General features: G+C 41.9%; 1 protein-coding gene across 5 annotated transcripts; it reads right to left on the bottom strand.

The window, feature by feature from the left end:
• Positions 1–22,744: 22,744 nt before the first annotated feature.
• LOC307171202 (ethanolamine kinase 1-like) lies at positions 22,745–69,142 on the bottom strand. 5 transcript variants are annotated; one of them, XM_079892688.1, is made up of 8 exons: positions 68,829–69,142; positions 55,966–56,228; positions 55,014–55,157; positions 51,780–51,928; positions 39,468–39,551; positions 39,169–39,329; positions 38,556–38,629; positions 22,745–26,794 (listed from the first exon to the last, which is right to left on the bottom strand). In XM_079892688.1, exons 1-8 carry the CDS (start codon positions 68,976–68,978, stop codon positions 26,686–26,688), a joined length of 1,134 nt encoding a protein of 377 aa, XP_079748814.1. In that variant the 5' UTR covers positions 68,979–69,142; the 3' UTR covers positions 22,745–26,685. The 5 variants fall into 5 exon arrangements, with proteins under 5 accessions (XP_079748814.1, XP_079748812.1, XP_079748816.1 ...); XM_079892686.1 differs by having other exon boundaries at positions 68,835–69,127; XM_079892687.1 differs by lacking the exon at positions 22,745–26,794 and adding an exon at positions 37,578–38,433 and having other exon boundaries at positions 68,829–69,127.
• Between the last annotated feature and the right edge of the window lie 2,947 nt (positions 69,143–72,089).

Raw genomic sequence — 72,089 nt, 5'->3', positions numbered from 1 at the left:
CTCTAGGTGCACCTGCCAGGTCTAGCACAGTTATCTTTTATGATTTTTTTTCTAAATAGGAATGCTTACTAAAATGTTTCTTTATTCCAGAAGGGCATTTAATACAGTTAGATACAGTGAGAACTTTGATAAAAGAAATTAGTGCAGACATGACATTAGACATTAATGCAGACAAAAGAAATGCATATTTAGAGCCATAACCAGGCTGGAGAGGTGTAAATGTGTGCAGGAGAGACTGAGACTGAATGGGGCTCGTTTGCACCACAAAACAATAGAGACAAAAGACTGAATAGATGACTTAGAAGATTATCAGTAGCATTTTAGAGTCTAATCAAAATAAAGTCATGACATGATCTTGAAAAACATTTAACTAAATACAGAGTTTTAGACTTATCATCTTCAGATTTTACATATAACATGGTCAGACATGTGGCTTTAGCTGCAGTGCATTTCTAGATTGCTACAGTGCCAACTTCAATTTTATTTTCATGACAATACACAATTTTGAAGCTATTTATAACTATATTTTTTATTATGACAATAATTAATTCTACATTTACAATAAACTGCCAGGTGTCAGCTTTCAAATGAGATCATACTTGTGTTTTTAGTGCAAAGGGTTCATGAACTGTATCTGTTTCAGTTTGGATATGTCATTTCTGGGGATTTTTCAAAAGTGGGGTTGCAGGTTAACAGGTTAAAAAAATGTCTTCACTATCACTTTTTATATATTTAACACATCCTTGCTGAATATTCCTGTTTTTTCTGTATTTTTGATCAAATAAATGCAGGCATGTAGAGCATGATGTAGTCAGCCAGATCCGGGCCGTATCCAGATCAGATGGAGGACCTGCGCCTAGACACGACCACAACGCATGATGTAGTCAGCCGGATCCGAGCCGTATCCAGATCAGATGGAGGACCTGCGCCTAGACACGAGCACAACACATGATGTAGTCAGCCGGATCCGGGCCGGATCCAGATCAGATGGAGGACCTGCGCCTAGACACGAACACAACTCATGATGTAGTCAGCCGGATCCAGGCCGGATCCAGATCAGATGGAGGACCTGCGTCTAGACACGACCACAACATATGATGTAGTCAGCCGGATCCGAGCCGTATCCAGATCAGATGGAGGACCTGCGCCTAGACACGAGCACAACACATGATGTAGTCAGCCGGATCCGGGCCGGATCCAGATCAGATGGAGGACCTGCGCCTAGACACGAACACAACTCATGATGTAGTCAGCCGGATCCAGATCAGATGGAGGACCTGCGTCTAGACACGAACACAACTCATGATGTAGTCAGCCGGATCCAGGCCGTATCCAGATCAGATGGTGGACCTGCGCCTAGACACTACCACAACACATGATGTAGTCAGCCGGATCCAGGCCGTATCCAGATCAGATGGAGGACCTGCTCCTAGACACTACCACAACACATGATGTAGTCAGCCGGATCTGGGCCGGATCCAGATCAGATGGAGGACCTGCGCCTAGACACGAGCACAACTCATGATGTAGTCAGCCGGATCCAGGCCGGATCCAGATCAGATGGAGGACCTGCTCCTAGACACTACCACAACACATGATGTAGTCAGCCGGATCCGAGCCGTATCCAGATCAGATGGAGGACCTGCGCCTAGACACGAGCACAACACATGATGTAGTCAGCCGGATCCGAGCCGTATCCAGATCAGATGGAGGACCTGCGCCTAGACACGAGCACAACACATGATGTAGTCAGCCGGATCCGGGCCGGATCCAGATCAGATGGAGGACCTGCGCCTAGACACGACCACAACGCATGATGTAGTCAGCCGGATCCGAGCCGTATCCAGATCAGATGGAGGACCTGCGCCTAGACACGAGCACAACACATGATGTAGTCAGCCGGATCCGGGCCGGATCCAGATCAGATGGAGGACCTGCGCCTAGACACGAACACAACTCATGATGTAGTCAGCCGGATCCAGGCCGGATCCAGATCAGATGGAGGACCTGCGTCTAGACACGAACACAACTCATGATGTAGTCAGCCGGATCCAGGCCGTATCCAGATCAGATGGTGGACCTGCGCCTAGACACTACCACAACACATGATGTAGTCAGCCGGATCCAGGCCGTATCCAGATCAGATGGTGGACCTGCTCCTAGACACTACCACAACACATGATGTAGTCAGCCGGATCTGGGCCGGATCCAGATCAGATGGAGGACCTGCGCCTAGACACGAGCACAACTCATGATGTAGTCAGCCGGATCCAGGCCGTATCCAGATCAGATGGTGGACCTGCTCCTAGACACTACCACAACACATGATGTAGTCAGCCGGATCCGGGCCGTATCCAGATCAGATGGTGGACCTGCGCCTAGACACTACCACAATGCATGATGTAGTCAGCCGGATCCGGGCCGGATCCAGATCAGATGGAGGACCTGCGCCTAGACACGACCACAACGCATGATGTAATCAGCCGGATCCGGGCCGTATCCAGATCAGATGGTGGACCTGCGCCTAGACACGACCACAACGCATGATGTAGTCAGCCGGATCCGGGCCGTATCCAGATCAGATGGAGGACCTGAGCCTAGACACGAACACAACTCATGATGTAGTCAGCCGGATCCGGGCCGTATCCAGATCAGATGGAGGACCTGCGCTTTGACACGAACACAACTCATGATGTAGTCAGCCGAATCCGGGCCGTATCCAGATCAGATGGAGGACCTGCGCCTAGACACGAACACAACTCATGATGTAGTCAGCCTGATCCGGGCCGGATCCAGATCAGATGGAGGACCTGCGCCTAGACACGAACACAACTCATGATGTAGTCAGCCGGATCCGGGCCGGATCCAGATCAGATGGAGGACCTGCGCCTAGACACGAGCACAACACATGATGTAGTCAGCCGGATCCGGGCCGGATCCAGATCAGATGGTGGACCTGCGCCTAGACACGAACACAACTCATGATGTAGTCAGCCGGATCCGGGCCGTATCCAGATCAGATGGTGGACCTGCACTTAGACACGACCACAACACATGATGTAGTCAGCCGGATCCGAGCCGGATCCAGATCAGATGGTGGACTTGCGCTTAGACACGACCACAACTCATGATGTAGTCAGCCGGATCCGGGCCGGATCCAGATCAGATGGTGGACCTGAGCTTAGACACGACCACAACACATGATGTAGTCAGCCGGATCCGGGCCGTATCCAGATCAGATGGAGGACCTGAGCCTAGACACGACCACAACTCATGATGTAGTCAGCCGGATCCGGGCCGTATCCAGATCAGATGGTGGACCTGTGCCTAGACACGAGCACAACACATGATGTAGTCAGCCGGATCCGGGCCGTATCCAGATCAGATGGTGGACCTGCGCTTAGACACGACCACAACGCATGATGTAGTCAGCCGGATCCAGGCCGTATCCAGATCAGATGGAGGACCTGCGCCTAGACACGAGCACAACGCATGATGTAGTCAGCCGGATCCAGGCATAATTCAGCTTTGCATCATTTACATTTTTTCATTTAGCAGAGTCATTTTGCGTCACAGAAATCAATTATATTTTAAAGTATGTTAAACTAGAAAACCATTATTTTAAATTGTAATTTGATTTTGATCAAATAAATGCAGGCTTGATGAGCATAAAATACTTATTTTAAAAACATTAAAAATAGAAATTATTCCAAGCTTTTGACCAGTACTGTATATTAAACGTAAACCAAACTGTTGGTTAAGGGAGAATCCAAATGCTTGCAGACAAGGTAGCATGGCTTCATATCTTCTCTTGATAGTTGCTTACAAGTTCTTTATCTCATTTTGCATGCATATTTTATCAGATAAGCTGTGTGTGATAATCTACTGTAAAATAAATAAGTGTATCCAGCTTGTACTTAAATGTACTTCATGTGTCAATACATACTGTATTGACACATGAAGTACACTTAAGTACAAGCTGTGTACTGGTTAGTTTATTCAAACTAAGATACAGGTTGATAAGGTACATACTTACCTTATCAACCTGTATCTTAGTTTGAATAAACTAACCAGTACACAGCTGTGGTAAAGCAGGAGGAGAGACACAGAGATGAACCGAACAGGATTTTATTCACAGATAGGTTTAGATCTTTAGGATTGTCAAACCGGTAAGTGAAGCACATAAGCAGTTCAATAGACAGTCACACTTAACTGAAGAGTGTTTTCTTTCTTGCAGGAAGGTTTGATGAACACACAGTCTGATCTGAATGAGTGGACTGAAGGACCTGGTGCGGATGCCATGCTGGTTGAATCTGTGACAACAGCTCAAATACATGTAGTAGCTGCCTAATTACACAGAGCGGATCACAGAAAATACCCAGCTTACCCTTTCTGTCCACCTGCATCAACACATTTCCAGAAATGAATGAGATATGAGCAGATTTTTACAATTCAAAAAAATAATTGAAAAGTTTACGAATAACGGACTCCTGTTCTCTTCTTAAAATCTGAGGGGGTGTGTAAACTTTGCATAGATGTAGTAGGGCCATGATTGGGCTGAATGTTTTCAGAAGTTGGGGAAGTTGGAAGATACAAAAAAACAGTAAAGCAGATTCACTCTCCCTGTTGTGCCCATTTAGTTCACATAACGCAGGGTTGCACTAACCCCTCAATAAGCATCAATAATATAAAAAAAGTGGCCTGTCCTTAACAAAATGGCCATTAAATAACCATTAAAATAATATAAACTGCCTCATAAAATTGTGACAGTCATATGGTTATTTGATTTAACATCGAAAACAAATATGTACTGAAGCCGTTTTGGAAATCTTAATTTAAAACATCTTTGGCATTCACTAAGTGAGGACTAAACTGTCCTAAATGCTTATCATGAGCAAAAAGTCTTTGAATAGCATATGTATTAATATTATTTTATTATTATTCATTATTATTTTATTTATAATTATAATAGGTCTTATTTTATATTGTACTTGTTGATACCGTTTCATGTAAGTCATTTGGCATGAATTGAAAAATAAATGTGTTTAAAGTGAGAGTAGTTACCAATAAAAAACAACATAACATTGAGATCATTGAGCTCTGTAAATGTAATATTGAGGATGATGATGGGAAGAACTATTAGCTGTCATTAACTGAACCCACCCAGCATAGTTAATCAGAGGAAATGAAACTGAGTGAAACTGATGTGGTCATCTTCGTCTCCTAAATGAACACTTTTAATGGCCATTAGGAGAAATTATGCTCTTTCTTTTAGTCCAGTATTACATAATCTTGTTCAAATCTCTTAAATGGTGGGGTTGTGAAAGAAAATCAATCAGTTCTGGCAGGTCATGTTAGTTATGCTCACATCAGCTGATCCACGTCTGCCTACAGGAATACGACGCCTATCACAGCATCCCAATATATGGTCCATCAGTATTAACAGCGGCTTTATTACATTTACATTTACAATGAAATAAATGAATACCTAATATGCCTCTCTGTGATGGAGCCACAAGACGTCGCTCGTTGACCGATCGTAGGCTTCTGGTAGGGATGTAGACTCGTAGGAGTGAGTGAAAGTAGGAGGAGCTGAGCCTGTGATAGATCTGTAAGCAAGTGTCAGTGCCTTGAACTTGATGCGAGCAGAGAGAGGTAGCCAGTGCAGAGAGATGAACAGAGGAGTGACGTGGGCTCTTTTGGGCTCGTTGAAGACAAGACGAGCTGCAGCGTTCTGGATCAACTGTAGAGGTTTAGTTGCACATGATGGAAGTCCAGCCAGAAGAGCATTGCAGTAGTCAAGCCTAGAGATGACCAGGGCCTGGACGAGAAGTTGTGTTGCAGGCTCAGTAAGGAAAGGCCTGATCTTCCTGATGGTGTGCAGTGCAAACCTGCATGATCGAGCTGTCTCTGAAATGTGGTCTGTGAAGGTCAGCTGGTCATCCAATATTACTCCAAGATTTCTAACCGGTCTCGATGTGGCGATTGAGGATGAATCTAGCTGGATAGTGAAGTCGTGTTGTAGAGCTGGATTGGCAGGGAAGACGAGAAGCTCAGTCTTACAGTCCCAGTGATGTGGTGTAGATGGAGAAGAGGAGGGGTCCCAGCACTGAGCCCTGAGGAACCCCTGTGGTCAGCTGATGTGCTCTGGATACCTCGCCTCTCCCTGTGTGAGATCGGACTCAAACCAGTGGAGAGGAGTTCCTGTGATGCCCAGAGATGAGAGGGTGGACAGAAGGATCTGATGATTCAGTGTCGAAGGCAGCAGATCCAGGAGAATGAGAACTGAAGATTTGGAAGCAGCTTTTTATTTAAATTGCTCAGAGGCTAATTAGCGACAGCAAAGACTTTTCCTTTTATCCTTGTTGCTTGTTTATCCGGGTGTCAACAACAGGCTTTTCTGGTTATTATTAGCAACAACACTTTATAATAACTTTCATTAATAAATCATTAACAAACATTATGTAAAGCTTAATAGATCATGAAAAAAAAAAAAAAAAAAAAAATATATATATATATATATATATATATATATATATATATATATATATATATATATATATTAGCATAGCTAGAAATATGATAATGTGCTTGTTAATGTTTACTAATGAACTTATTACAAACATGACATAATTAACAGTTCAATATTTTATGTAAATTAAAATGCTAACAAATAACATTAAACTTTAAATTTATATGATCATGCTCTTCTTGAAAATCTACAAGAGATTTTGACAAATGGTTCACAATGATTAATAGCTTCCTTAATAAACCATTAACATATATAATGCTTAACGGATCAATAGGTAATATATATTTAAATAGCTGGGAGATAACTTAAACATTACATAATGATTGACAGTGTGACATCTGTCAGCTGCGGTACCATTAAGTCTTAGTTCATTACCATGTCTATTTAAATGCCTTTTGCCTGGCATTCATTATGAAGTCTTGTTTGTTTTGGATTACATTCCCCATTGGCATTTCGATCAGTTCTTGTGTTCCTTGTGTCTTATCTCTGCCTGATTCCTGGTTCCTGTCTGCCCTTGATGGGGTGTGTGTTTGTTCAGACTGACCTTCGTGGAGTGTGTGTTTGTTCAGACGGATGATATGTGTTTGACCCTCTGACTGGTATATGGACTATGACCTTGGATTATACTTGTCATTAAACTGCCTTTGGATTCTCACTCCTTCTGCTGTATGCTGTCTTTCCACCAACACTAAATCATTACAGAAGACTTCATCATTATGGATCCAGCAGTTGAACTAGTCTGTATGAGCCACTTTTGTCATCAGTTGTCAGCACAGTCATGTCTTAGTCTTCGGTGATCAGGATTGTCAATTCAAATCATCCAGTTGTTAAGGATGAAACCTTTCAGTCTTCAGTCATCACAGACATCGCTCCTGGGTGTCGTTGAAGCAGCGATTGAGGACGCCAAGGCCTCCAGTCCATGTTGGGTCTTGATTGCTAAATTGGCAGATCCACCTCTGAGAACGGTCAGAAAAGCCGGGTTTCCTAAGCCACTATAATCTAGTGTTCCTGCTGACGTTTCTCTGGTCCCTGAGTTTATCTGGTCTTCCTCTGTGCTTTCACTGATGGCAGTGGCGCTGTGGTGTGTTTGGTCGACGTTCTTTGAAACGGCTTTGAATAAGACAGCTGCACATTAGTCAGAGCATGTCCCAGTATATAAGTCTGTTCCAGAGCCAGTCCTAGTCTGCAGATCTGGGCCTGTATGTATAAAACTTCTCAGAAATGCTCTTAAGAATAGTTTTAAGGCTTGACTTAAGTGACAAAAAATTCTTAGTAAAAAATAGGACTCGTCTAAGAGTAGGAGACTGATAAAGAAGCTAAAAACAACTTTCAGCAAAGTCTAAGACTGATTCTTAAGTGCTGTCTGAAGTCTCACTTAAGTGTTGTGAACTAAAGACTACAGTGATATCAACCCAAAATGGCCGCTCTCAACCACTGAATCAGCCAATAGCGAGCCTGCAAGGGGGACTTAACAGCAGCATGACACCAAACATGTAATTATAATAACATTTATTTTCATTTTTAAATCGACGAGAGTTCACGGGAGCGCCAGGACGCATGCGCGAGAACTGAGATTACGGCCTTCTTCTTCTTCTTCGTTCTACAGCGTGCGTCTTCTTCTGCAATAAACAGACAGTTTTGCGCTTCCGGCAATGTCGGGACGTCATCTTGTACATAGATATCATTATTATTATATGATATCTATGATATTGTACAGAAAATGGCGGTAATACTCCCAAGGACTGAGCAGCCAGTAGCAATAGAAGAAGAACGGCGTAATCTCAGTTCTGGCGCATGCGTCCTGGCGCTCCCGTGAACTCTCGTCAGAGGCCCACATTGAAGAACACTAATAGTTGGATAAAGTCGTTATTTTTGTTGTTTTTCCGCACAAAAAGTATTGTCGTCGCATGATAAACGTAATGTAGAGCCACTGTAGTCACTTGGACTATTTTAACGATGTTTTTAATAACTATTCTGGGCCGACGAGTTTCGGTCCCTCTGAAAGCCTATGGAGGAGTGAGACTGCCTTCAGATTTCATCAAAAATATCTTAATTTGTGTTCCGAAGATGAACGAAAGACTTACATGGTTGGAACAACATGAGGGTGAGTAATTACTGACAGAATTTTCATTTTTGGGTGAACTAACCCTTTAAGCAAACTTGTAAGGTCATTAAAAACAAAAACAAAAACCCTTCCACATCACTTTAAGACCCTGCTTACTGTGGACAACACCGGTGCACTACTCCATTTTCCCCTGTAATCATATAATAATCTAGATAACATGAAAGACATTTACAAATACATATACATAACTCCAAAACATGTTATCTTTGATGGAAAGTGTGTGTCTCCTCCTCTCTGCTGCCATCTTGTGTTAGGATACCTCTCCAGCACTCTTAAATAATGTAGGAGCTGAGACCTAGTCTTAACACTTAGAATCAGCATGAATTCTATACATTTATTTACGTGAAAATTCTTGGCATTAATAATATATATATTAGTAGATCTCATTAAATGACAGATTAAACCCAATGTACTCTTGAAATTGATTTCTGCACATCGTAATGTAATTTTTTCCAAAATCATTTAGTGTACACATATATTGTACATATATTTAGTATTATATAGCAACCTCCTAACCCCCACACCCCACACACCTGTCCCACCACACTTTCTAAAACAAAAGTACTCCACTGGTTGGAGTGTGTTCGGTTGCTCAAGTGTACGTTGGTTAAGAATGAAATGGCCAGAATTTATTCACACCTCTACTATTGAATCCAACGTATCATCAGCGCTCGGATTCGCTTCCGTGGTGCTGTCAAGTACGCTATTGGCTATTTGAAAAGGGGGAGGAGCCATTCGATATGTCCCGCTTTAGCTTCCTGTTTCAGTGGATATTACGTCAACGCATCAAACAAAGCTGCGCGTTCCGAGGCACTTCAGTGGGCCTTTAATATAAGTAAATAATATTATTATACTAATTAAAGCCAAGGGGTGGTATAATACCCCTTTTTACAATATGTAAAATAAGTCTCTGTGTGTCACTTTTTGAGAGTCAGTAAAAACACGTCATTTTGTGTGTGTCCCTTTAAATGCAAATGAGCTGCTGCTCCCGGCACAGAGGGAAAAGCTTCAGGAGCTAGTGTGTGTGCGTGCGTGTGTGTGTGTGTGTGTGTGTGTGTGTGTGTGTGTGTTAGCAGCTCCGATTACCCCGTGCAGACAAGCACTAGAATGTCAGAAACTGTTCTGCCTTTTATGTTCAAACTGGAGTCAGACAATGACTGAGAGTCTCAAGAAGAAGTGACAGCATGTAGAAGCAACAGGACATTTCTGAATGTTGTTATGATTTTATGTAGCTGATGTGGAGTTAACTATCTTCAAGTCACTGATTAGCATATTCTGTCATGATAATCTATAAATCGCTCGTGTGGGAACTGTTGTGAGATGCACACACAGTGACATGATATTGCATTTGTGTTTCGTAATGTATTGCATGTGAAAAGACGGATGCAACAGCTTGAGCTTGAACTCACAAATGTGCTCGACTACAACAACTCTTCCTCTTCTCAACATGCACTGCGTGTTCCAAATTTTAGGGTTAATAATGTCACTAATCTGGGAGGAATGTTGTGTAATTCCTACCAGCTGTTTGTTGTAGTCCTTAAAAAGCAATTACTTTAAAAGCAAATATCTCCCTTTGCTTTGAACTTTGAGCATTGCAACTTTGCAGATGTTGTCTATGCTCAAACAGCAACATTACACACTAACTAAAGTTAGAGAAGTGAAATCATAATCAACCACCCCTTTAAGCATAGCCTACTATGCACAGAAAAGCAGATGAGCCCAGAATATGAACGCAACACGTTTAATTACATGTTAAGCATTTTCCTCCCATAGAAAATGTTTATCATGGCTTAATGTATTAAGACAGTGGTATTAAAAGACCAAACTCAGTAAACCTCATACTATGTATATAGAAAAGCAGATGAGCCCAAAATAAAGCAAATTTGTGGTCAGTGCAAATCACCAAATCTGCTGCCTGTGTTTTATTAATAATGTATTTTGTGCTTATTATATATATATATATATATATATATATATATATATATATATATATATATATATATATATATATATATATATAACTGTTGGTCCATTAAGCCTCATTAAGCGTTTTCTTGGTTTTCTATGGGAGGAAAACGTGTAACGTATAAACACATTGCGTTTATTCTGTATGCTTTATTAGTATAGTGTTTACTGAGTTTGGTCTTTTAATACCACTGCTTTAAAGGATTAGTTCACCCCAAAATGAAAATTTCTTAATAATTTACTCACCCCAATGCCATCCAAGATATCCATGTCTTTCTTTCCTCAGTGGAAGAGAAATTATGTTTTTTGAGGAAAACATTTCTGGATTTTTCGTCTAACAATGGACTTCATTGGTCACCATCGATTTTAAGTCCAAATCAATGCAGTTTCAAAAGTCTTTTAAGTGTTTAAACGGGCTGTACGCCATCACAGCTGAAGAAGAGGTTGTTATCTAGCAAAACGATAGGTCATTTTCAATTTTTTTTAATAATTTATAGACTTTTTACCTTCAATAGTTCGGATTGAGCTGATCAACAAACGGACAGGGAACTACGTCATCACGTGAAAGGTCACGCCAGCGCCGCTCCACTGTTTACAGTGCGACCATACTAGGAGGATAGTTCAAATAGTATTGTTAAATATCGTCTGCCATCATTGTTTTACCTTTTTTTTTTGTTAATGTTAAAGAGCGTTTGTCTCGTTTGTCTTAGTCTTCGTACGGTCACACTGTAAACAGTGGGGGGGCGGTACCTCTGCCGGCGCCGACGTGACCTTTCAACGTGATGACGTAGTTCCTGTCCGTTTGTTGATCAGCTCAATCCGAACTATTGAAGGTAAAAAATCTATACATTTTTTATTTTTTTTTGAAAATGACCTATCGCTTCGCTAGATAACAACCTCTTCTTCAGCTGTGATGGCATACAGCCCGTTTAAACACTTAAAAGACTTTTGAAACTGCATTGATTTGGACTTAAAAACGATGGTAACCAATGGAGTCCATTGTTAGACGAAAAATCCAGAAATGTTTTCCTCAAAAAACATAATTTCTCTCCCACTGAGGAAAGAAAGACATGGATATCTTGGATGGCATTGGGGTGAGTAAATTATTAGGAAATTTTCATTTTGGGGTGAACTAATCCTTTAATTCATTAAGCAACGTTAAGCATTTTCTACCGGTTTTCATTGGGAGGAAAACGCTTAACATTTAATATTATAGATGCCCAACCAATGAAATGACTCCTGTGTGCCCCCATCCTGCCCTGCCTCGCCTCGCCTTTTGTTTTTGAAAATCAGAAAAATGAATATCAAGATGTGTATTTAATCCTAACCCTAACGATTTCTGAAGCTAGGTATTTTAGTAAAAGTGGGAGGGGCTCCCCGCCCTCGAGCACTATAAAGTCGAGAGGGACCACGCCCTCGAGCACTATAAAGTCGAGAGGGACCACGCCCTCGAGCACTATAAAGTCGAGAGGGACCACGCCCTCGAGCACTATGAGGAAGAGAGGGAACAGAGACAGTTGTCATTCTAATTCACCTGATGAGGAACCTTGTGGAAAGCTCGAAACGCGTCGTGAGAGTATGCCTGAATGACTCAAAACCGTAAAAATTAGTACAGCTAGCCATCATTTGGGTGTGTGTGATGTAGCAGAGCTTTGGAAAATTTTCTCTTTGCCCATACAGGTCTTGAGTTGGTTAAAATGGCCGCCATCATTATTGTGGATGATGTTGATGTTGAACCTTGTTGGTATAAACCACGGCAATATAGCCCATTTGAATATAGCACATGACCTGTCCCATTTTAATGTCCTTGATGGTGACCAAGGTTTCGTGTTTGTGCTCTTGCAAAAGTGCATTAGTAAGGTCACTGAAGGGCTGAACATCGATGTCATGTTAACTCTGACCATGTTTGGCCAGAAAAATTATGATATCCTGGATTTGAGTGCATTTGTGAATACCAAGTTAGTTGTGTCTGTGTCTCTGCACACAGCATGCACTGTCCACGCTACAGACCCTAGGGTGCACTTAATGTGGTCAAGGTATGGTGTGCAGGAGGTGGTGGGGAACAGAAGGAGTCTGTTCTCAGCTCTGGCAATGAATGAGACTGCCAACTTCTCCTCCAGTCTTGACCACAGGGATATCGATATCTCCAGGGCACTTCGGGGGGTGTTTAGGGAGAGTGAGCTCGGATACACACTCACGTTTGTACAGATGTATACTACTACACCCCACAACAGTCTTCCAAAGGTCAGTGTGCATCCAGTTAGTGGGTGCTTGGTGACCTGTGGAGCGTGTCCCCCAAGGCACCTGAGGAGTATGTGGACCAGGGCAGACACATATCTGACGTACATGTCAGATACGTGTCTGAAGTTCGGGCCTACTGTTAGGGCTCGAATTGAGCAGGTTGCTCTCTTTGAGGGAGAGACATACCATACAATGGACAGTGAGTCCACTTTCGATGAGGAGGTGTTGGACAATTTGCTGAGGAACAAGCCTTTGCTTGTTCCTTTCACTGATGTTGCTGCTGATGCTGGGGTCATGTGCATTGTCCAGAATGTGGCCAAACACATGGTCAGTAAGCTGAGGTCACCTTTTGAAAACAACACAGGAAAAGGAGGCTATGACCAGACATGGGCGGCATTTCAGTGCGAGCTTGGTCTGGAAGAGCTGTTCTTCGGCCACCCATTCTCCCCATGGGATTATCATTACAGTGTCAGTCTGGGCACCAGCTCCGACCAGAGCAAAAGCGTCACATGTCTCCGTGGATTTGCCCCTACCAGCAGTGCAAGTGCTGGTTTTGCTCCACCTCCGCTGTATCACTGGACGTCTAACGAGACGCAGCAGAGCAGAATCGAGCGGCTGTTCAGATTCTCAGAAGCGGTCAGTGCTGGGATGAGTGTGGTTGGGGCAGAGCTGGTCATGCTTCTGCTCTGCGATCTATTTGATCGGAATGATCCGGGCATAATAACTATGCAAAACAATCGAATTTTCGGCACATTCTGCTTGAGTCACATGACTACTGTTAACTCACTCCTAGATCAGTAGTTGAAATCTGAATTAGTATGTTCTGTGATTTTTAAAGAGCATTTTTTGATTAAAAGTTGTAATTATGCAGTAATAATACATTACCAACTAATTTTTACCTTCAATTTATTATTATATATGTAATTATGATTTTTGGAGCATTAATATTCATTGTATGATCATTAAAACCTATAATTTTTTTTTTTAAATGCATATTTTTTGGTTAAACTGAACTGAGTTTGAAGAGTGTGGGAACATCGTCCAGACTGCAGCAGTTAGTTAGTGTGTGGAGGCTGAAGAGAGAGGTTGTGTGGTTTTATACAGTGTAAATTGAGTGAATTAGAGACATGTCAGTGCTTTTTGACACTGGAAAAGTGAACTCAGACAACATTTTGTCTGCTGTGTCACGGTTTCCTGGATTGGAGGAGTTTTTACACGACGAGGATGTAAAAATCCCCATTCACTGCACCAGTGCTGACTGTGAGAGTCTGTACTTCAGATATGATACTGATGGGGTGGTGGTTCAGCTGAAGGAGTTGTGTGGGGTGGTTGGACGTGTCCATTACGTGTTCCTTCCTGAATTTCATGCACACATGATGAATGAGCATTTTGAAATTCTAAGGAAGCACATTAAACTGAGCACTCTAACAGAAGCATGTACGTGCACTGCACAGCTGCAGTGGCTGGGCGCTGGGCCATGTGGAAGGGGGGTATTTTTTGAACATTTCTGTTGTGCCAAAAACTAATGGTACAATAGAGGATATGTTCATGGAGAAATATACTGCCAAGTGTAAGACTGCAGAGATTTTGAATGCAGTTGTAGGGGAGTTTAAGTCTGCACTGCGTGCAATGGCACCACGACCTGTCCCACTTTAATGTCCTTGATGGTGACCAAGGTTTCGTGTTTGTGCTCTTGCAAAAGTGCATTAGTAAGGTCACTGAAGGGCTGAACATCGATGTCATGTTAACTCTGACCATGTTTGGCCAGAAAAATGACGATATCCTGGATTTGAGTGCATTTGTGAATACCGAGTTAGTTGTGTCTGTGTCTTTGCACACAGCATGCACTGTCCACGCTACAGACCCTAGGGTGCACTTAATGTGGTCAAGGTATGGTGTGCAGGAGGTGGTGGGGAACAGAGGGAGTCTGTTCTCAGCTCTGGCAATGAATGAGTCTGCCAACTTCTCCTCCAGTCTTGACCACAGGGATATCGATATCTCCAGGGCACTTCGGGGGGTGTTTAGGGAGACTGACCTTGGATACACACTCACGTTTGCTGGATTTTATTCCCCTAACCCTGTTATCAGCATCCAAATATAAAGAGTTATTGGTTATCGGTATCGGCCAAAATGTCCATTTCGTGCATCACTAGTTTGGACTTAGTAGGACCCTTTGAGACGGCAGCTTATGACTGTAAATACGCTACTATGCTGACAGACCATTAATGCCAAAATGGCCTGAAGTTGCATTTACGCCTAACATAAGGACATCTGTGGTAAGTGGATTTCTGAAGTCTGTTTTCCGCAGACATGGAAACCCTGAATATCTGGTAACAGATAATGGACCACAACTTACCTCTTCAGTTCTTTCCGCTTTCTTGGACGAATGGAAGATTGCGCACACCATAATGTCAGTGTGCCATCCTGCGGCCAATGGGGCTCTGGAAAGATTCAGTGAGGTTCTTAAGGACTGTGTGCAAATAGCCATTCTACAGAAGCAAACCATGGAAACAAGCAAACAAGTCTTGGACTTTTGCAAACCTAGCGTTCTTCTCCACATGCAGTGACTGGTGTTTCAACATTTGAACTGTTGTACGATGGAAAATAACCAAACTTACTGTGTTTACACCTCACTCCAGTAACACATGGGACCAGGAAGTCAGACAACAAGTGTCCATTCATCAGAACATAATTAAGGAATACACTGATGTGAAACGAGGGCCTCGGGTGCATACATTTCAGGTGTGCAATAGTGTGTGTATGCAAACCAACGCATGTTCCATTAAAAGTTCACAAATAGAGAAACTAGTGGGCCCAAGCACATACGGATTGGCAGATGGAGGACTGTGGCGTTCTTCTCACTTGTCTTTGGTTTCAGAGGTCTTGAAGCTGACCTCAGATCAGACTGCCACTAATGTGTCATTGCCAAACACTGAAAGAGCAAAAAAAAAAAAAAAAATACATTCTGTTCGACAGCGCAAACCACCTTTTTGTCTGACAGATTATGAGAGTAAATAAGAGTATACAGACAGTGATTTGAATTACTGACTGTATGTATGTATAGCACAGATGGAGATTGAATATAGTCATATTATCATGCTGTTATTCTATTGAATTGAAGTGAATTACAGATGCTTAAGCTACTGCCTTATTACAAATTAGTTCCTTTGCAGTAGTTATGCTTTTTGGTTCATATTGAAATTAAGAATTGTTTTGAGTTAATTGGTACTAAGTGAAATTGTTTTATGTAATGGGGGAGATGTGGTGTCCTGTAATTCAGTACAATACTTACTGAGACTACAAGGGGGAAGTAGTAGGTATGACAGATTTTCTGAATTGCTAAAACATATTTCTTGAAACCATCACCCACTTTCTCAAAACTTTAAATACAAAACCAAATCTTCAAACCACATTCAGAAAACATGTTCTGTCAAAATCAAACAATTGTCTTAAAACTATTTTATCTGTGCTCAAAATCAAATAATGCTTTCAAATTCTAGTTAAAAATTATTTTTTTAAAAATCCGTAAAAAAAAAAAAAAAAATTCTAGTATGTAAAAAAAAAAAAAAAAATCCGTAAAAAATATTCTAGTACGTTAAAAAAAAAATCCGTCAAAAAAAAAAAAATTTCTGAAAAAAAAAAAAAAATTCTGTAAAAAAAAAAAAAAAAAGTCGAAATACTTTCGACTTTTAATTAAAGTCGAAATGTTTCGAGAATAAAGTCGAAACGTTTCGAGATTAAAGTCGAAATGTTTCGAGATTAAAGTCAAAATTACAAACGCAGCCTCATTGACGTAACGTGAAACACAATACAGCCCTGCGCCAGCCGCCAGTGTTGAACAGGGAGCCGAAAACTTTCACGATCCATCAGGTATGCTTAGTAGCCTACTACACTACAACTCTTTTAGTCAACCTTTACACATTTCTGTAAATGTAGTTTGATGGCGTTGCACAAGGTAGCCTATACGGTGGCGTTGCGGGTAAACTGTATTGCACTAACGTTAATGCCGCAATCGTGTGGGCTACCTTAATTGCCTTTTATGTACAGAAACATCACTAAACAAGAGACAAAATTAAAATATAAAACGTAGTTATCAGATTATCTTAAAGTTCATGAAACAAATAGGCCTACAGGAGTTTTCAAACTGCGGGCGCCTGTTAGTGAGTCTCAAGAATGATTATAGCCTACGGAACTATGATTGTGAATATAATTAAATAAGCCCCTTTATCAATATTATCATATACATTAATATCTGCTCAGTTCTACCACTTTAGCAATTAAAAATTTGTCATAAAACCATGACAAATCATAACATTTTCATGGAGCTCTTTGCCTGTTTGCCTTTTGTCAACCTACACCACACCGTGACACTATTAATCATATCCCAGAATCCAGAATCCAGAATCGGTCCGTCTTCGCCGGCCAAAAGTGGTCAGCGCAGACCACAACGATCTGCCCAGTTCTGTCGGTCCTGGGCGAGCCTCATCCAATTGTGTCCCAGATCTTGTCGTAGCGAGTCACGCCATCGTGTTGCAGGGCGTCCACGTGGCCGCTTGATGTCGATCGGCAGCCAGACGGTGACTTCGCGCGTCCATCTTTCGTCCGTCCGCCGCATCAGGTGCCCGGCCCAGCGCTTCTTGGCCTTGTTGGCCAGGTCCACCGCGCCGTCCACCCTGGTCATGGCCCGCAACTGCTCGTTGCGGACGTGGTCGGTCTGTTGGACCCCGATCATGCGGCGCTCGATTGCGCGTTCAGTCACGGCCAGCTTTAGCCGGTCGGCCACCGTCATTGTCCAGGTCTCAGCCCCATAGAGCATGGCCGGCAGGACGGTGCCGTTGAATAGGGCAGCCCTGATGTCCGGGTCAATGGGTCTGTTGTTGGCCGTCTCGGCAATTGAGCCGAAGCTGACCCAGGCTGCTCGGCGGCGTCGTGCCAGTTCTCGGCCAATCTTGTGGTCGATGGTCAGCTCCTGGCCCAAGTAGATATAGCTATCTACTTGCTGGAGCTGATGCTGGTCGACATGGAGGGTGGTGTCGGCCACCTGGTCGTTGCGCATCCACTTAGCCTGGTTGAGCTGGTCAAGCCGCTGCTGCACATCGACCGCCGAACAGCCTATCAGCACGATGTCATCGGCAAAGCGCAGGTGATTGAGCCAGCGGCCGTTGATCTTGATTAATGAAATTAATCATATAGACTCTTTATTAGTTGCTGATGCAGTAATAATTCATTAATGGTTTAGTTCTTCATGAGTCATACATTAACTCATGATTATCTGTGCATTAGTTAAGTAGAATTAATGCATATTAGTGCACCCGTATTGTAAAGTGTTACCAATCAATGAAATAAAATTACATGTATTTATCCAGATTATGAGGCTTTTTTGACATGCAACGGGTCAACATTTTTTAATACCTCTGTTTTCCCTCTATTTTCCCCACTAGCCTTATCAATTATTTTCAATCTATCCTATTCTAAAACAACTCTTTTGTACTCTACTTTGCAGACCCATGATGGAGGAAAATACAGATGTTTTCAATTTCCTGAGAAATCGAGGCATTTCTGAGGAAGCAATTACAGTTATGGAACAGCAAAAGGTATGGTGTTTTGGGTGATTGTATAAATCACTAGGCACACTGAATATGCTCTTACTAGCTAATAGAAAGGTTAACAAGGTTAACACAAAGCACTCACATTGCTTCATAAAATTTCAAGTTTAAACCACTGGGGTCACATGGATTACTTTAATGATGTCTTTACTACCATTCTGGGGCTTAAAAGTGGTTGTTGCATAGCCGTCAATGGAGGGACAAAAAGATTTCTCTCAGATTTCATTAAAAACTATTTTCATTTTTGGGTGAACTAATTCTTTAATATAAAAAAATAATAAGAACACAAATGTTTATTAAAGCTGCCGTCGGCAACATTTTTTTGATCAAATTCAGTGAAATTGACACTATAATCCGACAGAACAACATAAATAAGGTGGTTTTAGAAAAAAACCCGAGCTTCTAACTCCACCTGGAGCGTGTTATTTGTTTTGCAAAAATCCACCGCTCCCGTCTCATCGGGTCCAATCAGCGCAGGGGGGTGTGCGATCTGACTGTCAATCACAGTTCGTGCACACGCCACAGATCCCCTCTCCCTCGCGCAGACGCGCACATTACAATATCACATGCACACGACACGCCTGAAGTTCGCCTGAAGATTGTACGAAGCGTGATGGCGGAGAGAAAATCTACTAACAAGCTTTCAATTCCTCGGTTATTGCTATCTATGGATAGATTAGCCAGGGCAGCCTACCTCCGAGTCCATGGTGTTGATCGATGCTGAAGAGACGCGCGCGTTCACAGAAAATCAGGTACACATGCACTGACGATGGGCGGGTGCTCGTTGGTAGTGGGGGAGGGGCATGAGAGTTGTAAACATTCAACATTTTGGCTAAGTCCACTCAATCTGCCAGACTTGCCGACTGCAGCTTTAAAATGTATTTTATTTTTAGCATTATGTTAAAAGACCAGTCCCTGTCAAGTAAATAATAACATAACATTCTGAATTTTTGTAATATCCATTTAAACATGCCTATTACTGTATGTAATTTGAGTGACGAGATTTTACATTCGGTTCTCTTCTTTAATTACATGTCCTTTTAGCTGTTATGAATCAGTATGATTTTCTTGTGTCCAAAGCTAACATCCTTGTCCCTTTGCTTTCACAGATTGACAGAGAAGTCATCCTGCTTATGGAAGATGCAGAACTTGCAAAGTACCTTCCCTCATATGGTGACAGGATTGCCTTGATGAGGAGGTACCACAAACCTCAAACAAAAAAACGAGAAGCAAAGTAAAATCATGCATACGAAATATTGAAATTGGATGGCTTCACAAAGAAAATAAAGGGATAAAACAGGTCAGAGCAAGGCAAGGTGGGGGGACTAGAAAACTACAGATAAATCTTCAGGCAGGATATGATGACATACTAAAAGAAGGAAAGGCATTATTCTTTCACAATGGAGTTTCCACCAAAGGTCAAGAGTCTGATTTTGAATTCGAAGTTTGGGACTTCAAGCAAAATCTTCTCCCCAAGGATCTCTCAGTCGGAGCAATTTACAATACTGTCAAACTCCCAATATTGCGTTTCTATATAGCAACTCATGCAAAAATGAACCTGACTGAAGAGTCTAGTAAATCTAGTGATGAATCTGACCATGCTTGTGATATCTCCGATTCAGATTCGACAAAAGGTGATGACTTGTATACTCATGACTATGAGCAACTAGAGGTAAATGAGCCTCAAGACACCCTTCCTGATGTGTTCTTGGTTTCTGATGAAGAGATGAGCATACATTCCTCACAAGACCATCTTGCAAGCATTGCGCTCAATGTCAGCAGTGACCCCGAGATTACATTTGGTCCACAACACCATATTGATGGAGATTCTCTTAGTGACACAGTGATCCATGAGCCTTTTGACTCACCACAGAGTGCTCCTAATGCTTTGCCCAACAGAAATATGACCATACACTACTCAAATAGCTTCAGTGACATGATAGAGGCATTTTCTGACCACAAGATTGTCAACCATTCCTTGACAGTGAGACGTATACTTCCTAACAACTCAGAGGAAGCAGGCAGTGGTCCGGGTGTCCTTCGCGATGTGTACAGTAGCTTCTGGTCTGATTTCTATGAACACTGCACTGTTGGGACATCTGTAAAAGTGCCTTTCCTCAGGCATGACTTCAGCTCTGACAAATGGAAAGCTGTGGGGCGAATCCTTCTTAAAGGGTTTAAAGATTGCAAATACCTGCCCATTAAGCTTGCTCCACCATTTCTTGAGGAAATGATGTTTGGGGCTGTATATACAGACCTAAAGGCAGCCTTCCTTCATTTTGTGAGCTGCCAGGAACGAGATGTTCTCAATCAAGCGCTCAATGACTTTTCCTCTGTTGACATGGATGACCTTCTGGACATCATGAACACTTGGAGGAGGAGGAGGGAGGTCACAAAAGGCCAGATATATCTTAGTCAAGAAGAAATTCAACAGCTATACAAAGACCTGAAGCCTACACCAAAAAAGGTGACTGGGCTGTTGAAGTTCCCAGCACAAATGTCAGAAAATCAAGCAGAGGTTGCCAACCACCTGAAAAGGTACATCAGGGAAACTGACGAAGACAAACTCTGCAAATTTCTGAGATTCTGTACTGGTTCCAATTTGGTGGTTGCTGAGGCTATTCATGTACAGTTCACCGTCCAGACAGACTTCACCAGAAGTCCCACAGTTCCGTGCTGAATTTAATTGTGTTCTGGATAGTAACATCTGGGTCATGGACATTGTATAGTAATAAACTCAGAACATCATTACTATCAATCCACACTCACAACCTCAATGCCCATAAATGCAGAATAAAAAATAAAAATAAAAAAGCATGCTCATACTTGAAAACATACAAAGCGCAGAACACTCTTTTCACACTATTTGAGACTTTGCATGTGGTACTTGTGCAAATATCTATTGTTTACATTTTGTTTACATTGTAGTTCTGTAACATTTTATGTTAACATTCCTAGTTTATGTTGATTCAAATTAATGTATACATTGAATGTAGAATTCTGAAGAAAAATAGGTTCATACTCCAGTTGAGCAGTGTTAGAGCATGTACTGCATAAAACTCTTGTGCTGTTGAGACTTTGCACGTTAACACTGTACATGTTGTTTACATGTTCACATAATGATTCATATTTGTATTGAATGTTGTAGAATGTTTAAGTAGTAACAGATTTAAACAACATTTCAAAAAGGTACATCAAGATTTCTTGGAAGCTTTTTTAAATGCTTCCTGCAGTCACTGTGAGATTTGCATATGCTTACTGTTCATAAACTGTTAAAAAATAATTGTTATGAAATGTTAAATCTGAATTGGGCATGTACGTTAAGTATTTTGCAAGTTTATTGCCTCTACTAGTGCACTACTAGTTTATTTTGATGAATGTTGGTTACTGGTGTACTGTAATTTCCTGTTTGTTCAAGCATACATCACAACTGTGTTTTATGAAAAAAAGGTTTATTACACTTACAGTTCAAAAAACAGCTCAATCTGATTTGAGCTCAAATTCAATTATCGGATTCATTTAATTGTAAAACAAACATTAAAAGTTGTTCTTTCTACATATTCTCTAGTATCTCAATTCTTAACTGTTCTTAAATTAAAATAAATGTGTGTACAGTTCATCTGCATGGTATGGGACGGGTCCAGATGAGCAGTTAACTCTTTTCTTTCATAAGAAGTGCACAGAACACAAAAACAGGCTTGTCACAGGGATGTATGTGTGTGTGTGTGTGTGTGTGTGTGTGTGTGTGTATGTGTGTGTGTGTATTACATCAAATTTCTTATCTCCTGTCTAATAAGTATAATGTACAGGTTTCTGCCTTCCTCAGCATCCTCTGGAGGAAGAAGATGAAGCTTCTCCATCAACAGGCAACAAAGTTCAAACACTGTCTCATCACATGGGTACGTCAACATGTGACACTCCTCCTGGCAGTTCTGAACATCCAAAGAATTGCACTGGAAAAGATAGTCGTCTGATCCATAAAGATGAGGAGCCATATATACATTATGGATGGACGCCCATGAGGTGCCGTAATGTTCTGTTGCAAAGTAAAAAGCTACTATTATGTTTAGATCCATGTCAGAAGCAGTTCGACTTCACGAGCGCAGGTCTTTACTAAAAAAAAATATTACGACTTTATTCTCGTAATGTTTCGACTTTAATCTCAAAATGATAGCATTTTTTTATTTTTTTATTTTACAGATTTTTTTTCGTGACTTTAATCTCGAAACGTTTCGACTTTAATCTCGAAATAACATTTTTTTTTTTTTTACGTTGCGGTTCAGGGCTTCCGTACTACTGTAAAGTAAAATTAAAAATATTATAATAATTTCCTACCTATCTCTTGCTGCCACTGAAAAAAAAAAAAAAAAAATCCCTACCAACCCATGACCTCAACTGACAACCAAGCGGAACCAAACTTTTTTTTTTTAGGCCCTATGAGTAATGAAGCTGCTTCAGACCAACCCATTTTAGATTTGCGTCGGAGAAGCCGAGATCCGCCCACAAAGTTACTTGTGTCTCGCGCTTGATACTTGCGTTTCAGATCGATAAAATAGGCCCAGAGAGTCAATATTATAAACACTGCAGATCATTCAATAGACACATCATCAAAAATGGAAAACACAGAATCCAAAGCATGGAGTTTCAGATGTTGCAATTACGTAAAAAAGTATAATAATCACAATTTACTGTAGTAAAGTGAATAAATTGCATACTGTATGCACTCCAAGGGTAGTATTGTACTGAATATTGCATAGTAGGCCTGTTAAATGTCTGTATATTTCAGCATGTGCATACTGTGAAAATAGTACAGTAACACAACTGCAAAAACTCTAAATGAAAAGCATGTTCCAGTCACTCAGAAGAGTTGAGCAACTGCAGAATCAGAGTCAGTGTGAGAGAGAGTCTGCCTCAGCATCATGTCGAGTCCGGCCGGAGGACTTTATCCACATCACAGGCAATGTCGTCTCTGCCGGCAAAGGGGAAACCCTGTAGAGTTCCAGATCCAGCCTTGACAACGCTGACCTGCTCTTCCTCATCCTCCTCTTCCTCCTCGTTTTCCAGCTATTATTATATTATTAGTATCAGCATTCAGTACAAAATCTTGAGTTAGTTTTGGCTCTCTGAACTGACTTGTATTATGTACAGTTGGTTTGGTCACATCATTAGAAATAAGTGTCAACAATTTTGAGTCGTTGGGTATAAACGATGACAACAGTGTTGTAGCTGTGTTTAACTTTTGCCACTTGTGTTTAGTGTTTTACAACATAAGTGCATCTGTAGCACCGGTATCACACCACTTACTGCGCCACTGGACCAGTTCTAGGTTCTAAGGGGTGGGGAGCAAAAATAATTACACCAGAGACTGTTGCTTTAAATACAAAAGGCCGGCAATTTACTGAATGCAAAACACACATAAAATATACAGAATGCAAAACAAAAAAAAATACCCTGCAGGTTCTTAATATTGAGATAAATATAATAAATGAAAAGGTATTTCACTCTCTTTTTGTTCTTTAGTTCACCTAAGTTATTTTAGTCGGCTAATCTAAGTTAGACCGGTCTTTTCCTAGGTTGCACCTATTTTAGAGTTTCTATTTTTCTTCCTGAGTTAACTCTTTTTCCTTTCTTTTACGGGTAAGAAAATACCTTCAATTTACACAGCCAAATCAAAGTGGACCACAAGCATTTCAAGTCACATTCAAACATATGAACTCAATATGAAAATAAAAGTATAGCACCTTAAACTCAAGTTCAAGTCCAAATGTGAGTTCAATTATTCAATTCAATCAAGAGTTTCAGTTCGATTCAGTCCAAAAATAATAGTTCAATCAGTTTCCAGTTCAGTTCAAAACCAGTTTCTGATACTCCTACCACTCTGGCAGCGAGTCACCATACGCAGGAGATTCCCGCACTGATGCGATGGAGAAGATGAGTTGAAAGTCTGGGTCTGGCTCGCCATCTTGAGTCCCGCACACTGCAGGCCAATCCTCGCTCCGACCGAGCCTCAAACCAAGCAAAAAACCTGTCCTGTGTAACAGCTCATAAGCACAATAAATCCATTTTTAACTCCTCAAATTACACAAATAAATGTTTCACAGTCTCTGAGTTGTAAAGTTACTGCTACGGTGCTTTTTCACCTCTAAAATGGCGGCGGAGCGGTCTCTTTTAACTCACAGCTCCGTTTCCCACAACTACCGCACACATCTTTCATTTACAAAGCATACATTCACTTTTATAACATTCACTGTTTTCATAAACCCAAAATATTAACTGGTAAACAGTTTATGGCGAAGCATTTCCTTGTAAACAGCTACGTTTTTAATGTTAGCTCTCCGCCAGAGAAAGAAAAAAAATACAACACGGCAAAATACAAGAAAACAACTCAAACTCACCAAAACCGGTGTGGCTTAGTTCTCATAAAATCCCCGTCAGTTCCCGACCAGGTAAGTTATGTTTTTCAACTGCAAAATCAACTTTTTCACTCTCTTCTCTGCTTATTAAACATAGCTCGTCCTCTCCGATCTATCCTCTGCTGCGGCGCCACTGAAGCACTGCGTCTGGCGTCACTAGTCCCTTAAAGGGGCAGTGACATGAACTTTCTGTCAGCATAGTTTTAATCTTACACATTAAATTGTTGTATTAGCATTTTTAACTCTGATGAATTAACTTACATTAAATGAATCACTTAACTTTTAAACTTATTTATGCAGCTTTTAAACTATTTATTCTTATTTATGTCATATTTTAATATGGGTTACACATCACAGTATGAAATGTGGTTTAGTGAATGAGAATGTGTTAAGTGTTTTGAGATTGCAGATGGTGTCTTAACTACCTGAACTTGTTTAAGGTTTTACAGAAAGAGGGATTTCTTGGTTTAGGTTCAGAGAATGGGATTTAGTGTTTTAGCGATTCAGAAAAACTGTAAGATGGGAATATGAATAGGACAGAGAGTAGAAAGACAAGAATTGTGGTGTTATGGACTTAACGTAAATCTACTAGAGTTAATAATTTCAGAAGTCAGAATAATTTCAAATATAACAATTTATTAATAGTCAGGTAAATGTATCATGCCAATTACATAATCAATTCAAAGATAATCAATACAATAACATCAAATGCTCAGAGAGAAAGAGTAAAAGACGCATACCTGACATTAGAAAAATAATAATAAAGCTGAGTGTGCGAGGATATTCATCATTACGGGCTGATCAAACTACAGAATCGCCCTGAGCCTTTATAAGCGTTTCTTTAGTTACTCAGACCAGGACAAAACATCCCCCCGATGAACCACTTGTACCAGTCGCACGGAGACATTTTATTTGATACCAAACATGACTGCTAATTCACTTGTATTGACATAGAACATTATAATTTTGATATAATCTTTCCAAGTGAAGTAAGTGAAGAGAAGGATGAGTAAAGGAGAGAAGTGAAGGAAGGACAGGAGGGTGTGGAGACCGATGGCAGTGTGTGTTGGTGTCGGCCATATCTCAGGAGATCCTGAGGTTCTGTTTGTCTTACAATGCCAATACTTCTGTATAATGTGCTGGAGCTTGAGGAGTATAGGCGGTGATGAACTAAACAGAAGAATTTATTTTAATATTTAGTTGTACTGTATACATTACAATATATTAGTTGTATTAGCAGAAACTATTAATTGTTCCCTTCTAAATGTTTTTAATGTGTCCTCTGCACAGTCCAGCCACCCATCTCTATAGCCTTTTCTTTACATTTCTCCAGATTTCACTTGTTCTAATCTTAAAGGAATTCTCTGTTGAATAAATGCGCTTAATTCTCTGCAGCTGACTCACTGGTAGACCTCTCTTCAGTGAACACTTGCACAAGGGACACATGGTAATGTCCACTAATATCTAGCAGTGGTTCTCAATCCTGTCTCTGGATCCCCCAACACACACATGTTGTCTGTCTCCTTAATGAAACACACCTCATTCAGGTCATCAGCTCATTAGTAGAGGCTCCACGACCTCAGATGAGTGTGTCAGAGACATTCAAAGTGTGCAGTGTTGGGAGCTCCAGGAACTGGTTTTGGGAAGCACTGATCTATTGGGTTATTTAGATTAGATTTCATAGCATATCGGTCTATAGGCCTTAATCATTATCAGCACCTCAGTGACTTTAGGAATTGACCCTTTTGGTAAAGAAAAGGAGATTGTAACAGGACAGACTAATGTATGTGTTAGCTCGCAATCCTACAAGTCTGTATGAGCAGCACTGGGCTCCTGGAGGAACTGGGGAAGTCTCATGCCAAAGAACTCTTGCTTTTTCTCAAAGTAGTAGTCGAAGCGAGCCATGGCATACCTTAGAAAGATTGAGAGAGGGAAAAATGTACATATAAATACAAGCTGTTTCTTAGAAGTAAAAACCTTTTGTGAACAACAAAAGTCAGAGAGAATTACTAATAATGTTACTAGCAACCTCACTACAGAGAAAGTTAAATCTTGACATTTCTGGTACTGCAATTTTGTTACTTTTAGCACAAAAGGAAAATTGAGTGTTTAATCTCTACTGGATGTTTTAAATGGGGTCACATCGAGAGGACCAAGAGCCAGTCAGGGTGGACCAGAGAAAACAAATAAATACTGGTTCTATAAGAGCAATTCAAGGTACTAAATATTTACCTCTAAATTATGCACCATTTATCATCGGTAATACCATCGTGGAAGCACTAGTTAGCTGTATAGCCCTATATTTATAAATATAGGGTACATCTGGGCTAAAGTAGCCTGACAAGCCAGACCCACATCAAGATGTTGGTTCTGGGAACACTCCATTGGCACGGCTCAATCCGAGCGGCGGGATAAACGCTTGTCTTTCAGATTCCCTCGGCACGCAATAGGACAGCGCTACGACCAACCAGAGCGTTTGCCCACCAGCGGAGCTAGTTGATAGGTTAAACTTTTGCCCTATCCGGTCGGAAAAACTATGAACACGTCTTCTTTTTTTAAGAATGACTTCAGTGCCGTTCTTTGTTCTTTTCTCAAAGAAAAGCTTAACTCCAAGTCCTCCAGAGTCACGGCCAAAGCCGATTCGAAAGCTCTTCTTTGTTTTCAAGCAGCAGGGAACCGTCATTATGCTAAACCCGCCCACCGACTCTACACACGATGTGATTGGCCTGACTAGAGTTGCTGCAAAATAAAATATGTTGCCGCTAGGGAGCGTCTAGATCTCTAGGCTAGGGCTAAAGGCGTCTTTGATTTTATTCTCTTCTGAACCACTAGATGCACAAGAACATGCCGTTCTGCACTAATTTGATCTAATATATGTTTTTAAACTTGTAGATTTAAATTAATGTTTATATTTTGAGACAAAGGTCTTAATGATTTTCAGTTTTGTTCAAAGTAATTAAAGCAACACCTTATCAATAACAGGAGAATATGTAAAAGTATGGTATTTGGGGCAAAAGGCACAATTATTAACATGATAATTAATAGCTGGCTGCAAGGCGGTTTTTAGGCATAGGAGAACTAGCCAATGAGCGCATGTCTGGCACTTTAGCAGGGGTGTGTGTAAACTGTGTCATAGCCACCCTGAAATATGGTTTCCGCCCCACTGGTTCCCCCAACACTATTGGGCTAGAGTACTGTCAATCTGATGATTCCTATATGCCATTGGATCATAGGGTGCTTCTCAATATCCCTCCTCGTCTCCTCGCTCCTCCGTCCTCCATCCTATGCCCCGGAAACCGATCGAGCTCAGCCATCTTGAAGGACATCTCAGTTCTCTAATTGCACCGCGAGGAGTCGAGGATCGAGGAGCTTACCGAGGAGTCTTGAGCGAGGAGTGAGGAGTCGAGGAGTCGAGGATCGAGGAGCTTACCGAGGAGTCATGAGCGAGGAGTGAGGAGTCGAGGAGTCGAGGATCGAGGAGCTTACCGAGGAGTGAGGAGTCGAGGAGTCGAGGATCGAGGAGCTTACCGAGGAGTCATGAGCGAGGAGTGAGGAGTCGAGGAGTCGAGGATCGAGGAGCTTACCGAGGAGTCATGAGCGAGGAGTGAGGAGTCGAGGAGTCGAGGATCGAGGAGCTTACCGAGGAGTCATGAGCGAGGAGTGAGGAGTCGAGGAGTCATGAGCAAGGAGTGAGGAGTCGAGGATCGAGGAGCTTACCGAGGAGTCATGAGCGAGGAGTGAGGAGTCGAGGAGTCGAGGATCGAGGAGCTTACCGAGGAGTCATGAGCGAGGAGTGAGGAGTCGAGGAGTCATGAGCGAGGAGTGAGGAGTCGAGGAGTCGAGGATCGAGGAGCTTACCGAGGAGTCTTGAGCGAGGAGTGAGGAGTCGAGGATCGAGGAGCTTACCGAGGAGTCATGAGTGAGGAGTCGAGGAGTCATGAGCGAGGAGTGAGGAGTCGAGGATCGAGGAGCTTACCGAGGAGTCTTGAGCGAGGAGTGAGGAGTCGAGGAGTCGAGGATCGAGGAGCTTACCCGAGGAGTCATGAGCGAGGAGTGAGGAGTCGAGGAGTCGAGGATCGAGGAGCTTACCGAGGAGTGAGGAGTCGAGGAGTCGAGGATCGAGGAGCTTACCGAGGAGTCATGAGCGAGGAGTGAGGAGTCGAGGAGTCGAGGATCGAGGAGCTTACCGAGGAGTCATGAGCGAGGAGTGAGGAGTCGAGGAGTCGAGGATCGAGGAGCTTACCGAGGAGTCATGAGCGAGGAGTGAGGAGTCGAGGAGTCATGAGCGAGGAGTGAGGAGTCGAGGATCGAGGAGCTTACCGAGGAGTCATGAGCGAGGAGTGAGGAGTCGAGGAGTCGAGGATCGAGGAGCTTACCGAGGAGTCATGAGCGAGGAGTCGAGGAGTCATGAGCGAGGAGTGAGGAGTCGAGGATCGAGGAGCTTACCGAGGAGTCTTGAGCGAGGAGTGAGGAGTCGAGGATCGAGGAGCTTACCGAGGAGTCATGAGCGAGGAGTGAGGAGTCGAGGAGTCATGAGCGAGGAGTGAGGAGTCGAGGATCGAGGAGCTTACCGAGGAGTCTTGAGCGAGGAGTGAGGAGTCGAGGAGTCGAGGATCGAGGAGCTTACCCGAGGAGTCATGAGCGAGGAGTGAGGAGTCGAGGAGTCGAGGATCGAGGAGCTTACCGAGGAGTCATGAGCGAGGAGTGAGGAGTCGAGGAGTCATGAGCGAGGAGTGAGGAGCTTACCGAGGAGTCTTGAGCGAGGAGTGAGGAGTCGAGGAGTCGAGGATCGAGGAGCTTACCGAGGAGTCATGAGCGAGGAGTCGAGGAGTCGAGGATCGAGGAGCTTACAGAGGAGTCATGAGCGAGGAGTGAGGAGTCGAGGATCAAGGAGCTTACCGAGGAGTCATGAGCGAGGAGTGAGGAGTCGAGGATCGAGGAGCTTACCGAGGAGTCATGAGCGAGGAGTGAGGAGTCGAGGAGTCATGAGCGAGGAGTGAGGAGTCGAGGATCGAGGAGCTTACCGAGGAGTCATGAGCGAGGAGTGAGGAGTCGAGGAGTCGAGGATCGAGGAGCTTACCGAGGAGTCATGAGCGAGGAGTCGAGGAGTCATGAGCGAGGAGTGAGGAGTCGAGGATCGAGGAGCTTACCGAGGAGTCTTGAGCGAGGAGTGAGGAGTCGAGGATCGAGGAGCTTACCGAGGAGTCATGAGCGAGGAGTGAGGAGTCGAGGAGTCATGAGCGAGGAGTGAGGAGTCGAGGATCGAGGAGCTTACCGAGGAGTCTTGAGCGAGGAGTGAGGAGTCGAGGAGTCGAGGATCGAGGAGCTTACCCGAGGAGTCATGAGCGAGGAGTGAGGAGTCGAGGAGTCGAGGATCGAGGAGCTTACCGAGGAGTCATGAGCGAGGAGTGAGGAGTCGAGGAGTCATGAGCGAGGAGTGAGGAGCTTACCGAGGAGTCTTGAGCGAGGAGTGAGGAGTCGAGGAGTCGAGGATCGAGGAGCTTACCGAGGAGTCATGAGCGAGGAGTCGAGGAGTCGAGGATCGAGGAGCTTACAGAGGAGTCATGAGCGAGGAGTGAGGAGTCGAGGATCAAGGAGCTTACCGAGGAGTCATGAGCGAGGAGTGAGGAGTCGAGGATCGAGGAGCTTACCGAGGAGTCATGAGCGAGGAGTGAGGAGTCGAGGAGTCGAGGATCGAGGAGCTTACCGAGGAGTCATGAGCGAGGAGTGAGGAGTCGAGGATCGAGGAGCTTACCGAGGAGTGAGGAGTCGAGGATCGAGGAGCTTACCGAGGAGTCATGAGCGAGGAGTGAGGAGTCGAGGATCGAGGAGCTTACCGAGGAGTCATGAGCGAGGAGTGAGGAGTCGAGGATCGAGGAGCTTACCCGAGGAGTCATGAGCGAGGAGTGAGGAGTCGAGGAGTCGAGGATCGAGGAGCTTACCGAGGAGTCATGAGCGAGGAGTGAGGAGTCGAGGAGTCATGAGCGAGGAGTGAGGAGCTTACCGAGGAGTCTTGAGCGAGGAGTGAGGAGTCGAGGATCGAGGAGCTTACCGAGGAGTCATAAGCGAGGAGTCGAGGATCGAGGAGCTTACAGAGGAGTCATGAGCGAGGAGTGAGGAGTCGAGGATCGAGGAGCTTACCGAGGAGTCATGAGCGAGGAGTGAGGAGTCGAGGATCGAGGAGCTTACCGAGGAGTCATGAGTGAGGAGTCGAGGAGTCGAGGATCGAGGAGCTTACCGAGGAGTCATGAGCGAGGAGTGAGGAGTCGAGGAGTCATGAGCGAGGAGTGAGGAGTCGAGGAGTCGAGGATCGAGGAGCTTACCGAGGAGTCTTGAGCGAGGAGTGAGGAGTCGAGGATCGAGGAGCTTACCGAGGAGTCATGAGCGAGGAGTCGAGGAGTCGAGGATCGAGGAGCTTACAGAGGAGTCATGAGCGAGGAGTGAGGAGTCGAGGAGTCGAGGATCGAGGAGCTTACCGAGGAGTCATGAGCGAGGAGTCGAGGAGTCGAGGATCGAGGAGCTTACAGAGGAGTCATGAGCGAGGAGTGAGGAGTCGAGGATCAAGGAGCTTACCGAGGAGTCATGAGCGAGGAGTGAGGAGTCGAGGATCGAGGAGCTTACCGAGGAGTCATGAGCGAGGAGTGAGGAGTCGAGGATCGAGGAGCTTACCGAGGAGTCATGAGCGAGGAGTGAGGAGTCGAGGATCGAGGAGCTTACCGAGGAGTGAGGAGTCGAGGATCGAGGAGCTTACCGAGGAGTCATGAGCGAGGAGTGAGGAGTCGAGGATCGAGGAGCTTACCGAGGAGTCATGAGCGAGGAGTGAGGAGTCGAGGATCGAGGAGCTTACCGAGGAGTCATGAGCGAGGAGTGAGGAGTCGAGGATCGAGGAGCTTACCGAGGAGTGAGGAGTCGAGGATCGAGGAGCTTACCGAGGAGTCATGAGCGAGGAGTGAGGAGTCGAGGATCGAGGAGCTTACCGAGGAGTCATGAGCGAGGAGTGAGGAGTCGAGGAGTCGAGGATCGAGGAGCTTACCCGAGGAGTCATGAGCGAGGAGTGAGGAGTCGAGGATCGAGGAGCTTACCGAGGAGTCATGAGCGAGGAGTGAGGAGTCGAGGAGTCATGAGCGAGGAGTGAGGAGTCGAGGATCGAGGAGCTTACCGAGGAGTCATGAGCGAGGAGTCGAGGAGTCGAGGATCGAGGAGCTTACCGAGGAGTCATGAGCGAGGAGTGAGGAGTCGAGGAGTCATGAGCGAGGAGTGAGGAGTCGAGGAGTCGAGGATCGAGGAGCTTACCGAGGAGTCTTGAGCGAGGAGTGAGGAGTCGAGGATCGAGGAGCTTACCGAGGAGTCATGAGCGAGGAGTGAGGAGTCGAGGAGTCATGAGCGAGGAGTGAGGAGTCGAGGATCGAGGAGCTTACCAAGGAGTCTTGAGCGAGGAGTGAGGAGTCGAGGAGTCGAGGATCGAGGAGCTTACCCGAGGAGTCATGAGCGAGGAGTGAGGAGTCGAGGATCGAGGAGCTTACCGAGGAGTCATGAGCGAGGAGTCGAGGAGTCATGAGCGAGGAGTGAGGAGCTTACCGAGGAGTCTTGAGCGAGGAGTGAGGAGTCGAGGATCGAGGAGCTTACCAAGGAGTCATGAGCGAGGAGTCGAGGAGTCGAGGATCGAGGAGCTTACAGAGGAGTCATGAGCGAGGAGTGAGGAGTCGAGGATCAAGGAGCTTACCGAGGAGTCATGAGCGAGGAGTGAGGAGTCGAGGATCGAGGAGCTTACCGAGGAGTCATGAGCGAGGAGTGAGGAGTCGAGGAGTCGAGGATCGAGGAGCTTACCGAGGAGTCATGAGCGAGGAGTGAGGAGTCGAGGATCGAGGAGCTTACCGAGGAGTGAGGAGTCGAGGATCGAGGAGCTTACCGAGGAGTCATGAGCGAGGAGTGAGGAGTCGAGGATCGAGGAGCTTACCGAGGAGTCATGAGCGAGGAGTGAGGAGTCGAGGATCGAGGAGCTTACCCGAGGAGTCATGAGCGAGGAGTGAGGAGTCGAGGAGTCGAGGATCGAGGAGCTTACCGAGGAGTCATGAGCGAGGAGTGAGGAGTCGAGGAGTCATGAGCGAGGAGTGAGGAGCTTACCGAGGAGTCTTGAGCGAGGAGTGAGGAGTCGAGGAGTCGAGGATCGAGGAGCTTACCGAGGAGTCATGAGCGAGGAGTCGAGGATCGAGGAGCTTACAGAGGAGTCATGAGCGAGGAGTGAGGAGTCGAGGATCGAGGAGCTTACCGAGGAGTCATGAGCGAGGAGTGAGGAGTCGAGGATCGAGGAGCTTACCGAGGAGTCATGAGCGAGGAGTGAGGAGTCGAGGAGTCGAGGATCGAGGAGCTTACCGAGGAGTCTTGAGCGAGGAGTGAGGAGTCGAGGATCGAGGAGTTGAGGATCGAGGAGCTTACCGAGGAGTCATGAGCGAGGAGTGAGGAGTCGAGGAGTCATGAGCGAGGAGTGAGGAGTCGAGGAAGTCGAGGATCGAGGAGCTTACCGAGGAGTCATGAGCGAGGAGTGAGGAGTCGAGGATCGAGGAGCTTACAGAGGAGTCATGAGCGAGGAGTGAGGAGTCGAGGATCGAGGAGCTTACCGAGGAGTGAGGAGTCGAGGATCGAGGAGCTTACCGAGGAGTCATGAGCGAGGAGTGAGGAGTCGAGGAGTCGAGGATCGAGGAGCTTACAGAGGAGTCATGAGCGAGGAGTGAGGAGTCGAGGATCGAGGAGCTTACCGAGGAGTGAGGAGTCGAGGATCGAGGAGCTTACCGAGGAGTCATGAGCGAGGAGTGAGGAGTCGAGGAGTCGAGGATCGAGGAGCTTACCGAGGAGTCATGAGCGAGGAGTGAGGAGTCGAGGAGTCGAGGATCGAGGAGCTTACCGAGGAGTCATGAGCGAGGAGTGAGGAGTCGAGGAGCTTACCGAGGAGTGAGGAGTCGAGGATCGAGGAGCTTACCGAGGAGTCATGAGCGAGGAGTGAGGAGTCGAGGAGTCGAGGATCGAGGAGCTTACCGAGGAGTCATGAGCGAGGAGTGAGGAGTCGAGGAGTCGAGGATCGAGGAGCTTACAGAGGAGTCATGAGCGAGGAGTGAGGAGTCGAGGATCGAGGAGCTTACCGAGGAGTCATGAGCGAGGAGTGAGGAGTCGAGGATCGAGGAGCTTACCGAGGAGTCATGAGCGAGGAGTGAGGAGTCGAGGAGTCATGAGCGAGGAGCTTACCGAGGAGTCATGAGCGAGGAGTGAGGAGTCGAGGAGTCGAGGATCGAGGAGCTTACCGAGGAGTCATGAGCGAGGAGTGAGGAGTCGAGGAGTCGAGGATCGAGGAGCTTACCGAGGAGTCATGAGCGAGGAGTGAGGAGTCGAGGAGCTTACCGAGGAGTGAGGAGTCGAGGATCGAGGAGCTTACCGAGGAGTCATGAGCGAGGAGTGAGGAGTCGAGGAGTCGAGGATCGAGGAGCTTACAGAGGAGTCATGAGCGAGGATACTCGGGTGTTTCCTATGCCAAAGCGCTTTATTGACTATAACGGGACGCACATATCAATTCTCCTCCCCCTTCAATCTTAAAAGTGGCATTTCCATTCTAATTATGCTTTTACACAAAAGTTTGACTCGGGTAGATTAACAGAAATATGGAGGTTATAAAATGACAAAATGATTTGAATTTGAATTGTGTACATTTGAATCATTGACAAGTGTAATCTAACAAAATGGAATATTATGTGTGGAAATGTAAATAATTCTGAATTTGTTTTCTTTAAATGAAAATTGAACATTTGAAATGTAATGAATTGAAATGTTTTTATTGCTGAATTTTATACGTATTTTCAAACAGCAATTTTTTTTGTTCTGAATTCTTAGACTGCAAAAATTCAATTTTTAAAAATACAGATTCAAGTTTTAAAGATGAAGAAGAAATTCGGAACTTCAAATTCAGTTTTGTAAAATTAAAACCGCGGAAAATTCAGATCTTACAGAAAGTAGGTCACAGGTCATCCACAGGGAAGAGTAAAATTTTGTTAAATTTCAAATGTTCAATATTAGTTTACAGAAATCAAATTCAGAATTATTTAAAATTCCACATAATATTCCATTTTGTTAGATTACACTTGTCAATGATTCAAATTCTCACAATTCAAATTCAAATCATTTGTCATATTATAAGCTCCATACAAAAAGAGCCTAGGTTCAATTTTGTTTAATTAAAAGTTACTCTTTAATACATATTATAAGCTAGCATGAGTAATAAAATGATTTCTCTCTGTCCAGATTTGACTGTAATAATAAGGCTAAAACGGACACTTCAAATTGACTTGTCAAATTAACAAAAAACAAAAACTCAAAATCTCAAGTTTGACAAAAGCAGTCAGTAATAATGTTAAATATTGGCTATATGCAAGTGCAAAACCCAATACAATTAAATTATTGTCTGAAAGCAATGTACACAGCCATGTTTATAGACTTATGTAGGGATATACAGCCATCTAGTGGTTACACATTGGCACTACAGATGATAAAAGGTTCATAATTTAGAGGTAAATATAAGTAGGCTACTGTAAAATCCCCTTATATGGCCAGAACTTATTTCTGTTTTTCTCTATTGAAAATTATTAGTGATATTTATTTAATCACTAATATTAATGATGATTATTAGTGATACAACATAGGAGTCATGCGCATGTGTTGGCACTGGGTGTACGTGTGCAGACATCATACCCTGCAAAAACACATTTCCAGGAGATGACACAATTGCCTTCATAATAATAATAATAATAATAATAATAATAAAATATTATTGGCCACTATTATATTCATTCGTGTAAGCCGGCTAACACAGGTTTGTTCATTAGCATTCGTGCGCAGAAAGTGAAAGTGATGTAGTTGAGTGTGACGAAGAAAGAGCCGAGTATCTCCACAAAATCTGAAGGCAAGTGGTCACAGAAGACGCATATGAGACGCATATGATAATATCAGGTGTAACGGTAATGCGTCTTGGCTGACACTTGTGATCGGATCACCGAAATCACATCTTTATATCAGGTGGAAACAGGCTCTCTTTCGCTCGCTCGATTGCTGGGATATTGTATATAAATTGAGGGCCTCTAGAAACCCCTGAGTCTGGGGGCCTGTGTAGACCTTCACGCGTCAATCAGGAACAAAGACTGCACTGAATCAGTCCTTATTCTTATATATACAGACCCTTTCCAAAAAATTAGAATATCATGGAAAAGTTTATTTATTTCGATAATTCCATTCAAAACGTTAAACTTCCATAGATTATAGATTCAGGGCCCACAACTTAAACGATTTCAAGTATTTAGTTGTTTATTTGTACATAATTTGGGCTTCCAGCTCATAAAACCCATGTAGAATATTACATGAAATCACACAGTAATTACACAGTGATACCATGGTCATTGAACCAGGTTTTGGTTCTTTTGGGAGTGTGGGCCGGTGCAAATCCTGCTGGAAAATGAAGGAAGCATCTCCATAAAGCTTGTCTGCTGAAGGAAGCATGAAGTGCTCTGGACATGTCCTGGTCGACGGCTGCGTTGACTCTGGATTTAATAAAGCACAGTGGACCAAAGTCCTCTTTTCTGATGAGAGCAAATCTCATTTGGAAACCAAGGTCCCAGAGTCTGGAGGAAGAATGGAGAGGCACACAATCCAAGATGCTTGAAGTCCAGTGTGAAGTTTCCACAGTCTGTGTTGGTTTGGGGAGCCATGTCATCGGCTGGTGTTGGTCCACTGTGCTGTCCACTCAACGCAGCCGTCTACCAGGACATGTTCAGAGCACTTCATGCTTCCTTCAGCAGACAAGCTTTATGGAGATGCTGACTTCATTTTCCATTTTCTAAATACTTGAAATCGTTTAAGCTGTGGGCCCTGAATCTATAATCTATGGAAGTTTAACGTTTTGAATGGAATTATGGAAATAAATAAACTTTTCCATCATATTCTAATTTTTTGGAAAGGGTCTGTATATATATATAATCTTATAAAGGGCTATATAGGCATCTAGTTGCTACAGAATGGTATTACTGGTATTCTTATTAACAAATATATACAAATATAATTTAGAAACACTTCAGAATTATATTTGTATATATTTATTAATAAGGATTACATTTTCAAAATATATTTGTATGTATTTGTTAATAAGGATTTCACCTAGAGCTTTGAAATGGCTAGGAACGGCCCTGTCTGACTTTTCCATTCGTTGACATGACATGGTTAGATTCAGATGGTAAATATATTTTATTTATTTATTTTTATTTATTTGATAGGGACAATGCACATTAATGAACATCTGCATCGAAACAACAAAAACAGACGTAAACATGCCGGATTATAGCCACAGGGCTAATTTACATCCGTAGTCCCTAGGCAAATTACAGAAATACAGAGATTATAACATACAAAATGACAAAAAAAAAACAAACATGAATATCATATATTAACCTTAGAGATAAATCCCCATATTTATACTGAAACCATCATATTTAAAAATAAGATATTAATCATATCATATAATAAAATACCATGTCATTTTACTACTGTAAATCTATATTAAATTATTATGGGATCTCCTTCAATGCTTTCAGAATATTTGCTTTTTAAAATAGTTTTGTTTCTGTATTTTTGTTTTTGTTTCGTTTTGTCTTTTTTTTCTCTGATGTGTAATTGTTCCCAACATTGTTTTTAATCATTATTTAGTGTTTCAGATGGACTTAAACTGACTTAATTATTTGATTGTCCCGATCACCTGAAGACATGCTTTCTATAGTCATTGAGAACAAGTGAAATAAACAGAAAATACTACAAACTTAGCTATTTTGAACAAGTATTAAATTAGACAATATTAAACCCATATTATTTTATTTGCAGTATTTGTATCAATACTGTGTCTGTGAGGTAAAAGACCTCGCCACCTCATACATTTATAAGATTTTGTAAACAAAATGATTTTTTTTTTTATGATTTATTGCTCCATCAATGTTCAATGCAAACAGTTTTTTTCTTCTGCAATCACACACTCTGGGAGGAGCGAAAAGCAAATGTTTTCTTAAGGTGTGCCTTTAGCCCTGCTGTATCCGATATAATCATAGCTGTTTATTCCCTAGTTGCTAATTTGGATATGTATATTTAGACTACTATATTTAAGGACTACTTTGTCAAATTTGAGATCGTTTTTGTTTGTTTGTTGTTTTTTTGTTAAGTTAGTTTGAAGTGTCAAACTATTATTGTTAGTCAAATCACACAAAGACACGGAGAAAGCATTTTGTTCCTCATACACTTGCTACATATAACCGCTTCTTCAGTCACACGGAAGTAATCAGAACGTTTACTATGGGCTATATTTTAAAATGTGTAATTAAGTGATTACATATCATTTACTTGTTTATTTAATTGTTTATTTAATTATCCATTTAATAATTTACTTGATTTGACAGGAAATGGCTCGTGAAATGTGAATCGTTGTCCATCAGTTTGCAAGCAATTGGTGATAAAGGAACATGCTTGTATCTGCCCCTATATCAGAACAAAACAATGGTCATAAACCCTCCATAATAAGCTTTCAAACACAAAGCCCAGATGCTCTTTCTATTCTCCCCCAGTTTCCGTGTGTTATTTTGTAAAGGAGTGTAATGTACCTCTTGAAGTCGAAGTCAATAGTGGAATGTTTTGCCTGCAGAAGAGCCCATAGACACCAGAACAAATGAGCCACCTGGAGACAAAGCGAAGTGGTCTTATATTAGATCATTTACAAACATAGCAACAACATATTATCCAGCTTCTGAAAATGACCCTGGACATGCACTTTCATCTTTAATTGTTTGTTAAGCACACAACTTTTAATATTTAATGTTCTGTTAACCTCAGTGCAATAATGAAATGACTTTAATTTCAGCACTGAATGATGAATGCTATATAAAATGTATTGATAATATTTTCTGAATATCAAATCTTTTAAACCCCAACTAAACAAGCCCAGGGCAACAGACAGAACCCAAACTCCATCAGGTGACAGTATTATTATATAGTGATATATTATTATATTATAGAGTGACCAGATATATATCAAGAGTAGTGTATATCAAGAATGAGAACAAAAAACAAAGAGAAGAACAGGCAAGTCAGGTGCCATCCAGTTTGTTCTGAACCGACAATCAATATAGATAAAACATATTTTCCCTCCAATTGTTTTTCACCACTGTTTGACATTTACGTTTTTCCAACCTCTTCCCGCCTCCCAAAAATACTCACCAAGGAGAACTTGCAGACCTGCACATAAAGTTCCAGAACCTCTTCCCTGGACACGGTTGAGTCCACAGCATTGCAGCTCTTGAAACTCTCCAGATACGCAGAGAGCCAATCAAACTGAAGCTCGCGACTCGGGTACAGGCTCGAGTCAACGTTATCGATACCTCAAAATACAATCCACAGACAAATGATCACTTAGTGTGTTAGACAGGAGTAGAATTCAGAACTTTTAAAGTTGGTTATAGATCAAATTTTTATTTTATCTTTATTGTTGTTATTATTATTATTATTAATATTTGTACCTGCAAATTCATTGAAATGGTTTCCAATATCATAAGCTTGGTAATTAAAATCAGCATATTCATAGTCAATGAATTTTACTGTGCCTACAGTCAGAAAAAAAAATACATAGTTTAGTTATTATGAGTCAATGGAAAACGTCTCGGGTTACGACTGTAACCCTTGTTCCCTTTCGAGGGAACTCGAACTGCGTCGATACGACACATTGGGGAACACCCCCCAGCGTAGCGGCTCTGAAGCTTGAATGAAACTAGGCCAATCGTGATTGCTGTTGCGTCATGACGTAACGTGTGACGGCATACACGGAAACTTACAAAGGAAACTTACAAAGGAAACTTACAAAGGGCACACACAAGCGTCAGCTTCTGTGATGAAGCAAGCACTCCCAGGCAGCGTCAATACGACACATTGGGGAACGAGTACCCACTATGCCACAACGAGCCCTGCCTGTCCCAGTGTGAAGCTGTGCACAGGCACACTTAGGACGAGAGCACTAGAGTGCCTGGCATAGAACGTATGTCCAGACTGTAAAATTGTATAAAAGTGGCCCATCCTGCTGCATCACACACTTCTTGGACCATAGGCCGTGCCACATTCGATGGTACTTTAGGCAGATAGCCCGGCCTGGGATGCAAGATAGCCCTAACGTCGCCTGAAGTAAACTCCAGGCACTGATGAGATAACGAGACACCTGAAGATCTCCTACTCTCAGAGAAGAGAAGAGAAGTAATGGCTAGCAAAAAGGCTACCTTGAGGGAAAGGTTATTGGCCTTAGTCGACTCCAGAGGATCGAAGGGGGCCTCAGCCAGCCCTTCGAGAACAATTGCCAGGTCCCAAGTGGGAACTCTGATTTGAGCCGCAGGGCTCATCCTCCAAGCCCCACGGAGGAAACGTACTACCAACTGATGTTTACCCAGAGGCCCATCACCCAGCGGAGCATGGGAAGCCGAAATGGCAGCCACGTACACCTCGAGTGTGGATAGAGTCTTGGAGGAACTCCAGCACTGAAGCCGTCGGGCAGTTAACAGGGTCCACCTCACGCTCTCTACACCATACAGTAAGTAATTCCATTTTAGGCCGTACAATTTCCTCATGGAGGGAGCTCTAGAGCCAAATATGGTCTCGAATTCTCCTGCTGAAATGCCGGCCTCTCTGTACTGAGCCCCCTCAGGGGCCAGATGCATAGTTTCCATAGCTCTGGCCGAGGGTGAAATATTGAGCCCTCTGCCTGCGTCAGGAGGTCCCTCTTAATGAGAATCTGCCATGGAGGGCCTTCTAGAAGTGATATGTCGGAGAACCACACTCGGGCCGGCCACAATGGGACTAATAGTAGTAGACTGACCCTGTCGCGACGGACCCTCTCTAGGACCCCCGGAGCAGAGCGATCAGGGGAAAAGCGTACAGACGCAGCCTCGGCCACGTCTGCACCATGGCATCCAACCCCAGCGGGGCTTGATGCGTGAGGGAGAACCACAGTGTGTTGTCTCTCGAGATGCAAATAGATCCACTTCCACTGGGCAGAACCTCTGACATATCGACAACTCCACCTTGGGGTGAAGTCTCCATTCCCCGGGCTTCAGCCCCTGCCTCGACAGGATGTCTGCTCCCTGATTTTGATCCCCTGGAATGTATGTTGCTCTGAGAGACAACAAGTCTCCCCTGGGACCACAGGAGGATCTGATGCACCAGTCTGCATAGAGGGCGTGACCTCAGACCCCCCTGGTGATTTATATAGGCCACCACAGACATATTGTCTGACCTCACAAGGACGTGTTGACCTATGAGGTCTGGCAGGAAACTCCTCAGAGCTCAGAACACCGCCAACATTTCCAGACAATTTATGTGCCAAGAGGAATGATGGGCCTGCCATAGACCTCTCGTAAATGCGGCCGTCCTTGACCGCGCCCCAGCCCGTGAGGGAGGCGTCTGTCGAAACGGCTTCCTGGCGACATGACTCTCCCAATACAGGACCTTGGGACAGAAACCAAGTTTTCTTCCACATAGATAGGGAACAAAGGCATCTGCACGTAACCCTGATCATGCGGAACGGGTTCCTCCCCTCAGGGAGAACCCCTTGGTTTTCAACCACCACTGCAGGGGCCTCATGTGCAGCAGGCCGAATGGAATGACGTTGGACGCTGCTGCCCTAACACTCTCTGAAAATGTTTTACAGTGATGGCTTGGCCTAGCTTTATCCTCATCACCGTGGCCAGGATGGACTCAATCTGTGCAGGAGACAATTGTGCCTGCATTATGACCGAGTCCCACACAACTCCCAGGAACGTGGTTCTCTGGGCTGGTGCCATCACTTTTTCATGTTGAGTCTCAACCACAGACTCTGGATGAGGGCAAGGACAACATCTCGATGCCGAACTGCCAGCTCTTGTGGCTGGGCCATAATAAGCCAGTCGTTGATGTAATTTAGCACCCTGATACCCTGAAGCCTCTGCAGAGCTAGAGCTGCATCCATGCATTTTGTAAATGTGTGAGGGGAGATAGCTAAGCCAAATAGAAGAACCTGATATTGGAACGCTTCGCCCCCGAAAGCAAACCTTAGGGAACTTCCTGTGAGATGGAAGGTTGGAAATGTGGAAATATTCGTACTTCAGATCTATTGTGACAAACTAATCCTCGGATTGAATTTGATTCACTATGGTTGGAATCGTGAGCATCTTGAACCCGAACCTCCTCAGAGACCGAATTAAGTGCCTCAGACCTAATATTGTACGCAATCCTCCCATCCTTCTTGGGAACTACCTGGGAACAACCTGTCTAGTGGAGGAACATGTTCTATGGCCTCCAGAGGTGGGACAAAGTCATTGTTATGCAAGTCACAAGTATGTCTCAAGTCTTTGCCCTCTAGTCCCGAGTCAAGTCGAGTCAAAGATGAGGCAAGTCCCGAGTCGAGTCAAAAGTCAAAGCCAACAAGTCTCAAGTCGAGTCCAAAGTCCTACCATTTTAGTTTCGAGTAATTTCAAGTCCTCTTACCACAGAAATAAAATGTATACAAATCATGTATGTCTGTAAGATTTGTATTTATTTAAACCTCTTTTTATACAATGACATTAATCAAATACAGTAAAAAACTGAAAATTTAATTTTCACAAAAAATTTCACATGAATTTATTTCTTCTGCTGAACAGAAAGGAAGATATTTAGAAGAATGTCAGTAACCAGGCAGTTTCTGGGTCCCACTGACTTGGTTTCATTGGTTGTGCAATTGTGATGCAATTATTAATAATTGTGATGTAATTTTTGCATCACAATAAGTGTATTGTGATTGTCAAAACATTTTAGTAACTAAACTGAATTTTATTAGGTTTAGTGACAACATGTTACAATGTTTACATGGTACAATATCTGGTAAGCTACGCTTTTTTATTATTTCAGTTCAATTCAATTATTGTGATTTGATTTAATATTGACTCATTTGGATAAATATTAGGTAGGCTACACAAGATAGGCATTCATTTTTCTCAAGAAAAAAACAACTCACCTAATGCTGTAAACATACAGAGAGCCCTATCAGCTGGCAGTATTATTTAAGGTTAAAAATAACACAAATTAAATATAATGCGTTTTTTTTTTTATTATAATAACAACTTTATTTAATGATATAAGTAAAAATATAATAAATATGTAATATAGTACACATATTTAGCAAAATACTCTCTATAGCTCTTTTTTTTATAGCCAACTAACGTGCTATAGCCTATTATGGTCATTAAATGGCTTTCCTGAGGTAAATGTTATGTGACATAATTGTTCTCCAACTGTTTTATTGACCCCTTTGATTGATGGGTCGATATTATGTATGAGGAATATACATTTCGGTAAGTTGTACTGTATCTTTCAACAGTGTTCATTCATGTTTAACGTTATTTACTATCAGCTAGAGATGATCGGTTCACGTGCCGCTAGGGATCTGTCGTGTCACATTTACAAGTGCCAAAACAGTATTTATTGTCTGAATTTCGTAATAAAATTGACAGAATCTGAGAACAGAGATTTTTTTATATCATAACTAACCTGCTCTGTCTAGTCTGTCGGTCTCCGTGTCCTCTTTGCTTCGCGATTTTTCTGTGCGTGAGAAAATGGATGTGTGGCGTGAGAGCGTGTGAAAAGTGTAAATTGCGTGTGTCTCACGGTGAATGCGAGAGAGTTGGCAGCTATGTAGCAGCTAGTAAGTTACGGTACATCCGATAAGGTGCTTAGCATTCGTTCAAATTCGTAGCATGCGTTGTTGCTTGTTGCGCTTCATTGGTTGTCTTGCAATGTGCCTGCTTAGATGCTGTCGAATCAAAACAACGTGGGACTACAGTGATTGGATGTCGTGCAGGCAGCGCACGTGCTCTCTGCATGCATACAGGTGGTGCACATTTTTTCACAGATGCAGATAAACTGAGAGCGGCGCGGCCGTGTGAACATTTTTTCCCCAGTTTTCATGGGAAGTAGCAAGTCTTCTCGAGTCAAAAGGCGCAAGTCCAAGTGAAGTCACGAGTCATTGATGTTAAAGTCCAAGTCGAGTTGCAAGTCTTTGTACATTTTGTCAAGTCGAGTTGCAAGTCTTTGTACATTTTGTCGAGTCGAGTCTGAAGTCATCAAATTCATGACTCGAGTCCAAGTCACATGACTCGAGTCCACACCTCTGATGGCCTCCTTTACCAACAGGGAGTTTACTTGTTCCAAATTCCCAACCCTGCTCTGGGTCGACTGCAGTCCAAACCACCCCATTGAATTTCGGTGGGTGGAAACCGAACTGCAGTCTGTACCCTTTTTGAATGGTGCGCAGGACCCACAGAGAAATATTCGTTAGATTTTTCTAAGCATCTAAATATTTTACCAAGAGAACCAGCCTCTCGAGGCTGATTTTGGGTATTGTTCGAGATTCATTCTCGACCTCCTGAAGCAGGGTTTAATAAAAAATGTTTCTCTGTGTGCGAATGCTGCCTGGGCGCAAGCCTGTGGGGCAGGCTCTAGAAGCGATGCTCTCTTTTTGTGCCTGTCTGTAGGCAGGGGAGCTGGTGGATGGCTGCGGCTGCCCACTGGGGGCAGACTTCTTAGATTTAGAGCGGCGAGGGAGATATTGTCTAAAGGCTGCAGACTGTTTTTTGCCTCCTGAAATCTGCCGACAATGGTATTTATGGCGTAGGAACAGGCCAGAAGGTGACGAAATCGGTGCATCAAGGAGGAAAGCCCTATCCTTCTCCTTCATGCCCGACAGATTTAACCATAAATGTCTCTCAGAGACCACCATAACGACCGATAGCGCGGGTCGTTTCCTTGGCGACCGACAGACAGACAGTTTCCTCCTTGATGCACCGATTTCTTCACCTTCTCCTGCCTTTCACATGGCCAGCTGATATTTAACTGGTCCACAGTGCGAGAAACAACCTCCACCAGCTCCTAAAGATCCATTTGCGAGCTCCATGATGAACGCCACCGGGGTTTGCAAGCCTGGCCATTCTCATTAAAAATACCCAGACGAGAGCGCAGCACCCCCCGAGAGCTGCCTGCGCGTGCTGCGCTCCCTAACAATGTACACACAATTGGTGTGTGTCCCCACCCGTGATGTAGCGAGGGCAGGGATGCACACACAGCTTGTAACTTTGACTCGCCATATGTACACACACACATATATATATATATATATATATATAGATATATAGATATATAGATAGATAGATAGATATAGATATAGTACTTGTGTGAATATTGAGACAGACAACACCAAATAAGACAGACACGTCAACAGAGAGCGATTGCTGAAGAACAGAAAGCTGACGCTTGTGTGTGCCGGTGTCCCTTTGTAAGCTTCCATGAACGCCGTCACACGTAACGTCATGACGCAACAGCAATCACGATTGGCCTAGTTTCATTCATGCTTCAGAGACGCTACGCTGGGGGGTGTTCCCAATGTGTTGTATCGACGCAGTTCTCGTTCCCTCGAACGGGAACAATACCAGAGGCAATTTAATAATATACAATATGCTAATGAGTGTCGAAATTATACAGTATATATGTATTATGGCTTCACATTAGATCACTGTATTAGAATACGCCACAAAAATCTGCTATAAAAATTAATTGCATACAGTATATCATGCACAAATTAAAATGACCTGAATTTCAGTTATAAAACTAGTGCAAGATGATATTGATATGATCTTTCATCCAGTAACGCCACATAAAGAATGGCAGAGCAGGTCCTCTACTTGTGTTCTTGAGCGCTCACTATATCTCTGACGTTTGCTGTGAGCCTGTCGAGTTTTCTGTGAATGTCTTAAGCAAGAGCCTGTACTGGTTTAGCAGTGTAAGCAGAACATTTATCCTGCAAGTACTCATGACTTTAACATTCTTAGTGTAACTTTCTAGATTGTTTATATTTTTTCAGAACAATAGTATTTCATTTACATTCATATAGAGGTCAGTGGCCAAGACTGTTCGATCTAAACCAGCTCAGTCCTGTTCCTGGAGCTCTAACCCTGATCCAACACACCTGAACCAGCTCATGAAGAGCTTCAAGAACACTTGTAATGCAGACAGGTGTGTTGCAGAAAGGTAGATCTCAGGAACACTTGTAATGCAGACAGGTGTGTTGCAGAAAGGTAGATCTCAGGAACACTTGTAATACAGACAGGTGTGTTGCAGAAAGGTAGATCTCAGGAACACTTGTAATGCAGACAGGTGTGTTGCAGAAAGGTAGATCTCAGGAACACTTGTAATGCAGACAGGTGTGTTGCAGAAAGGTAGATCTCAGGAACACTTGTAATACAGACAGGTGTGTTGCAGAAAGGTAGATCTCAGGAACACTTGTAATGCAGACAGGTGTGTTGCAGAAAGGTAGATCTCAGGAACACTTGTAATGCAGACAGGTGCGTTGCAGAAAGGTAGATCTCAGGAACACTTGTAATGCAGACAGGTGCGTTGCAGAAAGGTAGATCTCAGGAACACTTGTAATGCAGACAGGTGCGTTGCAGAAAGGTAGATCTCAGGAACACTTGTAATGCAGACAGGTGTGTTGCAGAAAGGTAGATCTCAGGAACACTTGTAATGCAGACAGGTGTGTTGCTGAAAGGTAGATCTCAGGAACACTTGTAATGCAGACAGGTGTGTTGCAGAAAGGTAGATCTCAGGAACACTTGTAATGCAGACATGTGTGTTGCAGAAAGGTAGATCTCAGGAACACTTGTAATGCAGACATGTGTGTTGCAGAAAGGTAGATCTCAGGAACACTTGTAATACAGACAGGTGTGTTGCAGAGAGGTAGATCTCAGGAACACTTGTAATGCAGACAGGTGTGTTGCAGAAAGGTAGATCTCAGGAACACTTGTAATGCAGACAGGTGTGTTGCAGAAAGGTAGATCTCAGGAACACTTGTAATACAGACAGGTGTGTTGCAGAAAGGTAGATCTCAGGAACACTTGTAATGCAGACAGGTGTGTTGCAGAGAGGTAGATCTCAGGAACACTTGTAATGCAGACAGGTGTGTTGCAGAGAGGTAGATCTCAGGAACACTTGTAATGCAGACAGGTGTGTTGCAAAGAGGTAGATCTCAGGAACACTTGTAATACAGACAGGTGTGTTGCAGAAAGGTAGATCTCAGGAACACTTGTAATGCAGACAGGTGTGTTGCAGAAAGGTAGATCTCAGGAACACTTGTAATGCAGACAGGTGTGTTGCAGAAAGGTAGATCTCAGGAACACTTGTAATACAGACAGGTGTGTTGCAGAAAGGTAGATCTCAGGAACACTTGTAATGCAGACGGGTGTGTTGCAGAAAGGTAGATCTCAGGAACACTTGTAATGCAGACAGGCGTGTTGCAGAAAGGTAGATCTCAGGAACACTTGTAATACAGACAGGCGTGTTGCAGAAAGGTAGATCTCAGGAACACTTGTAATGCAGACAGGTGTGTTGCAGAAAGGTAGATCTCAGGAACACTTGTAATGCAGACAGGTGTGTTGCAGAAAGGTAGATCTCAGGAACACTTGTAATGCAGACAGGTGTGTTGCAGAAAGGTAGATCTCAGGAACACTTGTAATGCAGACAGGTGTGTTGCAGAGAGGTAGATCTCAGGAACACTTGTAATGCAGACAGGTGTGTTGCAGAGAGGTAGATCTCAGGAACACTTGTAATGCAGACAGGTGTGTTGCAGAGAGGTAGATCTCAGGAACACTTGTAATGCAGACAGGCGTGTTGCAGAGAGGTAGATCTCAGGAACACTTGTTATACAGACAGGCGTGTTGCAGAAAGGTAGATCTCAGGAACACTTGTAATACAGACAGGCGTGTTGCAGAGAGGTAGATCTCAGGAACACTTGTAATGCAGACAGGCGTGTTGCAGAAAGGTAGATCTCAGGAACACTTGTAATGCAGACAGGTGTGTTGCAGAAAGGTAGATCTCAGGAACACTTGTAATGCAGACAGGTGTGTTGCAGAAAGGTAGATCTCAGGAACACTTGTAATGCAGACAGGTGTGTTGCAGAAAGGTAGATCTCAGGAACACTTGTAATGCAGACAGGCGTGTTGCAGAAAGGTAGATCTCAGGAACACTTGTAATGCAGACAGGTGTGTTGCAGAAAGGTAGATCTCAGGAACACTTGTAATGCAGACATGTGTGTTGCAGAAAGGTAGATCTCAGGAACACTTGTAATACAGACAGGCGTGTTGCAGAGAGGTAGATCTCAGGAACACTTGTAATGCAGACAGGTGTGTTGCAGAGAGGTAGATCTCAGGAACACTTGTAATGCAGACAGGTGTGTTGCAGAAAGGTAGATCTCAGGAACACTTGTAATACAGACAGGTGTGTTGCAGAAAGGTAGATCTCAGGAACACTTGTAATACAGACAGGTGTGTTGCAGAGAGGTAGATCTCAGGAACACTTGTAATACAGACAGGCGTGTTGCAGAAAGGTAGATCTCAGGAACACTTGTAATGCAGACATGTGTGTTGCAGAAAGGTAGATCTCAGGAACACTTGTAATACAGACAGGCGTGTTGCAGAAAGGTAGATCTCAGGAACACTTGTAATGCAGACATGTGTGTTGCAGAAAGGTAGATCTCAGGAACACTTGTAATGCAGACAGGTGTGTTGCAGAAAGGTAGATCTCAGGAACACTTGTAATGCAGACATGTGTGTTGCAGAAAGGTAGATCTCAGGAACACTTGTAATACAGACAGGCGTGTTGCAGAAAGGTAGATCTCAGGAACACTTGTAATGCAGACAGGTGTGTTGCAGAGAGGTAGATCTCAGGAACACTTGTAATGCAGACAGGCGTGTTGCAGAGAGGTAGATCTCAGGAACACTTGTAATGCAGACAGGCGTGTTGCAGAGAGGTAGATCTCAGGAACACTTGTAATACAGACAGGCGTGTTGCAGAAAGGTAGATCTCAGGAACACTTGTAATACAGACAGGTGTGTTGCAGAAAGGTAGATCTCAGGAACACTTGTAATACAGACAGGTGTGTTGCAGAAAGGTAGATCTCAGGAACACTTGTAATACAGACAGGCGTGTTGCAGAAAGGTAGATCTCAGGAACACTTGTAATACAGACAGGCGTGTTGCAGAAAGGTAGATCTCAGGAACACTTGTAATACAGACAGGCGTGTTGCAGAGAGGTAGATCTCAGGAACACTTGTAATGCAGACAGGCGTGTTGCAGAAAGGTAGATCTCAGGAACACTTGTAATGCAGACAGGTGTGTTGCAGAAAGGTAGATCTCAGGAACACTTGTAATGCAGACAGGTGTGTTGCAGAAAGGTAGATCTCAGGAACACTTGTAATGCAGACAGGTGTGTTGCAGAAAGGTAGATCTCAGGAACACTTGTAATGCAGACAGGCGTGTTGCAGAAAGGTAGATCTCAGGAACACTTGTAATGCAGACATGTGTGTTGCAGAAAGGTAGATCTCAGGAACACTTGTAATGCAGACATGTGTGTTGCAGAAAGGTAGATCTCAGGAACACTTGTAATACAGACAGGCGTGTTGCAGAAAGGTAGATCTCAGGAACACTTGTAATGCAGACATGTGTGTTGCAGAAAGGTAGATCTCAGGAACACTTGTAATGCAGACAGGTGTGTTGCAGAAAGGTAGATCTCAGGAACACTTGTAATGCAGACATGTGTGTTGCAGAAAGGTAGATCTCAGGAACACTTGTAATGCAGACAGGCGTGTTGCAGAGAGGTAGATCTCAGGAACACTTGTAATGCAGACAGGTGTGTTGCAGAAAGGTAGATCTCAGGAACACTTGTAATACAGACAGGTGTGTTGCAGAAAGGTAGATCTCAGGAACACTTGTAATGCAGACAGGTGTGTTGCAGAGAGGTAGATCTCAGGAACATTTGTAATACAGACAGGCGTGTTGCAGAGAGGTAGATCTCAGGAACACTTGTAATGCAGACATGTGTGTTGCAGAAAGGTAGATCTCAGGAACACTTGTAATACAGACAGGTGTGTTGGAACACTTGTAATGCAGACAGGTGTGTTGCAGAGAGGTAGATCTCAGGAACACTTGTAATGCAGACAGGTGTGTTGCAGAAAGGTAGATCTCAGGAACACTTGTAATACAGACAGGTGTGTTGCAGAAAGGTAGATCTCAGGAACACTTGTAATGCAGACAGGTGTGTTGCAGAAAGGTAGATCTCAGGAACACTTGTAATACAGACAGGTGTGTTGCAGAAAGGTAGATCTCAGGAACACTTGTAATGCAGACAGGTGTGTTGCAGAAAGGTAGATCTCAGGAACACTTGTAATACAGACAGGCGTGTTGCAGAGAGGTCGATCTCAGGAACACTTGTAATACAGACAGGCGTGTTGCAGAAAGGTAGATCTCAGGAACACTTGTAATACAGACAGGTGTGTTGCAGAGAGGTAGATCTCAGGAACACTTGTAATACAGACAGGTGTGTTGCAGAGAGGTAGATCTCAGGAACACTTGTAATGCAGACAGGTGTGTTGCAGAAAGGTAGATCTCAGGAACACTTGTAATACAGACAGGTGTGTTGCAGAAAGGTAGATCTCAGGAACACTTGTAATGCAGACAGGTGTGTTGCAGAAAGGTAGATCTCAGGAACACTTGTAATACAGACAGGCGTGTTGCAGAAAGGTAGATCTCAGGAACACTTGTAATACAGACAGGTGTGTTGCAGAAAGGTAGATCTCAGGAACACTTGTAATACAGACAGGTGTGTTGCAGAGAGGTAGATCTCAGGAACACTTGTAATACAGACAGGTGTGTTGCAGAAAGGTAGATCTCAGGAACACTTGTAATGCAGACAGGTGTGTTGCAGAAAGGTAGATCTCAGGAACACTTGTAATACAGACAGGTGTGTTGCAGAAAGGTAGATCTCAGGAACACTTGTAATGCAGACAGGTGTGTTGCAGAAAGGTAGATCTCAGGAACACTTGTAATGCAGACAGGTGTGTTGCAGAAAGGTAGATCTCAGGAACACTTGTAATGCAGACAGGTGTGTTGCAGAAAGGTAGATCTCAGGAACACTTGTAATACAGACAGGTGTGTTGCAGAAAGGTAGATCTCAGGAACACTTGTAATGCAGACAGGTGTGTTGCAGAAAGGTAGATCTCAGGAACACTTGTAATACAGACAGGTGTGTTGGAACACTTGTAATACAGACAGGTGTGTTGCAGAAAGGTAGATCTCAGGAACACTTGTAATGCAGACAGGTGTGTTGCAGAAAGGTAGATCTCAGGAACACTTGTAATGCAGACAGGTGTGTTGCAGAAAGGTAGATCTCAGGAACACTTGTAATACAGACAGGTGTGTTGCAGAAAGGTAGATCTCAGGAACACTTGTAATACAGACAGGTGTGTTGCAGAAAGGTAGATCTCAGGAACAGGATTGGCACATCTGATCTAAATGTTCAAACTTTAAGAAGCTTAATTAGAACTAACTTAGGAGCTGTTTTCAACAAAAAAACGTAAAACTTTTTATGCATTTTGACCATTTGTTTACATGACAACGGTGTTTTGAGTGCCTAAAAACGCAAAGTTTTGAAAACGGGTTTCAAAGTGCAAGTTTTTGAGAACGGTCTCTGTGTAAACAGCAAAAATGTGAATCTCTAAAGACGATGACGTCATGCTCATGCGTATTACGTGTTCAGTCTATAGTGTTTATGGCCTGGCAGCAGGCACCTTACAGCGTTTTTAGTCATTTTCGCGCATCTGTGTGAGTGAGGATAGTTTTGACAATAGTGTCGTCTATACGTGGAAAACTCAAAGGAAAAACTTATTTTAAGCATCTCGTTTTCGCGTAAACTTACCCTTAAGCTCCACTTCCAATAATAATAATGTTAGTCACCTTCTTCTTTGTTATAGATGACATTTTTAGTCAGGAGGTCATTGTGACACAGCACTACTGGGGAGTTGGTGTGGGTGAGAAGAGTCTTCAGCTCCTCCATCTCGGAGATGATGATTGTAAGGTTAGGCGTCTCCACATGAGCACTGGACCTGAATAATAATAATAATAATAATAATAATAATACATTTTATTTGGCCAACGCCTTTCTAAATACCCAAGGACATCTTACATGTTTCGGAGGACATAAAAGAAGGAAACAAATCAAAATACATTTTAATTCATAGTAGGCTAATACATGTTACAAATAAGGCAAATCTGAAAAGTGCTAAGAACGCCAGGAGAAAGCACAATAAAAGAGTGTCAAGAGGGTTACTATGGCGATGTAGAACTAAAATGTTCTAAAGATTAAAAGCTTTCTTAAAGAGATAGGTCTTTAACAATTTTTTGAATGAATTGACTGTGTCTGCCTGTCGAATGTGGGAGGGGAGGGCATTCTAAAGTCTTGGAGCAGCGCAACTGAAGGCCCTGGCCCCCATGGTGGAGAGGCCGAATTAGGGGGTGACAAGGAGGCCAATCGAGGAAGAGCGGAGGGAGCGTGTAGGAACATATCCTGATAGGAGGTCATAAATGTAGCTGGGTGCAAGATTATGAAGTGCTTTGTAGGTGATGACGAGGGCCTTAAAATCAATACGGAAGTGCACAGGGAGCCAGTGTAGAGTGATAAGGATAGGTGTAATGTGTTCAGATGGTCTGGTACCAGTGAGGATTCGAGCGGTGGAATTCTGAATAAGTTGAAGTCTATTTATCAGCTTAGAAGGGAGACCGATGAGAAGGGAGTTGCAATAATCCAGACGTGACGTGACAAGGGCATGAATTAGGGTTTCAGTGCTGGCTTGTGTCAATGAGGGTCTAAGCCTGGAGATATTTCGGAGGTGAAAGAACGAGGTCCGGGTAAGTGATTTAGTCTGAGATTTGAATGAAAGGGAACTGTCCAGAATGACACCAAGGCTTCTGACTTGAGTTGACAGAGGGACCGTGATCTCATCTATGGTTAAATTGAGGTTTTGCTGTTTTGAGAGAGTAGAAGCACACGCGAGAACATCTGAACACTTATGCAGCTCTATTATTATGGATTCAACTGAGAATTACCATTCTTTGTTTGTTTGTTTCAAACCGAGATCATGATTCTGAACAGATTCAGACAGAAACAGACAGAAATTTTTTTTATTAGAGGTTATTTTTTTCTTTATTTTTTTTTGTAATCAGCGCCGCCGCTCCCACCACGCGCTGTGCGTAGGGCACCAAGTGCTGAGGGGGCACCAAAGATAGCCTAATGAAAAAATAATAATTATAATGCCGATATTATTTCATTAGCCTATATAAATATTATTAGGCACATTTTAGCTTTCTAGTCTAGAAAGTACCGTTGTTAAGTACTGTTAGGGTCCAAAGGTGCATGAAAGACATGGGCCAAGTCTCTGAGGAAAATCCTGAGAGAAGTCTGAGTCCAAGCAACAGCACCAGAACGTTTAGCAATATGTCAAAACATCATAAGTCAAGCATAAAATAAATTCACTTAACACTGTACACAGGTCAGTGATGGAGGCCCAAAACAGTTAAATCACCATCTCCCCTCAACACCTGGGACCTTATCAAACACCTTCTTCTTCTCTCCCTCTCTTTAAAGAAACCACGTCCTAGCCACAACATTCTCACCGCTGACCCCTAGGGGCTGGGATGTAAATTACACCCCTGTAACAGTAGAAGTAGTACTACTAATAATAATAATCATAATAAGATCATCTCAGCTTTATGGAATTTTAGACCAGTCAAAAAAAAATGATTTCAGATCCACATTACTCTGGGAGCCCCTCCACACACACACACACAGACACTCTCACACACACACACACACACACACACACACACACACACACACATGTCTGGTGCACTATCTTTGTGAGGACTCTCCATAGACGTAATGGTTTTTATACTGTACAAACTGTATATTCTATCCCCTTACACTGCCCCTATCCCTAAACCTACCCATCACAGGAGACATTCTGCATTTTTACATTTTCAAAAAAACTAATTCTGTATGATTTATAAGCTTTTGTACCCATGGGGACCTCAATTTAGGTCCCCACGGTGACACGAGTCCCCATGAGTCTGTGTGCATTCAGGTTTAAGTCCCCACCGGTGTAGAAAAACATGTCCACACATACACACACACCTCAGAACACCTGCAGATAACCACGACTATGAACAGCCATGATCAACAGAGCTCCGACACACACACACACACACACACACACACACACACACACCTGCAGATAGCCTGAACAATGGAGCTCAGATATTACGGTTCGCCATGGCAACAGCACCAACAAAAGATGTCTGCATACTTCGATACGTAAATATGTATTGAGTACGTAAGTTTAACTCCTAATCACTGTTATAATATCAGAAACTGGCAGAACTGTAAGTTATTCGCACAGGCACAGAGCTTGAGCTGAAGATGAAGTATAGAAGCAGAATTCATCAGGTAAAGCTCTAAGCACACACGCTTCATGGGTGTAGACTACATGACTTTACAGATATTTGACATATTAAATACATATCCTTTCAATGCGCAGCAGCTTTTTCCACATAGTCTAATGCTCTTGTCACATAATTAAATGTTCTTTAATCCCACATGTAACATTTCTTAATTAGGCTAATGAAACTAGCATGTGACGTGTCCTCAGCCAACAGCAGGAAGGGTTGGGGTCAGAAGGAAGAGGCTCGTGAACACCACACTGCCGGATGAGGAGGAGATGCTCAATACCACAGGAGAACTGCTGCTTTTGTATTTGTAGGAAATAAAGATGACCAAATAAAGTGTGAATAATGAGTGTTTATTTAACAGCTGTGGAGGTTACGGCATATATCTCTACTCTTCCATCTGACATCCATTCGTCTCATTTCCGGAAGGTATGATGCATGTCATCAACGCATTAATGTTTAAGATGTTTTCTCAGAATATGACTTAATGTAATGCTGCTTTGAAAGCTTTTGTCTGATGATAATCACTGAAGATGTAATAGTGTAAGACAATTGTAATGTTCCAATAATGTGGAATTCACCTTTTACATATCCATCCATTTTCCAAAACGCTTGATTTGTGTAGAGTATTAGAGATCATGTCCTTTGAAATATGAATCAGTATGTTTCCTAACTCTGAGATGATCTGACCTGTGCTGTTGAGGAGCATCAGAACTCTGGACCAGGCTCAGGAACTGGGACAGTCTAGGCCACAGCACTGGTGTCACGGGTGGGCCCTTTCCCATTTCTCCACACTTTATGGAATGGATTTTTCCCATTTCTGTTGCAATCAATCTACAGTCAATGAGAAGTGTCATTTCGGTTGATCATATTGAGAAAATAAAGTAGCAATAATAAAAAAGAGACATCAGCTTTCCTCTATCTAAGGTATTTTAGAATAGAATAGAATAGAATGAGGCATTTATATAGCGCTTTCATATGTACTACTGTACACTCAAAGCACTTAGGTAGCCAAAACTATCAGCCAGATTAAGGCTAACAACTTTACCAAGGATACAACTCAAATATATTCCTAGAGATCCAAAGTGTGTTGGTCAAGGATGCTCAACAGAAGCTCTGCGGGTTCATCAGCCTTGTTCAGTACCTGGCACTGTTCTGGCCGTGTGAAATGTGTGTGTGTGTGTGTGTGTGTGTGTGTGTGAGAGTGTCCTCAGACCTGTAGACGGAGGGTGTGTGTGTGTGTGTGTGTGTGTGTGTGTGAGAGTGTCCTCAGACCTGTAGACGGAGGGTGTGTGTGTGTGTGTGTGTGTGTGTGTGTGAGAGTGTCCTCAGACCTGTAGACGGAGGGTGTGTGTGTGTGTGTGTGTGTGTGTGAGAGTGTCCTCAGACCTGTAGACGGAGGGTGTGTGTGTGTGTGTGTGTGTGTGTGTGTGTGTGAGAGTGTCCTCAGACCTGTAGACGGAGCGTGTGTGTGTGTGTGTGTGTGTGTGTGTGTGTGTCCTCAGACCTGTAGACGGAGGGTGTGTGTGTGTGTGTCCTCAGACCTGTAGACGGAGGGTGTGTGTGTGTGTGTGTGTGTGTGAGAGTGTCCTCAGACCTGTAGACGGAGTGTGTGTGTGTGTGTGTGTGTGTGTCCTCAGACCTGTAGACGGAGGGCTGTCTCAGCAGCGTGTCGTCCAGCACGACTCCTCTGATGAACTCGTAGCAGATGCCGTTGCTGAAGCTGCAGAAGAGCTCCGGCCCGCAGCCGTGTGTGTGGAGCACCTGGAACATCTCCAGCTCCTTCTCCCGGTCCAGGAACAGCTCCGTCCTCTGCCCATAGACCCTCACCAGTACAACAGGGTCTTCAGCCATAGAGCCCACGTAGCAGCCCATCAGCTGGTTGGTGATGCCCTCCGTGAAAGCCTAGGTTCATTAAAACAGTATTCAAATAAAACAGTTCTTCAAATTAAAGTCCAGTCTGTTACTGACTGTAATTATGCACATGAATCATATGGGACTACTTTTGGAAACTGATTGTTAATTTAACCTATACTGTTGTGTAGGCCAATAAGGCGCATGCTAGCAGATTCCTGTCTGTAATGTTTCTAGTGTGTTTTGGTTGTGTTTTTTATGTGTATTGCCTGTGACTGTCATGAACAAGAGCTTCTAGATATTGCACTATCGATCAACTTAGATCCTAAGATCAACTTTACTCTCGTCTGCCAAGGGATCACACTTGAATGCGAGAGAAGACAATATATTAGAGACCGACAGCTACAGTGGATTACTCAGAATGTAATCACTGGGCTAAAGTCTTATCTTCAGTGTCCCGCCTGCATTAGGGATTATATCAAGACTGGGACTGGAGATCATTCGAGTAGAAAAAGAGAAGGAGTTGGACTGTGACGAAGATAACAACAGCTCACCCGTATCCCCCTGCCTTCACTGCTTACGGGAAACATTCAGTCCGTGTGAAATAGACTTGATGAGCTACAGGGAAGCTTCTGCAGGACGGGCTGGGACAGGCAATCCTTCACCTGTGCAGTATATCACTTGTGCTATAGTATTGGGTCTTACTTGTGCAATACTTTCACCCCGACGCACATTCATGAGAGCACCACAACGTGTGTGTGTGTGTGTGTGTGTGTGTGGCAGAGGTGTGGACTCGAGTCATGTGACTTGGACTCGAGTCAGACTCGAGTCATGAATTTGATGACTTCAGACTCGACTCGACAAAATGTACAAAGACTTGCAACTCGACTTGGACTTTAACATCAATGACTCGTGACTTCACTTGGACTTGCGCCTTTTGACTCGAGAAGACTTGCTACTTCCCATGAAAACTGGGGAAAAAATGTTCACACGGCCGCGCCGCTCTCGGTTTATCTGCATCTGTGAAAAAATGTGCACCACCTGTATGCATGCAGAGAGCACGCGCGCTGCCTGCACGACATCCAATCACTGTAGTCCCACGTTGTTTTGATTCGACAGCATCTAAGCAGGCACATTGCAAGACAACCAATGAAGCGCAACAAGCAACAACGCATGCTACGAATTTGAACGAATGCTAAGCACCTTATCGGATGTACCGTAACTTACTAGCTGCTACATAGCTGCCAACTCTCTCGCATTCACCGTGAGACACACGCAATTTACACTTTTCACACGCTCTCACGCCACACATCCATTTTCTCACGCACAGAAAAATCGCGAAGCAAAGAGGACACGGAGACCGACAGACTAGACAGAGCAGGTTAGTTATGATATAAAAAAATCTCTGTTCTCAGATTCTGTCAATTTTATTACGAAATTCAGACAATAAATACTGTTTTGGCACTTGTAAATGTGACACGACAGATCCCTAGCGGCACGTGAACCGATCATCTCTAGCTGATAGTAAATAACGTTAAACACGAATGAACACTGTTGAAAGATACAGTACAACTTACCGAAATGTATATTCCTCATACATAATATCGACCCATCAATCAAAGGGGTCAATAAAACAGTTGGAGAACAATTATGTCACATAACATTTACCTCAGGAAAGCCATTTAATGACCATAATAGGCTATAGCACGTTAGTTGGCTATAAAAAAAAGAGCTATAGAGAGTATTTTGCTAAATATGTGTACTATATTACATATTTATTATATTTTTACTTATATCATTAAATAAAGTTGTTGTTATTATAATTAAAAAAAACGCATTATATTTAATTTGTGTTATTTTTAACCTTAAATAATACTGCCAGCTGATAGGGCTCTCTGTATGTTTACAGCATTAGGTGAGTTGTTTTTTTCTTGAGAAAAATGAATGCCTATCTTGTGTAGCCTACCTAATATTTATCCAAATGAGTCAATATTAAATCAAATCACAATAATTGATAATAAAATAATAAAAAAGCGTAGCTTACCAGAAATTGAACCATGTAAACATTGTAACATGTTGTCACTAAACCTAATAAAATTCAGTTTAGTTACTAAAATGTTTTGACAATCACAATACACTTATTGTGATGCAAAAATTACATCACAATTATTAATAATTGCATCACAATTGCATCCCCACTGAAGTCAGTGGGACCCAGAAACTGTCTGGTTACTGACATTCTTCTAAATATCTTCCTTTCTGTTCAGCAGAAGAAAGAAATTCATGTGAAATTTTTTGTGAAAATTACATTTTCAGTTTTTTACTGTATTTGATTAATGTCATTGTATAAAAAGAGGTTTAAATAAATACAAATCTTACAGACATACATGATTTGTATACATTTTATTTCTGTGGTAAGAGGACTTGAAATGACTCGAAACTAAAATGGTAGGACTTTGGACTCGACTTGAGACTTGTTGGCTTTGACTTTTGACTCGACTCGGGACTTGCCTCATCTTTGACTCGACTTGACTCGGGACTCGAGGGCAAAGACTTGAGACATACTTGTGACTTGCATAACAATGACTTTGTCCCACCTCTGGTGTGTGGTGATGATGCAGGAGCTGGCGTTCTGACATCTGATCTACAACCAGAGGAAGACGCACGCGTCGTGATGCTCTCGTGAACGCGCGTCGGAGACTGACATAGAAGAGAAGAAATGACTGAATATAGTCGATATTTAGTTTTTTTTGGCCCACAAAAAAGTATTCTCGCCGCTTCATAAAATTAAGGTTGAACCACTGTAGTCACATGGACTATTTTAACGATGTCTTTCTGGGCCTTCAAAGTGTTAATTAAATAGCTGTCAAAGGAGCCCCCAAATGTCCCCATGAACATTTATATTATTTTATCAGTACAGGATAAACTGATATTTTAGGATGAATTGTAAAAGATATTTACTAGGAATAAATTTTGTTATAAATAATATTTTGTTCCTCTGTGACCCTAACCCACGAGGAAGTGCAGCGGAACATAAGGGTTAACTGATTTATCTATTTTATTTCTTTATTTTCTTAAATAATAATAAAGTAACGTGCACTCTGTTCTCTTTGTGTTTCAGTAGCCGCGTTTCCATTACCCTTCAAATTGCACAAACTGAAATTGTGAATTGAAAATACGCTCAATGGAAACATGTCAATTTCGCAAAAACTCCCATTTATCGCAAAATAGTTTTTCCGCTCGCATGAGGAGGATTTATCAGGCAATTCGAAAAAGAAAAATATCGCAAAACTGCAATGGAAACAGTTTTTGTGCATTCACAGTCACCTGACGTAGACGACGCGGTGTGTTTGGACAGAAGACGAGACCGAGCTCTTTATTAAACTCATATAAGACAGAAGAATTACCAAGACTGGATTCTAAACCTCAAAGAAATGCCACGATCAAGACCTGGACAGATCTGAGGACACAGACCCTTCTGACACAGAAACACCCAGAAACTCCTCATATGTGCCGCTCACAGTATAAGGGTCTTTCCTTGCCAGTAATGCTTGGAAAACACACACACGTCTCCTCTGATTAATAATAATGGCCAGTGCGGTGGCTGAGATACATAAACCTACCAACATCCGTTGCCATGATATTTGGAATGATTTATCGCGAGAGGAATAATTAAGTTTTAGTCGCATAACATCGGTTAATGGAAACGGCGTCATTTCGCAATAGTTTTTTGTCGACATTTAGAAAAAATTCGCAAGAGTTTTGCGCAAATCTGTAATGGAAACGCGCCTAGTGTGTTTGTTAGTTCCAGTCTGTGACCGAGTTTCTCTCAGCCTGTGTAATTAGTCTGTTAATGTGTCATTCTGTTCTGATTAATCATCTCATTAGTTTCCTTTGATTGGTCCATGCTTAAAAGCCTGAGTTCTCCCTTTGTCTCTGTCGGTTCTCGTTAATGTGTATGTCAATGTTCCGCGAATTAAAAGTGTATTCTGTGATTATTATGTACGTTTTTGTTATTAAATTCTGGTTCCTGTTACTCCTCTTCGTCATGCTAGTTTTATATTTCTATGTTATGTAACAAATAATAAGAATAATATATTTTAAAGTTGCAGTCTGTAGTTTTTCCTCTTTGTTTGAAATCTGCAACTGCAGTCATTCGCGGAATGATCAACTTAACGTGGGTTGTGCCTCGGCACGGCACAGCGCGGATGAATCCAGTGTTTTGAGGAGAATGTGTGGCTGTCCTGAACCTTTCTGGATCCGCCATCAAATTGCTAAGTGTAATTATATCAAGAGCTGTGAGAAAAGGCTATACATCTCCACCTCTCCGCTAGCCTACTAGCCGAGACTCTTCTTTATGTGTACAGATGTGACGGAATGACACAAAGACATGCTTGAATTTCCCGAATTTCCTCAGAAATCCACCAGTAATCCACTGGAATTAAAACATTATTACAAGCTTCCCGTTTTGAATCGAGCTACGGCAAGCAGAGAGTTCTGAACACCGGCTGCTTATGGACTTGCTCAAATTTATTTTGGATCATTTTTAACCCTAAAAAGTTCCAGAATGCAGCTTTAAATATTTATTAATTTTTGTGAATTGACCAGTTTGCAAATCTTCCATTTATTTGGGGATATGAAACAATTTTTTTCCCTTTTCATGTGCATTTTATCAGCTGCTCTGATGGCTTTACTCAGAGTATATCATTTCATTTGTACTTTACTTTTAATTTTTTAGTCATCACGCATTCAGTTCCAACCAGGCATTCATACCAGTGTTCAGTGCCCCAGGAGATCCACACATATGAACACATATGAACATTTCATACTTCAAACATATTTCCAGGTGAACTCTTTATCAGTGGAACACAGTGGTCATTTTGGACTGTGATCTGTTTGGACCCTGTGACCGGAACATGGCTATATTTTAACTTTTGTTCTAACCCTCTGACTGATGCAATAAATACTTTTTACTATTATTGCTTATTACTTTTTTCTTTCTTACTTATTACTTTTTGTAAATTGTGTTGAACACCATGCATTTAACTTTGATAAATGACAATGGAAATGTTAGGTAAGCTAAGAATATGCATTCATTAATCATTAACGTACATCAGTTATATTATATTATTATGTGTTTATTTAATATATTAGTATAAACAGTACAAGTTTGGAGACATTACTTTTTTTTTTACTGTTTTTGAAAGAAGTCTCTTCTGCTCACCAAGAAGCTCTGCTCATTTATCTGATCAAAGATACAGTAAAAACAGTAATATTGTGAAATATTATTACAAATTAACATAACTGTTCTCTATGTGAATATACAGTAAAGTGTAATTTATTCCTGTGATCAAAGCTGAATTTTCAGCATCATTACTCCAGTCTTCAGTGTCACATGATCCTTCAGAAATCACTCTAATATGAGGATTTGGTGCTCTGGTAACTCTTCTTCCTATTATTAATAATGTTTAAAAGAATGACATCTGTACAGTAAGGTAGTTGCCTCTGCTATCAAAAAGTATGTCAACACAAAGTCGAAGTTCCTCCAACACAACATTAAGACTACAAGTAATAATACTTTGTTACAGTACTTGAGTATTATTTGGGAGAATCTGTACTTTGTCAGCTTTAACTTGATAATAAGTATGACATTATTGGTGTGGTGGAAAGCTAACAGTCTTTTCCATCTCAGCTCCTCCCCATCCAGCTTGACACCATTATGGAACAACAACATCTTCACTATCCATACAAAAATATGTTCTCTTCCCGAAAATGAAAGAGAAAGGAATATTAAACTTTATTAATTATGACTTTTGAACAATTACAAAAAATTATAATATTCGAGAAAACACACGCTACCATGAATCGTAATCATGAAAATTAAAATTTTACTTTTTTTCAAATCATTGTCACGAATATATAATATCCTAGCCTCCAATTCTCTACCATAATTTCATAATTACCATAATTTCTCTACTTACAAATAAATGTAATAATGATCTTCATTCTGAATATACTGACCTAGACCTTTTAAAACTTTGCAAAGATGTCTTTGTCATATCTAGTAATTCCAGAATACAAAAAGTAAATTGTTTCATATAGGCCATGTCAACACTAATACATTTACATTCTGTCAAAATAGTTTAGATGATTATATCCACTCCTTCTGGAACTGTACACACATATAAAGAAATTCTGGTCAGAAGTTATATACAAACTTGAAGTGAATCTAGACTTTAATCTCTCTAAATCCCCTTCAGTATTTCTGTTAGGAGTAGGGATGGGCATTCGATTAAATTTTCTTAGTCGATCGTCGGGAGAATTAACGATCGACTATCGATTAATCATTAATATTTTTATATTGAAATTCATTATTTCTTTAACTTTTTATAAATTAAAAATGCAATGAAAATACAAAAATACAGTTTGTTTGTCCTCGATGAGATCTTTATTACGTTCGGTAGACTTGAAGATATGCCCTGCGGTGCTCTAGAACAGCGGAGCCTGCGAGCGGCGTTCTTAAACAGAGATCCATGGCCACTTCACCCGTTCTCTGTGGTCGGACAGCTATCCGATCGTGAAGAGACCAAATGTAAATGCCCTCCGAAACGCATTCGAGACGGATTTAAACCCGATTGCTCAAACCACTTCAGGAGGAGATCTGAGACGCATTCCAGACGAAACTGGACAAGAGTAAATGCATCTGGTTGTTGAAACCACATATGTAAATTTGACTTATCCCAAAAATGCTAAGAAATAAACGTGTGAGAGCGTGTTATAGGCTATATGTCATGTTATAGCCAGATATGACGACGCTACTTCAACACGCATCACCACAGATGAGCATCTATTCATCAAGCCAACGTGCAAACTATCGCAAATCAAAGTGAAAGTCATTCATCAACAATCATCTGCATTAAAAGTAAAGAACCGAAATGATCTTACCAGGGCTGTTGCCGCATCTTGTTGCGGTCTTTGATTTAGAAATGTTCGCTGATGATCAATAAAATGCAGCTCATTTCAGTTGCTTTCGGTGACGTGCAACAATTTAAATATGCATATAGCGGGAATTCAAGATCGGATTTATATCCGTTTTGCAAAAACACATTTATGTGACCAGGTGTAAATGGAATCGTTTTGATAAATCAGATAGCTATCCGATCTGAGGAAACGCATGAAGTTCCCATAGAACTTCTGCACCAGTCTACTGATTTCTGTTGAGAAAGATAAGCATGTTGACATGATCTGGGATCAGACGCGCCCGCTGGTGACAGCCAGTCCAGCCGCCGAAAACACCCGCTCTGAGGGGACTGACGTTGCCGGGATGCACAGGTACCTCCGCGCTAAAATTAATTCCATTGCTTCAAGACTCACACTACGCAACGCAACCCGCATTAGTTTAATCGATAACAAATAAACATGATCGACGAAATTCTTAACGATCAATTATGCCCATCCCTAGTTAGGAGATCTTTCTCCCATTAACACTTCAAAAGAAACCATAACATTTATCTTTACCTCATCCATATAAGCAAAGAAAGTAATACTATTAAACTGGAAGGATAGATTTAAAATATAAATTACTTCAAATTCAACTTCAATCTACTTGAGAAAATGACAGCAACACTTAGAAACACAATGACTGCTTTTGAAAAAAGCAAAGTTTCTGGACAGATGAACTTCCAACATAAAATAATGCATATAATCAAAGGTGCAGATAAATTAGATGTTTAGTGACTTAAGATGTTAAATAATGTGAGTTTACAGTTAAGTGTGTGGTGTAGATCTGTTTGTTTTTCTTGCCCTAGTGAAAAAAAAGTATGCTAAGTATACTTGCAGCCAGACTAATTGTCAGTATACTTCAAGTGTGTTAATGATTAGTTAACTTGAAGTGTGCTATTTTGGATACATTTTTTTGTACTAAGTGTATTTTAGTTATAATTAAATTATACTAAAGTATAACTTTAAGTGTATTTAGTGTACTTTTTGATGCTAAATTGAGACAATTTCAAGTATACTTAGTACACTTTAAGTACATGCGTATTTTCATGCTTGATTAGGGATATTAAAGCATACTTTTTTGTATTACAAGTACATTGCAAATGAATTAAGAGTGTCTTCCAAACAAACAAGAAATATACCATAAATATATTATTTTTGAGTAAAAATATACTTTCTTCCCCAAAGCTGAATGCACTTGTCAGGGTCATTACAATAAATAACATGTAACTTCAATACCACACAGATACACATAATGAACTCAAACAGTGTTTATTAAATCCTCACATGGTTTTAGCATTGAAAAACAGAACAAAATGCACCATGTAATACTTGGTTTATTTACCGTGAGACACAAAAGGCGTTTTCTCCTATAGACCCATAATACACTAAAACACAACATAAATTCACAAAATACGTCAATTTTATTAGCTTGATGTAATCCAAATCTTTAGAATCCATACGTTGTTTGCAAAAAACAGATCCAAATTCAGCCCTTTATCCAGTGATCTTCATCTCCACTTCTCAGCAGAGACCGTAAACGTCAATCCCGCGCTCTTCGTCACAGATTGCGACATGCCGTGTTTAAGATGGTGTACTAGATTTGAAATGGAGAGGCGCGCGCGCCTTCACAGAGCGAACAACGAACCGAAACCGGATTAACATTTTCATGGATTAAATTCTGCTCTGTAATGTTACCTCATACAAAACTATTACATACTGCCAGAGAGGACTGCGATACATCGTCATGTGAACGGCTTTTGGTACTGGTTTTGGCATTTTCTCAATAAATAGCCTAAATTATTGTGATTGTACGTGTCTGTCGTATTTTTTACAGTCTATGATTAATACCTAACAATGAGACCAGGCTGGATGGCCGCTCGCACTTCCAACGGAGTTGTGTGTGGCCTTTCAACGCATTTATCATATGTTTTATTACTTTCTGAAAGTAGCAATTAAGTGAATTGCAAGCATGAAGAAATACACTTAAAAAAAAACATAATTTAACAAAGTATACTACAACTTCAGGTTATTTAATAATGTAGGCTACTTTGAAAGTATACTTTCAATGCATTGTTACAATGATCATTTTCAGCACATAGTTAAAAAATATTCATAAAATATATTTAAGAAAAGTGCAAATAAATATACTTATAAAAAAATAAACAGAACTTTCACTTCACGTATATTTTTGTAAAATATATTTTTTAGAAAATATACTAAATTACAATTATTTTAAAGTGTGTTAAAAATTGTATTGTGAAAATAGTCAAAAGTATGCTGCTAATATACTTTTTCTATATTTAAAAATAGTACATTTTTTATTAGTATATTTGCAATGTACTATTAAAACAGGGAATATATTACAAATACAATAAAGCATACTTTTTTTTCACTAGGGTGTATTTGGACCCAGCCATGCATGTTATAGTTGTGTATGTTATGGTCATGTATATGTATGTATTTCCATATGTATATGGTTTACCTTGTTTGTTTTCTGTGTACTGTATGTATTGTACCCCTTTAGTCTATTTACAATAATAAAAAACTTTAACTTTTACACCTCTATTTTTCCTATAAATTAATCAAATGTATACATTTCCCCAAAGCATATTCGTTACTTCCTACAAAATTAATTCTGAAGAACACAGACTGCAAGCAAGCATGTGCAAACAAGCGCTCGCACAACCGCAGTGGATTTCATTCTCCGGGTTTCTCTGAACTGTGTGCTTGTGGCTCTGGTCGCTGTTTGCACATTAATATTGAGAGAGTACTTTGATTATAGTTGTACTTGCACTTATTGTTTGCCTTTCATAAAACTAAGAAAAAAATGATATTTTTTGTTTTTATTTCTATGTTTAATTTGTGGAAAAGAGTTCAATTAGGAGATCACACACAGAATCGATCAGAAGTTCTGGGAGCTCATAATTCATGTACAGTAAGGTCTGAAGAGACTCATGTGAAATCATACAGGAGAGAAGCCAGTCAGTTGAGTTTGTGGCAGAACATTTTACAGTGCTTGTAAATTGTTGTCTTTCAATGCATTTAATAATTTATTCTCATAAAGTAGAACTGAAATGACATTCATTACAAGATTTTGACTTTGAGGATTTCTATAAAATATTGTGCAAAATCTCGTCTCGTGAGATATGTCGTCACGCCTACTAGATGCTGCATTAGTGCCACTGAGGGTGAGAGGATGCTAACATTAGTACCTCACGTGGTTAAAACAATGTATTAACTTATTAGGCTGCATAGATCAGGTCAGCCGGAACCGGGAACACTTACTATAACACCTGATGTACTCGTTACATTATAAGAAGAATGGCATCTACGCTAATGTTAGTCTTTCTGTTTATTGCGAGGTTTACTGTAGTCAGCCGGATCCGGGCCGCATCCAGCCTGAATCATAATCATACACTGTTCGTTCGTTGGCCAGAGGAGAACTGAGTTTGATTACTCCTAAGGTTTTTTTCTCCATTCTGTCACTGATGGAGTTTTGGTTCCTTCACTGTCGCCTTTGTGAATGAAACATCACTGAGCTTACTTAAGCTTTACTGTGATGCTATTTTCCTCTGGAAACAAACTTTGTTGCATTATTTTCCTGTTATCTCTGTAAAGCTGCTTTGAAAAAATCTGTATTGTAAAAAACGTTATATAAATAAAGGTGATTTGACTTGAATTTTACTCAAGTGTGGTTTTCAAGTACTTTATCCACCACTGTAACCAACACCAAATTGTGTTTGAGGAGACCATAAGGACATCTGAAAAAAGAAAAATGATGCCGAACTGGAATATTGGAAGAAAGAAATGGAAGGTTTTTGGAAAGGTCAAAGTCCAGGTCTCAATCTAATTGAAATACTGTGGTGGGACTGCAAGAATCCCCTCTAAAAACAAGTTTCCCCTCTAAAAACAAGTTTCCTTAAGGCGGGCATACACTGTGCGATTTTCGTCCGATTTTGAGCCGAATTCTGACTTGTGCGACTCTTTTTTGGGTCGGGCCGATTTTCAGCTTTGTCGTGCGTAGTTTGTCGTGCAGTGTTGGTGCAGTGTACAGGGGGAAACGAGAGGCGATTAACCTCTCACGACCGGCAATCGGATGGTCGGATGAATTTCAGGCATGTTAGAAATTTTGGTCGCTCCTCGTGACTATATCGCACAGTTGAAGCAGAGCTACGAACCGATTGCCCTAAACTCAGTGTTTTTTCCCTCACTGCGCCTGCGCAAAAACAGTTTCATCGGAAGCAAAAAAAAAAAAAAAAAACACGAAAAAAGGGAGATCTTTAAGTTCTGTAGTTCAAAGCTATTACTGTTGCTTATCTCCAGTTCGTGCTGCAAAATGGATTAACCATTACCCACTTCTTCCAAGCCACCTGCGATGTAGACTTTGCCTCTTTTATTATTAAATTTTTTTTTTGAAATAAAGCTGTTTTTAATTTTCATTGATGAATTATTGCAGTGTTCAGACATATTATAGACTGTTAATAATTAATTATATGTATATAATTCATTGTAATCGACCTAAATGTTTTAGACTATTTTTAATGAGGAGAAGTAAAGCTTCTAATATTTTATTATCCTCACAGCGCGTTGGTTATGCGGTGATGCGCTATGAAATTGTTGCGTGGCTATTTAATTATAATAGCCTATCAGTTTAATAATAAAAGTAGCCTTCCCTAATAATAATAATAATACAATAATACTAGCCTACTAATAATTTAATATATAAATTGGAAATGCTAAATCTTCTTGATATTGATAGCTGATGCTTGTTTTGACAATATCTACATGATATCGTCCATAGGCAACACCCGGCACGAGGATTTATCGCGCTGATTCGCGCATATTTCACACGTATAGTGTGAGCAGTCAAGTCGCAGCTCGACGTTCGGACCGTACAGTGTGAGCACATAAATCCTGAGCTTTGGCTTTACATCGCATGCGATTTACTCGTTCAGTGTGAGTAGGTTCCTTGCTGAAATCGCACAGACATCGCACAGTGTATGCCCGCCTTTAAGCTGATAGAAGTTGGGGGAAAAAAGTAAAAGAAAGGCTCAGTCAGCTCTCTAGTGTAATGTTGAACATAGTGTAAGTTATGCCCTTTAATACTCTGTTCCCTTTAAAGCTCAAACATTGGAGCATGATGATAGCAACACTAAGGTCATGTGTTTATTTGAACTCATTATACACAGTATATCTCCAATGCGATGCCAAGTCAGTTGGATGAAATCATCTACCAGTGCATGGATGTAAATGTTTAAGTATTCAGCCCTGTAAAGTGAGCAGGCCATCTTCCATTTCCCATTCAATACTTAGGTCAGTGTTCTGCAACCCTGCTCCTGAAGGACCCCCAACAGATGGCTTAATGAGCTGATGAGTTGAATCAGGTGTGTTTGATTAGAGAGACAAAGAAAACGTGCAGTGTTGGGGGTCCTTCAGGAGCAGGGTTGAAGAACACTGACTTAGGGGAAACCTTTTTCCTTTTGAATAGATTACAATTACGGAAATAAGGGGTAAATAATGAAACTCATTGTCTTTCAGTCAATTTAGGGCTCAACTCTTCATCGTGTAAATACTAAACACCTACACAAATTGTTTTTTAAATGATTTGTTTTTTAAAATGTTGTCTAATAATCTTGATAATGAACTTGCCTTGACCTGAATATCTTCTGGTTTCCACTCTGGCCGCAGTTTCTTGAGAAGTTCTGATATCCCGTGCCGAGGGGTGCGCTCATCAATGCAGACATCTAAGTGTAATCTCTTGTAACGTACATCATTTGGCATTGTCCTTGTCATTTCCATTCTTTTTTAGATGGCTTCACAGCTCAGATAATCCAAATCAGTTATATGAAGGGCTAAGGAAGATTTATTTTAGGACTTGTCAGCGTTATGATCTTATCTAGTTGTTTATCGAGACACTGTCAGGCTCGCAGGACCCTCTATGTATTCAGTGACTCAGCAAATCTTTGGGTTTATCAAAGTACAATGTTCTTTAGGGCATCTTCATTGCTTAGTTAGTGAAGAGATTACTTATTAACCCTAGATTTAAATGAAGTAAATCTAAACAGAAAGGCCTCGATACTTGATTTAAGTGAATGTGCAACCGATTCACTTTCAGCAACACTGCAGTAAGCCTGTATATTCAAATATTCTGAATCATCGCAACTATAGTCGCAAATTTCGATGTTACCTCTTGTTTCGGAAAACAGTCCTTAACAGATGTGAGTTATGTGGTTGTATGGGAAACACACACCAGATTGACTGACTTCTAGTCAGTATAGTGTGCCTTAAACGATTCGCCAGCTGTGTTTATGAAGATAGGTTAGAAGGGTTAGAAACATTAAAGGATATTAAAGAGATTTTTGTTCAAAAGAGATGAATGCAAATTAAATGTTTTTGCATGTTTACCTACGAGATGCAGTAGATATCAGAAGTCTACACATCCCTGTTTAAACAGCTGTTTTTTTGTGATGTACAAAATGAAACAAAGAAAAATCAATCTGTACAATGCCTCTGAAAACCAAAGTGACACATTTCAGGGGAAAAAATAATAGTAATAAAACCATTTAGAATAACTAACTGCATAACTGAATATAACATCCCCGAATCTAATACTTAGTTGAACCACCCTTTGATTTTATTACAGCATTTACTCTGTGTGGATAGGAATCTATTAACTTCTATTAACTATTAAATAATATTTTCCCACTCTTCTTTGCAAAAATGTTCAAGATGAGTTAAATGGCGAGGGCATCTCCTGTGCACTAACCTCATGTCCTCTATAGATTTTCTATAGGATTCAGATTTCAGCTCTGGCTGGGCAGTTTACAGAACATCCCCCCAGAAGCCTTTTTTCCCTTGGTCGAACATTATTAAAGTTAGAGCTTATTTAGAGATATCAGCCGGATGGGTTAGTGCAGGCGCTAATGGATCCTAGGATGTATCTCATAAATTACCCCACTAATAATGACCAGAATGGTACCAAACTTCTACAGTAGTACAAATAGGTTCTGTACTCATAAATCGAGGCATTGGAAAGTTTGTAAGTACATCAGGAGTTTATTTAAATAACTCTTGCTTGATGGCTAATGCTACCGCTAACCCGGACGTCGAGGACACTTCATTGATTAGAGTCAGCCCTGCAAACCTGTTGCTGGACAACTTAGTGGACAGTGGAGATATGCAGTCAAACACTCTGGAGAGCGTCCCAGATGATGTCCATCCAGCAGAGAGGCCTTAGCGTCTCTATTGTGGAGCCCATACCGGTCCAGCGGCTCCACCAGGGTCTCCCTGCTCAGCTCAATTCTTGTGTTTTATGTACTGTTAATGTAAATGATGTTGTCAAATGATATATAAGTTATGTTGTAAATAGTTTTAAAACGTTATTTATCTATATAATTATTTATTTTCTTTTTCAAATGTTATTACAAAAAAAATTTTTTTATCCAAATTGCACCTGTCATTAAAAAATAAGCAATGTCAAGAACTATTCCTTTTTATTTCATATCCCAACACATCAAGTTTTTTAAAAAATAAACAATGTACAGAAATGGAGTAAAAATAATGGGTAACACTTTATTTTGATAGTCCGTTCGTTGAGACTATACTAGTTATTAGTAGCCATTCAGTAGCTTGTCAACAGTGCATCAGTTGACATTCAACAACACTGTTTCAACAGACAAGTAACATACGTTCAGCTGACTGCCTATAGACTATAAGTTACAATTCAAGTGTTAATCTACAGATTTTACGAAAAAGTGCCTGTTGACTGTCAATGTTATTTTGCAACAGGTTATTAACCAATTGGCGACTTACTTTCAATTGTCAACTAACTTTCTGTAGATTGAGTACCAACAACTCAAGATCAATCTGTCAGTTAAATGTCAACAGTCATGTCAGCATATGAAGTATATGATGCTGTATATCCTACTCAAGGGGTCTCATATAGCCTGGTTAAAACCAGACCCTTCTCAGTTGAAACTGAGTGTAGGGTCTGGCGAAGCTATGTAGACAAATCATTTCCAAAGGGGCGTCACCAACCGACGTAGCTCAAATTCCGACCCTTCGCAGGGAGCTTGATTGACAGGTGATCTGACCAATCATACTTCGCCATCCGCCATTTTGTCCGACAAAGCAGTCAGGAGAGTTAGTAGATTAACATATGAGGATTTAAACTTGAAAAACGGAGTGTACTGACGCCTTTCCGTGGTTAAAACAACATTCCTTCTTATGTTTGTTCATGTTTATTTGAGGCTATAAATTAACTAGAAGGAAAGTGCCTGTTGGCTGGTTATAGACTTTCTACTGATATAAACTCTTTTTCACTTTAATTAGATAGTCCTAAAATATATCTACTAACGCTTAAGAACAACGGAACAACGGTTCTTGAGAAAGAACAACGGAATAAACATGAAATAGTGACTGAAACGCGACCCATTAAGACAAATGATTTCGGCTATACTTGCATGTAAAATTAGAGAAGCAACATAATATCGGTGTTTAACTGAATTAAAACTCTGCTGCGCGAGACGCAGAGAGAGATAGAGAGAGAGAGAGAGAGAGAGAGGTGCGTGCACGAGACGCAGAGAGAGAGACAGAGAGGTGCGCGCGCGAGACGCAGAGCGCACAAGAGAGAGAGAGAAAGGTGCGCGCGCTGGAAGAGAGAGAATGAATTATCACTGCAATTTTCAAATAAAATTATTTTATGTTGAAAAGCAGATTTTTCCCACAAAAATCTCTTTTTGTCCCAAAAATAAGTCTGGAAAATGGGGGGGTCGTCTTATATTCAGGGTCGTCTTATAGTCGGGTATATACGGTAACTTACATTACAAAAATAAACTGTACAGAACTTAAGTTTCCTTTTTTACAAAAAAAACTACTGCTTATTGATCATTCGCTCAAGAAGAGCAAACA

Source organism: Squalius cephalus (genome assembly GCF_949319135.1).
Source record: "Squalius cephalus genome assembly, chromosome: 14".
In the NCBI taxonomy this organism is placed as follows: domain Eukaryota; kingdom Metazoa; phylum Chordata; class Actinopteri; order Cypriniformes; family Leuciscidae; genus Squalius; species Squalius cephalus.
This window is presented reverse-complemented; position numbering and strand designations above follow the sequence as displayed.

Excerpts from the sequence above, each read along its gene's own strand:
- LOC307171202 (XM_079892688.1), bottom strand. The coding sequence starts at position 68,978 with ATGGAAATGACAAGGACAATGCCAAATGATGTACGTTACAAGAGATTA. Across the intron at positions 55,158-55,965 it reads AGACAGCCCTCCGTCTACAG|ATTGATTGCAACAGAAATGG; the intron begins GTCTGAGGACAC and ends CATTGACTGTAG. Across the intron at positions 38,630-39,168 it reads AGGTCTGCAAGTTCTCCTTG|GTGGCTCATTTGTTCTGGTG; the intron begins GTGAGTATTTTT and ends CTTTGTCTCCAG.